The sequence below is a fragment of the Bos mutus genome, chromosome 10 (genome assembly GCF_027580195.1).
Source record: "Bos mutus isolate GX-2022 chromosome 10, NWIPB_WYAK_1.1, whole genome shotgun sequence".
Taxonomy (NCBI): domain Eukaryota; kingdom Metazoa; phylum Chordata; class Mammalia; order Artiodactyla; family Bovidae; genus Bos; species Bos mutus.
The window spans coordinates 56,552,215-56,624,303 of record NC_091626.1 but is presented as its reverse complement, the minus strand read 5'-3'; the positions used below and the strand labels follow the sequence as shown (position 1 = coordinate 56,624,303).

General features: G+C 41.1%; 1 protein-coding gene across 3 annotated transcripts; it reads right to left on the bottom strand.

Annotated features, from left to right (window-relative positions):
- Window positions 1-15,460: 15,460 nt before the first annotated feature.
- AQP9 (aquaporin 9) lies at window positions 15,461-65,212 on the bottom strand. Of its 3 annotated transcripts, XM_070377984.1 has the most exons (7): window positions 64,838-65,212; window positions 62,017-62,166; window positions 34,122-34,248; window positions 27,013-27,150; window positions 24,850-24,968; window positions 22,485-22,702; window positions 15,461-17,453 (listed from the first exon to the last, which is right to left on the bottom strand). In XM_070377984.1, exons 1-7 carry the CDS (start codon window positions 64,946-64,948, stop codon window positions 17,279-17,281), a joined length of 1,038 nt encoding a protein of 345 aa, XP_070234085.1. In that variant the 5' UTR covers window positions 64,949-65,212; the 3' UTR covers window positions 15,461-17,278. The 3 variants fall into 3 exon arrangements, with proteins under 3 accessions (XP_070234085.1, XP_005910499.2, XP_070234086.1); XM_005910437.3 differs by lacking the exon at window positions 62,017-62,166 and having other exon boundaries at window positions 64,838-65,210; XM_070377985.1 differs by lacking the exons at window positions 62,017-62,166; window positions 64,838-65,212 and adding an exon at window positions 45,803-45,889.
- Between the last annotated feature and the right edge of the window lie 6,877 nt (window positions 65,213-72,089).

Here is a 72,089-nt window from a genome sequence, read left to right as displayed (position 1 = left end):
TGTCTTGTATACAGGGTTATTGTTACCATCTTTCTAAATTCCATATATATGCGTTAGTATACTGTATTTGGTGTTTTTCTTTCTGGCTTACTTCACTCTGTATAATAGGCTCCAGTTTCATCCACCTCATTAGAACTGATTCAAATATATTCTTTTTAATGGTTGAGTAATACTCCATTACGTACATGTACCACAGCTTTCTTATCCATTCGTCTGATGGACAGCCTTCAGAATGGGAGAAAATAATAGCAAATGAAGCAACTGACAAACAACTAATCTCAAAAATATACAAGCAATTCCTACAGCTCAATTCCAGAAAAATAAATGACCCAATCAAAAAATGGGCTAAAGAACTAATTAGACATTTCTCCAAAGAAGACATACAGATGGCTAACAAACACGTGAAAAGATGCTCAACATCACTCATTATCAGAGAAATGCAAATCAAAACCACTATGAGGTACCATTTCACTCCAGTCAGAATGGCTGCGATCCAAAAGTCTACAAGCAATAAATGCTGGAAAGGGTGTGGAGAAAAGGGAACCCTCTTACACTGTTGGTGGGAATGCAAACTAGTACAGCCACTATGGAGAACAGTGTGGAGATTCCTTAAAAAACTGGAAATAGAACTGCCTTATGATCCAGCAATCCCACTGCTGGGCATACACACTGAGGAAACCAGAAGGGAAAGAGACACATGTACCCCAGTGTTCATCGCAGCACTGTTTATAATAGCCAGGACATGGAAGCAACCTAGATGCAACTTTCTTATCCATTCATCTGGACATCTAGGTTTTTCTATGTCCTAGCTATTGCAAACAGTGTTGCAATGAACATTGGGATACATGTGTCTCTTTCAATTATGGTTTCCTGGGGGTGTATGCCCAGCAGTGGGATTGCTGGGTCATATGGCAGTTCTGTTCCCAGTTTTTTAAAGAATCTCAATACTGTTCTCCATGGTGCCTGTACCAGTTTGCATTCCCACCAACAGTGTAAGAGGTTTCCCTTTTCCCCACACCCTCTCCAGCCTCTATTGTTTGTGGACTTTTTGATGATGGCCAGTCTGACTGGCATGAGATGATAGCTCATTGTGGTTTTGATTTGCATTTCTCTAATAATGAGTGAAGTTGAGCATCTTTTCATGTGTTTACTGAGTGAACTCTGGGAGTTGGTGATGGACAGGGAGGCCTGGCATGTTGCGATTCATGGGGTCGCAAAGAGTCGGACACGACTGAGCAACTGATCTGATCTGATGTTTTCTTTAGCAAAATGTCTGTTTGGGTCTTTTGTCTACTTTTTGAGTCATTTGCCCACTTTTTGATTGGGTTGTAGAACAAATTTTAGTTCTGTCATCTATTACAATAATTATCCCTTGTATCCTATGTAATTTGACAAACATGTCATACATATTTTATCAAAATTACTGATAAATTGATGAATAGGACCAGGCAATATCAATCAATTTTGAAGGCACCAAAGATCTTCTGAGTAGATTCATATACATTAATTGAACAACACTTTTAGGAAATGGACATTTCAGCTAAAAAATCTCTTCAAATCAGTCATCTAGTGTAATAATTATCCCTAGTGTCCTCTGTAAGTTAACACATGCCATACATATTTTAGTCAAGTCATTGATAAAATGGTTGACTAGGACGGAGCAAACTCAGGGTCCCTTGGCAGGGCACTAATGTCCTCCTGCTCAGTAGGTTTGTTCTGTTGATAGAGGAGCATTTTAGGAAATGATCAATCCAGCTACAAGTCTGTCTAATCTGTTGTCCACCAAGTTGTTTTTCTTCTTTAGATTCACAATGACATTGCAGACCCTGTGCCTTATTAAGTCAAGGAATATCTGGCCTCTAGCCTTTTCCTGAATTTTCTGGGTAAAATTTTCCGATTTAATCTGGCATTACTGACTGCTGTTAATCAACTCATGTGGGCTCCTAATGGACACCACTTTATTTCCTCCATGTCATGAGCAATCTGTTTTAGAATTTGAAGAGCACAAGTTTTGTTGTCAAACACCTGGTTTGAAATCCTGGCTATTTTTGCTGTGAACTAAGGCAAGTTAGGACTTCCCTGATGGCTCAGCGGGTAAAGAGCCTGCCTGCAATGCAGGAGACACCAGAGACTTGGGTTCAATCCATGGGTTGGAAAGATCCCCTGAAGGAGAAAATGGCAACCCAGTCCAGTATGCTCGCCTGAAAAATATCCCATGGATAGAGGAGCCTGGCAAGTTACAGTCCACAGGGTCGAAAGAGTCAGACACAACTGAGTGACTAGGCACAAGCACACACAAGTGAAGCAAGTTACTCACTTTCTCTGAGCCTCAGTTTCCTCGTCTGAGAATAAGAATACTTTCTTCATGGTTTTGGTGTGATTATTTCATTAAAATGAAATAATATGTCAAAAGCAGACAACATTATGCCTGGCATGTACTAAGTCAACACATGTTGAGTTTCATGATTGTTAGTTGTTTTTTTTTTTTTAATTGTAATCATAAGTGACTCAATCTGTAGTTTCTAAAACTGACCTCTTTCTGTTTTCTGAAAATTTGAATAACACATGCCTATCCCTAGTCTTATGGCACTGTGTTGAAGAATATAATAAAAATAAAGATAGTGCTGCTTTCTATCTGCCATCTGTTAACTTGAACCATCTGCCCAAAGCTGTGTGCCTATCCCTTTCTTTGTTCTTCTTGCTCAAAACGTTGATTAAAATGTCGCCCCATCCCTTTGCCCAACTTGAACCTTTTTCAGCCTCAGCATGTTTCTCAAGGCTCAACTCTTTTGGGGCTCCATCTGCTGTCACACAGACCCGTTGGGGCCGTCCTTTGTTCCTGCCTTCTTGCAGAGGTCTGTCATCACCTCTAAGACCAGACCTGGAGATCATTTAGGTCTTCCAGAATGGAATAGAAAACCAGTCAACAGCAAGAAATCATGCAATCTGGGTTAGGGAGCAGGACTTGGAGAAGTTGGGGAGCATCCTAGTCATGGGGAAACTAGAGCACCCAGAAGGGAAATGAAACAGGATAATGGTAACAAGTATCTGGTTACCAAGCAGTGGAACCAGGCACCAGGCCAACACGGTGAGACACCAGGAAGTACAAACCCACCTCTAATTTTGTGGCACCAGATCTTGGGTTTGAGTTGATTCTATAATCAGGTGGCTCAGCAGTGGTGGGTTACTGGGCTACCCCAGCAGAGATCCAGGCAAGGTACTAAGATATCCTCAAGAGAATTTCCAAGATTCTTGATGCTTGCCCACCCCATTTGGTTCTCCCAGCTGGTCCTTCTTCTTACAGTTTTCTGAGCCTTTTGTGAGATGACCTTATTGCAAGGCCAGTCAGAAATCTATCAGATGCCTTTCTTTCAGCAGAATGACAGTATTTAACTACAACTAGGTGGGATCCAGGTCACTGATGACTCTCTGAGTACTCAAAATGTCAGTTCAAGGCTAGGACAGATCTGATAAGAATGGACAGAGACAGTGATAGGTTACACTTCACAGGGCAGTCATTTTTAATCCACTTTAATGACCCAAGGGAATGGTACTGGTTGTAATTCTATGGTTGTCTGTACCATCAAGGTGCCCTTAAATGTCACTCAAAAGCCATCTAAGACTTCTGCCATTTTTAAATCTTTTACTTATTTTTTTTTTAAGTCAGAATTTTAATTTAATTTTTAAATATAAATTTATTTATTTTAATTGGAGGCTAACTACTTTACAATATTGTATTGGTTTGCCATTACATTGACATGAATCCACCATGGGTGTACATGTGTTCCCCATCCTGAACCACCCCCCCCACCTCCCTCCCCATCCCATCCCTCTGGGTCATCCCAGTGCACTTTTAAAACTAAAAATATTTTTAAAAAATTTTTAAGAAATGGAGAAATAAACCCCATCACAATCCCACCTTTTGGAGAAACTCTGTTAGAATTTGGAGGGCATCTGATCTAGTTTCTTTCTGCCCTCCTGTGCCCCTCATCAACCCCCTTTCTTATGATCCTCTTTCTCTTTCTCTGTTTGGACCTCAAGGGCAGAGAGTTGAGTTATTTGTACTTTTCAGTCACGGCACATTATCAACATTAGCATGTCCTTGGCTTTGCTTCTATTTTATTGTTTTCCCCCTTTCTCCTGAATTGTTACTCTCACTGCCCCCTCCTACCTCTAGTGGCCATTCTAAAAATGCTATATTCTTGCATTTGCATGCATCATTGAGGAATATATTGTATTTATGTATTTCCAATTTACATAAATGGTGCTTGCTATAGGTCTTGTTCTGTTTCTTTTTATTGTTCACTGTTTGTATGATCTATTTATAGTGCAAACGTCCATCTGGCTCATTGCTGCTTACAGCTGCATGATGTTTGACAGTATACATTCACCCCACTTTATTTATCTATTTCCCTAGTGATGGACCTTCAAATTGTTTCTAACATCCTGCTGCCAAAAACAACACAATAAACATCTCCATGTATATACCCCTATGCATCTGATTATCAGAAGTATTTAGACAGGAGTGAGATTACTGAATCATAGGGATACACATATTTAGTATCACTAAGTACTTCCAGATTGTTCTTCAAATGGTTGTAACATTCTATTTTATTGAGAAATGATTTGCATTCCATAAAATTCACTCTCTTATGGGATATAATTCAGTGGTTTTTAGATTATTCACAGAGTGGTACATCTAATTCCAAAACAGTTTCAGTTCCTCCAAAAGAAACCTAGTAACTATTAGCAGTCAGTCCCCATTTCCTCTCCTCCCAGCTCCTGTCAACTGTGGGCTGAAAAATCTACTTTCTGCCTTCATAGATTTGCCTACTCTGGACATTGCACACAGATGAAATCATTCTGTATGTGGCCTTCTGTGTCTAGTTTCTCTCACTTAGCAAACTGTTCCCAAGGTTTATCCATGTTGTGACATGTATCAATATTTCATTCCTTTTGCATTGCTGAATAATATTCTATTGTATGGAGATATCACATTTAATTTGTCTATTCATCAGATGATGGACATTTGGGTTGCTTTCTGGCCATTAAGGATTGTGCTTCCTTTGAATATGTATTTATAAGTTTTTGTGTGGCCACACATTTTCAATTCTCTTGAATATGGACTTGGGAGTGAATTCCTGGGTCTTTTATTAACTTTGCTTAGTTACTGAGGACTGTCCCAAAGCAGCTGTACCATTTCATGTTTCTACTAGCATTATATGAAGGGTCTATTTTATGTACATCCTCACCAAACTTGTTATTATCAGCCCTTTTTTACTAAAGCCAGTAAAGTGGGTGGCTTATCATTGTGGTTTTGATTTGTGTCTCCTAATGGCTAATTATTTTGAGCATCTTTCTATGTGCTTGTAGGCCATTTATGTGTCTTCTTTGGAGGAATGTCTGTTTAAACTTTTTGCCCTTAAAATTTGCTTATTTGTCCTTTTATTGCTGAATTGAAATAGTTTTTTTAAATACTATGTATAAAAGTTCCTTATAAGATATATGACTGCAAGTGTTTTTATCCATTCTGTAGATTGTCCTTCCACTTTATTGTGTCCTTGAAGCACAGAAATTAATTTTGATGAAGTCCAATTTGTCATTTTTTGCTGTTGATTATGTTTTTGACATAAACCACTGTCAAATCCAAAGTCACAAAGTTTTATGCCTATGTTTTCTTTCAAGATTTTTTATAGTTTTAGCTGTTGCATTTAGAGACTTTGATCCATTGTGAATTAATTTTTGTATATCTCATAAGGTGTACTGTGCTGTGCTTAGTCGCTCAGTCATGTCTGACTCTTTGCTATCCCATGGACTGTAGCCTGCCAGGTTTCTCTGTCCATGGTGATTATCTAGGCAAGAATACTGGAGAGGGCTCCCATTTCCTTCTCCAGGGATCTTCCAGGGATCAAACCCACGTCTCCTGCATTGCAGGCAGATTCTTTACCATCTGAGCTACCAGGGAAGCCCAAGAGTACTGGAGTGGGTAGCTTATTCCTTCTCCAGGGGATCTTCCTGACCCAGGAATCGAACCGGGGTCTCCTGCATTGCAGGTGAATTCTTTACCAGCTGAGCTACCAGGGAAGCCCGTCTTATAAGCAAGCTATTGATCCACATATATCTTTTGCATGTGGATGTCCAGGATATCCAGTTGTTCCAGCACCACTTGTTGAAAAGACCATTCTTTTCCCCATTTAATTATCTAGGTACCCTGGCTGAAAATCAGTTGACTGTGAATGTGAAGGTTTATTTCTGGACTTTCAGTTGATTCCAATATTTTGTCTGACTTTATCCACACTTTGATTCCTGGAACTTTGTACTCTGTTGTAAAACTGGGAATTGTGAGTTCTCCAACTTTGTTCCTTTTCAAGATTGCCTTGGGAGTGTTTGAGAATGTTAACCATCTGTATTAATTTTCTATGGCTACTGTTACATATTAGCACCAACTTAGTGGCTTTAAACAATAGAATTTTTTTATCTTACAGTTCTGTAGGTCACAAATCCCACATGGATTCACCAAAATCAAGGTGCTGGCAACTTTATATTCCTCCCTGGATGCTTCAAAGGAGAATCTTTTTATTTTTTTCTGTCTTTTCTAGCTTCTAGCGACCTTCTTCTTTCCTTGGTTCACGATATGGTTCTCTGTCTTCAAAGCCAGTGGTGGCAGGCTAGTCCTTCTCACTCTGTTCTCTCACATATTCTCTCTTCAGGGGAAGGCATACCTCCCTCCCACAATGTTTTCTTGTTTTCAGAATACAAGGCTTGTGCTTCTTTTGTTACATTTATTTTTTTAATTTTTTAAAATTTTATTTTATTTTTAAACTTTACAATATTGTATTAGTTTTGCCATATATCAAAATGAATCCGCCACAGGTATACCTGTGTTCCCCATCCTGAACCCTCCTCCCTCCTCCCTCCCCATACCCTCCCTCTGGGTTGTCCCAGTGCACCAGCCCCAAGCATCCAGCATTGTGCATCGAACCTGGACTGGCGACTCGTTTCATACATGATATTTTACATGTTTCAATGCCATTCTCCCAAATCTCCCCACCCTCTCCCTCTCCCACAGAGTCCATAAGACTGATCTATACATCAGTGTCTCTTTTGCTGTCTCGTACACAGGGTTATTGTTACCATCTTTCTAAATTCCATATATATGCGTTAGTATACTATATTGGTGTTTTTCTTTCTGGCTTACTTCACTCTGTATAATAGGTTCCAGTTTCATCCACCTCATTAGAACTGATTCAAATGTATTCTTTTTAATGGTTGAGTAATACTCCATTGTGTATACGTACCACAGCTTTCTTATCCATTCATCTGCTGATGGGCATCTAGGTTGCTTCCATGTCCTGGCTATTATAAACAGTGCTGCGATGAACATTGGGGTACACGTGTCTCTTTCCCTTCTGGTTTCCTCAGTGTGTATGCCCAGCAGTGGGATTGCTGGATCATAAGGCAGTTCTATTGTAAATGGAATTGTTTTTATAGTTTTGTTCTCAGATGGTTTGCTTCTAGTGCATAGAAATTGATTTTTGTTTTCTTGATCTATCCTGCAACCTGGCTGAACTCTCTTATTATATCTAATGACATTTTTTGTGAAATCTTTAGAATATCCTACATGAAATATCATATCATCTTGAAATAGAAGTAGTTTTACTTTGTGTTTAACAATCTACATGTCTTTTATTTCTTTTTCTTGCCTAAATGCTATGACCCCCAATAAAATGTTGAATAGATATACCAGAGTGGACATCCTTGTCTTGTTCCTGATCTTTGGGTGGGGTGTGGGGGTGGGTAGATTTTAGTCTTTCACCATCAAATGTCATGTTGCTTTGTGTTTTTTTTTTTTTTTCTTTTTTCTTATAGAGGTTCACTTTAACACATTGGAGAAGGAAATGGCAACCCACTCCAGTGTTCTTGCCTGGAGAATCCCAGGGATGGGTGAGCCTGGTGGGCTGCCGTCTATGGGGTCCCACAGAGTTGGACATGACTGAAGCAACTTAGCAGCAGCATGGGAAGATCCCACATGCATCAGGGCAACTAAACCTGTGTGCCACATGCTAAGTCACTGACGTGACTTAGCAGCAGCAGCAGCAGCCCTTTATCCCACTAAAGAAGTTCCCTTCTATTACTACTTTGTTGAGTGTTTTTCTAATAAAAGTGTTTTGAATTTTTGTCAAATGATTTTTCTATTTCTATTAAGATGACAATCTATCCTCCCATGTTTTTCTCTAGAAGCTTTATAGTTTTAGCTTTTATTCTGAAGCCTGTGATCCATCTTGAATTATTTTTCTATGCATTGGGTTACCCTGATGTAGGAGTCAAGGTTTCCTTGTTTCCTAGTTGTTCAGTACCATTTGCTGAAAACAGTTTCCTTTTTCTATTGGACTGCATGTTCTTTATTGAAAATCAATTTACTGCATAAGCGTGGGTCAAAGTCTGAATTCTCTATTCTGTTCCATTTATCTACTTGTCCCTCCTTATGCCAATAGCATACTCTCTTGATTACCACAGCTTTATAGAAAGTCTTCAAATTATCTAGTATAAGTCCTCTAACTTTGTTCCTCTTTTTCAAGTTTGCTTTGACTCTTTTAGTTCCTTTACTTTTGCATATATCTTTTAGAACCAGCTTGTCAATTTCTACCAAAAAACATGCTGAAACTTTGATGGGAATCCCATTAAATGTGTAAATCATTTTTATTTTGATGGATTTTCTTATAAATTTGGTAGCTCTATTAGGCAACTAAGTGATTTGGTTAGCTTCTTAATTGAATCTAGACTCTGTAATTCATGAACTAAGCATGGCCCTGTGCAAGTTGCTTGCACCTGAGTATATGAAAAGAATTGTCATTTCTAAGTCAGTCACATGACTTGGATTATTTGTCAGCAAATTTATACTCCTGGAGATTTTTCTTCATCAACTTTTTTAATGGGACTTCCTTGGTGGCACTAGTGGTAAAAATCCTGCCTGCCAACGCAGGAGATGTAAGAGACGTAGGTTGGATCCCTGGGTCGGTAAGATCCTCTGGAGAAAGACGTGGCAACCCACTCCAGTGTTCTTGCCTGGAGAATCCCATGGACAGAGGAGCCTGGCGGGCTATACTCCATAGGGTTGCAAAGAGTTGGACGCAACTGAAGCAACTTAAGAAAGCAGATATACAGCTGAATTTGTAAATGTGAAATAATAATAGAATTAGCTGACACTTATGAAGAAGAAAGTAAATTCTAGGCTCTATGTTAAAATGTTTCACAGGCATTTTCTTAATACTTTCAACAATACATAGAAAGCAAGTGCTGCTATCATTCCTATTTTATGGACAAAGAGGCTGAGCTTTAGAGGGTCACATAGCTATTCCGCAGTGGCATTCAATCTGGTTGTCTGTAGAGCCTGGCCTCTTGAGAACTAGTCACCAGCCTGTGATTGCACAGACTCCCTTCATGGTATTGTTCCCAAAGGCCAGTGTCTCAGCCACAGAACCTCTACTCCCTGCTCTTGACTCCAGGCTAAGAACAGGCTCCTAGATGGTCTTCTATGTGCATGGTCCTCTTTTCTCCTTGATCCACAGAGGTATTTTTGGCTATAATTTTATCATCTATTAAGTGAGTGAAAGTCACTTAGTCCAACTCTATGCGACCCCATGGACTATACAGACCGTGGAATTCTCCAGACCAGAATACTGGAGTGGGTAGCCTCGCCCTTCTCCAGGGGCCCTTCCCAACCCAGGGATCGAACCCAGGTCTCCCACATTGCAGGCAAATTCTTTACCAGCTGAGCCACAAGAGAAGCCCATCATCTATTAAAATAGAATCCAATTCTCAATATATCACCAGATGAGATCTGCTAGCTGAGGGCCATAAAAATCTCCTTTGGTACAGGTGATTTCTTTTATGCAAAAGTTGGGAAGTATTGTGCCACTTTTTTATTAGCTTTTATCTTCAAAGGTCTGAAGTCATTGGGCAAAAAGTATAAACAAATAAACAAACAATAGGAAGCATCAAATGCCACTACTCCAAGTGGAGCAGCTTAGGAATTTTTAGGTTTTCACTTACCTTAGCCTGTTACAGTGATTCCCTTGCATAGGGCTGCATAGATGTTAAATATTTGGATGTCTTTTCACAGTGTGTTTTAGCTTTTAAAGTGTAAGCACTCTATGGAGTATGTATTTTTTGGTGTAACAATAGTCACTAAAGATCTTTTCTAAAATCCAGGTAAATTCAAGACTTCCTCTCTTTCTAAAAATGATTTCACTCCTGGAGATGGCAACTTTTAATAATAGTAGGCAAATGCATTTTCCTTTTGGTATAAAAATATAAATATTTTGTGAAAAGCTTAAAGAAGGCTTTTGATACAAGGGTACAGAACTGAGATAAACTTGTTCTACAAAATCCCCATGTCTCTCTGAGATATCAGAGTAAATCCCTTGTTTTCAATCTTCACAAATTCCACATTGTTATTAACTGGAGTTGAAGGACAGTCTCACTAGAAATGTGAAGTATGAATGGATATTTGATGATATTAATAAATTATTGATAATTATTCTTGTGTGATAATGGTATTTTGTTTTTTTAAAAGAATCCTTATCTTTTAGATATACATATTAAATATCCATCAATACCATTATATTTCATGTCTGGATTTGCTTCAAAATATAAAATTATCCAGTCAAGAAAATTTTCCTGGTGGGCCATGGTCCATGGAACCTTGGAGAGTTGGACATGACTAAAAACATTTTAAGTGCATGCCATGTGGCGCTAGTGGTAAAGAAATCACCAGCCCGTGCAGGAGACATAAGAGACGCGGGTTCGATCTCTGGGTCGGGAAGATCCTCGGGAGAAGAAAATGGCAACCCACTCCATTATTCTTGCCTGGAGAATTCCAAGGACAGAGGAGCCTGGCGGGCAATAGTCCATGGGGTTGCAAAGAGCTGAACGGGACCGGGAGGGGGAGAAATATCAATAACCTCAGATATGCAGATGATACCACCCTTAGGGAAGAAAGTGAAGAGGAAGTAAAAAGCCTCTTGATGAAAGTGAAAGAGGAGAATGAAAAGTTGGCTTAAAGCTCAACATTCAGAACCCTAAGATCATGGCATCTGGTCCCATCACTTCATGGGAAATAGATGGGGAAACAGTGGAAACAGTGTCAGACTTTATTTCTTTGGGCTCCAAAATCACTGCAGATGGTGATTGCAGCGATGAAATTAAAAGACGCTTACTCCTTGGAAGGAAAGTTATGACCAACCTAGACAGCATATTCAAAAGCAGAGATATTACTTTGCCAACAAAGGTCCGTCTAGTCAAGGCTATGGTTTTTCTAGTAGTCATATATGGATGTGAGAGTTGGACTGTGAAGAAAGCTGAGCACCAAAGAATTGATGCTTGTGAACTGTGGTGTTGGAGAAGACTCTTGAGAGTCCCTTGGACTGCAAGGAGATCCAAACAGTCCATTCTAAAGGAGATCAGTCCTGGGTGTTCTCTGGAAGGAATGATGCTAAAGCTGAAACTCCAGTACTTTGGCCACCTCATGTGAAGAGCTGACTCATTGGAAAAGACTCTGATGCTGGGAGGGATTGGGGACAGAAGGAGAAGGGGACGACAGAGGATGAGATGACTGGATGGCATCACTGACTCAATGGACGTGAGTCTGAGTGAACTCCGGGAGTTGGTGATGGACAGGGAGGCCTGGAGTGCTGCGATTCATGGGGTCGCAAAGAGTCGGACATGACTGAGCGACTGAACTGAACTGAACTGAACAGGACTGGAAAAGGTCAGTTTTCATTCCAGTCCCAAAGAAAGGCAATGCCAAAGAATGCTCAAACTACAGCACAATTGCACTCATCTCACACTAATAAAGTAATGCTCAAAATTCTCCAAGCCAGGCTTCAGCAATACGTGAACAGTGAACTTCCAGATGTTCAAGCTGGTTTTAGAAAAGGCAGAGGAATCAGAGATCAAATTGCCAACATCCGCTGGATCATGGAAAAAGCAAGAAAGTTTCAGAAAAACATCTATTTCTGCTTTATTGACCATGCCACAGCCTTTGACTGTGTGGATCACAATAAACTGTGGAAAATTCTGAAAGAGATGGGAATACCAGACCACCTGACTTGCCTCTTGAGAAACCTATATGCAGGTCAGGAAGCAACAGTTAGAACTGGACATGGAACAACAGACTGGTTCCAAATAGGAAAAGGAGTATGTCAAGGCTGTATATTGTCACCCTGCTTATTTAACTTATATGCAGAATACATCATGAGAAACGCTGGGCTGGAAGAAGCACAAATTGGAATCAAGATTGCCGGGAGAAATGTCAATAACCTCAGATATGCAAATGATACCACCCTTATGACATAAAGTGAAGAGAAACTAAAAAGCCTCTTGATGAAAGTGAAGGAGGAGAGTGAAAAGTTGGCTTAAAGCTCAACATTCAGAAAACGAAGATCATGGCATCTGGTCCCATGACTTCATTGGAAATAGATGGGGAAACAGTGGAAACAGTGTCAGACTTAATTTTTTTGGGCTCTAAAATCACTGCAGATGGTGAATTTATGCAGCCATGAAATTAAAAGACCCCTACTCCTTGGAAGGAAAGTTATGACCAACCTAGATAGCATATTCAAAAGCATAGATATTATTTTGCCAACAATGGTCCATCTACTCAAGGCTATGGTTTTCCAGTAGTCATGTATGGATGTGAGAGTTGGACTGTGAAGAAAGCTGAGCACCAAAGAATTGATGCTTGTGAACTGTGGTGTTGGAGAAGACTCCTGAGAGTCCCCTGGACTGCGAGGAGATCCAACCAGTCCATCCTGAAGGAGACCAGTCCTGGGTGTTCATTGGATAGACTGATGCTGAAGCTGAAACTCCAGTACTTTGGCCACCTCATCCGAAGAGTTGACTCACTGGAAAAGACTCTGATGCTGGGAGGGATTGGGGGCAGGAGGAGAAGGGGACGACAGAGGATGAGATGGCTGGATGGCATCACTGACTCAATGGACGTGAGTCTGAGTGAACTCTGGGAGTTGGTGATGGACAGGGAGGCCTGGCGTGCTGAGATTCGTGGGGTCGCAAAGAGTCAGACACGACTGAGCAACTGAACTGAACTGAACATGAAAACGTTTGCTACCGGTGCTATCATAAAACATTATTTAAGTAAATAAATTTCTGCCCACAAACGCAAACATTCCTCAAGTCCTCAAAAGACATAATGTATCCATGGGGTGTCAGACTCTGCTTGGACACCATGTGCATCCTCACACAGTTCCGTGAATTCTTTCATCTAATTCAGTTCACTGATTCATGTTCAGTTTTATGGGGGCCTTCTTTTATGGGGGCCTCGAGACTACCTCTCTTAATAAGAGCTACTCTGTTTCCAGCAACAAGAAAGAGATTGGGGCTTGGTGGATCAGTCTGTCTACTTACCTATCTACTTGTCTTCCTATCTTTTTATCTATATATCATTTATCTATCATCAATTATGTACCTATTTATTTTTATAGAGACTTAGAGAGCCAGTAAGCCTGATCAGGACTACCATGGTTTCTCTCCACACACTGTGATAAATAAACATGTTATCTCAGAAAACTTAAATTCTCAGTTTGAGAAATTATATACAACTTGACCTACAACATCTTTTTGCGGATGATGCTTAGTAGGTTAATTCCATTTAACTTAAGTTCACTTATTAAGACATCTTTGACAAATTGCCTGAGATTGAATTAACATGGCCTTTGCTAGGTTCTATACTGACAACTTTTATAAAAATATTTAGCAACAACTTGTCCCAAATCCTTATCAGTGATTTTCAACTTGTGTTCTGAAGATCCCCCGTGGCATAGACAGAGTTTCTTTCCAGACACCCCTCAGTGGCTGCGCTAGGGGAGTAAGATGATATCACAGGCAGGATAAAACTTACTTCCTCTTCCCGGACCTCTTTCTATTTATAGCAGCTCTGATTGGATACCACATTAAGATTTTATTTGAACAATAGGTTCTGAGGCTAAATAAAACTTGTGAACCATTCTCTATAATAGGAAGCTGTAATTCTTTATCCATGACAACATTTTTGAGCACTGACATGCTTTTAAAAAAGGCAAGTGTGTGTGTGTAAGCAATTTAAAAGTAACAATACTTTATATTTTATTTATTTATTATTATTTTTTTTTTTACTTTACAATATTGTATTGGTTTTGCCATACATCAACATGCATCCACCATGGGTTTACACGTGTTCCCCATCCTGAACCCCCTCCCACCTCCCTCCCCATACCATCCCTCTGGGTCATCCCTGTGCACCAGCCCCAAGCTTCCTGTATCCTGCATTGAACCTGGACTGGCGATTCGTTTCTTATATGATATTATACATGTTTTAATGCCATTCTCCCAAATCATCCCCCCCTCCCTCTCCCACAGAGTCCAAAAGACTGTTCTATACATCTGTGTCTCTTTTTCTGTCTCACATACAGGGTTGTCGTTACCATCTTTCTAAATTCCATATATATGCGTTAGTATACTGTATTGGTGTTTTTCCTTCTGGCTTACTTCACTCTGTATAATCGGCTCCAGTTTCATCCACCTCATTAGAACTGATTCAAATGTATTCTTTTTAATGGCTGAGTAATACTCCATTGTGTATATGTACCACAGCTTTCTTATCCATTCATCTGCTGATGGACATCTAGGTTGCTTCCATGTGCTGGCTATTATAAACAGTGCTGCGATGAACACTGGGGTACACGTGTCTCTTTCAATTCTGGTTTCCTCAGTGTGTATGCCCAGCAGTGGGATTGCTAGGTCGTATGGCAGTTCTATTTCCAGTATTTTAAGGAATCTCCACACTGTTCTCCATAGTGGCTGTACTAGTTTATATTTTAAAGATTGGGTTTTTAAATATGTTGCTTTTACTCCAGTTATTCCTTTCAACAGCTGAGTATTAACTCTGGCTGTTGATGGTTAGAAAAGTCCTACAACCTTTGGCCTTCTGAGACCTCAACTAGTTAGGGACTCATAGAGAAATTCTATGTTTGATAATAAACATGTCTACTAAGTTTTGCAATTGACAAGGAAGAAAGAAGGGGAAATGTTGCAATTCTAGTTCCTAAATAATTACTTTTTTAAAAGATATTTTTGATGTGGATCATTTTTAAAGTCTTTATTGAATTTGTCACAATATTGCTTCTGGTTTATGTTTTCATGGGTTTTTTTTTTTTTTTTGGCCAAGAGGCATGTGGGATCTTAGGTCCCCGATCAGGGATGGAACCCCTATATTGGAGGGCAAAGTCTTATCCACTGGACAGCCAGTGAAGTCCCAAGAATCTGTTTTTTAAAGATAGGTATTTGGCTCTTACTGACTTCTGAAACATGGATGTTCTCTTGGATGAGAACCTGACCTAGGCAAACCCATTTGTAAATTGGGAGAGACAGAGGATTTGAGTGCACGCACCTGGAACAAGAGAGCTTCTTTTTTCCATAAAAAAAAACAAAAAACAAAAAAAAACACCTTTCTGTGGTTGATTTCCATAAGCGCACATTTCCTCTTCATAATTCCAGTCATTAATCACCAAGCAGTGTTTAATGAGCACCTGTGGGGATCATAGATTCCACTGTCTGACCTGAAAACTCAAATTTGGGGTCACCTCTTGACTTGGGGTAAGAAGTATAATGTACCCATGGAGTCTGGTTCTGACTCATCTGGCATCTGTTTTTGACAGAACTGGGATCAAGGCACAGGACTTCAGTGTCTTCTCTTACATGTCTGTCTGTTCTTGAATCTAGGGTCTCTTAACCTGCACACTGAAGACATCTGGGTATGAATGGGTACTGCAGAGGAGGGCTATCCTGTGTGTGGTAGGAAGTTCAGCAGCATCTCCAACTTCTACCCACTAGATGCCAATAACACTCCTACCCCAGCTGTGACAACCAAAACTGTCCCCAGACATGGCCAAATGTCCCCTTGCATGGGGTGATAGGTGAGAGTGAGAAGGAGTAAACTGTCCCCTTCTGAGAGCCACTTCCCTCTAACCCTTGAGGACCCCAAGTCTGAGAATCCTACCGGGAATTGCTTGGTCACCACTAGACATGTTTCTCAAGGAAACCCATGTACTTTAACCAAGCCAAAGTTCTCAACACTGGCTACACCCATTTAGAATCAACAAGATGTTTACCAAGTTGTTTTTTTAGAAGTTCCCCAGAGATCTTTATTTGTAGATAGGACAGACAACCTCTGAACTAAGTGTACTTAGCAATCTTATTACTCATAAAAACAAACATGTCACTTATTACTCCAAACAAACATGTCACTCCAAATTTATTTCAAATAGGAAATGCCAGTAGTTTCAGAGCAAGAAGAAATTCCATATGTCAGTCTATTACTGTCTATTAAAGGCCCCTAGAGACTTTTCACATGTGCTTTTTGTTGTTCTGTTACCATTACACAACACTTGAGAAACTGGATGGTCTGGGAATTCTGAGCTTTATGACAGTTTGACCAAAGTGTATCACTTGACGTAGACCAATTTCTCATGCTTGTAATTCACAGACACTTTTTTTTCACACTTTTAATTTTATATTGGAGTATGGTCGATTGACAGTGCAGTGACAGTTTCATTTCAGGTGGACAGAAAAGGGACTCAGCCATACATACACATGTATCCATTCTCCCCCAAACTCCCCTCTCATCCAGACTGCCTCATAACATTGAGCAGAGTTCCCTAATTCACTGACTCTTGACTAAAGTGACAGGGAGGTGCCTGACCAAGAGGAAATTCCCAGAATGTACAATGCTGGGATGGTCAGGAAGATCAAGACTTAGCAAGACTAAGGGTGGCCTAGGAAGGGTCACCCTTAGTCACCTCTGATAATGTGCTTCAGCAGATGAAAAATATGGGCTACCTCTTCCCTTTGCAGTGTTTCTGGGAATAAAATCAGACAATGGCAGTCTTTATAACTTAGGATCCAGAAGAATGTTGCCCAGGCTGTGTGCAAATTCTGGCAGCTGCCAGTCCCGCTTCTGGTGAGCCAGGAGGAGCTGGTCAAACTTTTTGTGCAGTTATTAATCTAATATGTATAGGATGCATTCAATGATGTTCAACTTTCCATGGGACCTTAGGCAACTCAACTTCCCTAAGATTTTGTTTTCTTATTTGAAAGATTAGCAGCTTGATATTTACCCCAGATGGTCACTAGGAGGATTCAATTAGATAATGTGTGTGAAGATGCTTTGTGAAAGGTAAAGCCCAGTAGGTAGCCAACTGTAAACCCAGACCTGAGCACGCTATTACATGATTGCATTCAGTTCATATTTCTCTGGTTTGTCCTCTGGTTGTTCTGCCTCCAAGTCTGGGTTCAGATCTGGGTGGTGGATTTCAATGAGAAGAAAATAGACGAGGCCTCCAGCAGCAGCACCAACCAAAGGTCCCACTACAGGAATCCACCAGAAGTTATTCCCAACTCTGAAAGCAAACAAAGAAATCAGTGATACATCGCTTGGTCTTCCTTCTAGTATCACTGCTAGTTACTCACTAACCAGCTAGTTGTTCTCCTACTCATGGCTCTTTTTAAATCAGCAAGAGCTAAGTAGAATGGCACTCATGGTAGCTTGGTAGCCAGTATCCTTTCATTGGCTGGACCCTCTTGAGTTGGATGTGCTGGGCTTAAAGGGAGGAGTAGGTTCCCTGCCTGGCCTTACTGGTAAGCAAGGTCATCTGCATCCTATGATTGAGGGGATGCCGGAAAAATGTCTGTGTTAATTGCTTAAAGGTACTGTTTTGTAGGATACTGATTTCAGTTGACCAATTCCATTGTTCTGTTAATACCTGTGAGAGAAATGTCCCATTTATTTCCCTTTCAGAAAACATAGCCCCTGAACCCATGGCAGCAGTTGAGGGCATCTAGGGCAAGTTCAGGTCAATTATTTAGGAGTTGCCTTTCCCTTATACTGAAGTGGTGAGTCCTGGGGATTGTGAACGGAAGGGAGATGTGGAGAGATTCCTGGACATGATTGGTGGATGAGGGCAATCATGAGATAAACAATCAGGAAGCATTTGTCAATGAATGAATTAAAAACTCAAAGGTAGATATATGAATTAAATACTAAATATAATTTAATCCCATACTTATATTTTGAGGTCACAGCTTACTCAAATGTATTTTCTGATAAGGATTCCCTCTCCCCTCCAGAAGTTCTCAGTGTCAGTACATTATGTTGGAGGTCTAGTTCTGGGAGAAATCAGGTGTCTCTGTGAATTGTCACCATTTCTTTTGGGGACAGAAAATCCATTTAGATAATTCAGTAGAAAGGACCATGAGTGCTCTGAAGCAAGTAAAACTATACAGTATAGTTGTGTAGTTGTTTAAGGATATGTGCATTTGAGATAAAACTTTTTAAAAAAAGGATAATTATGAACAAAAAGTTCAGGGTAATGCAGAGGAGGCAGAGGAAACAAAAGGAACACAACTCTGCATAGGAATTTCACAGTGTTTTATTTGGGGAACATATTCATGGCTGCTATTTACAATTTTATTTTTAATAACTATACATATTTCCATGGAACTGTTTGTATCAAACTTTTATTAGAAAGAATAATAAAGGAAATGTTATATTATTTAATATAATATTTTTAATAAAATTATTTTTAAAATAATAAAGGGGGGCCTATTCTAGAATCCATGAGACCTAGTTCTAATCTCAGGAGTGTCCTGGGTTCAGAGCACTTAGCACATTGCTGTGTGTGTGTGTGCACACGCTCAGTGGTGTCTGACTCTTTATGACTCTACAGACTGTAGTCGCCAGGCTCCTCTGTCCATGGGATTCTCTACTCCAATGGAGTGGGCTGCCATTTCCTCCTCCAGAGGATCTTCCCAACCCAAGCATTGAAACCAAGTCTCCCATGTTTCCTGCATTGGCAGACAGGTTCTTTACCACTGAGCCACCTGGGATCTCAGGACTACAGAAGGTCTTTGAGCAAATCTCCCCATCTCTGAGCTTCATACTTCCATCTATACCGCGGTCCTTTCCACCCGTATCATGCAAGCACTCTCTTAGATCCTGAATCTTAGATCATAAATGCAGGCTTCAGGGAAGAGCACTGAGATTGAGCACAGTGGCCACCAGATGGCACTCTTACTGTGCAGGAAAGAGGACGTTGCACTCCACTCTTCGCACAGAACCTTATCCCATGCCTCCAAATTTTCTATGAAAAGAATTTTCTGTGAGAGGCACCTTCTCTTCAGCACATGCTGCTGCTGTTTAATCAGTTGTGTCCAACTCTGCGACCCCCCTAGGCTGTAGCCCACCAGCCTCCTCTGTCCATGGGATTTCCCAGGCAAGAATATTGGAGTGGGTTGCAATTACCTTCTCCAAGGGATCTGCCTGACCCAGGGATTGAACTCACATCTCCTGCTTGGCAGGCGAAGTCTTTACCACTGAGCCACTGGGGAAGCTGTCTTCAGCACATGAAGTGAGTCTAACCACCTCATTTGGTCCATCACTTCCTTTTTTTCCAGCACTGTTTTGTGGTGAGTCTCTCACTGTCATTCAACAGGTTAGGGGCCAAGATACCTGCCAGCATGCATGTCCTCCTTTCACTGTCTGGACCCTCTTGAACTGGATATTTTGTGCTAAGGTCACAAGGCTTAAATGGACGAGATTCGACGTGGCTTCCTGCCTGGCCTTTCAGGTAAACAAGGTCATTGGGGTGCTATGATTTGGGGGGATACCATAAAACTGTGTCAGTTGCATAGGGTACTATCATTAAGGATTCATTTCTTTAGCTAAGTTATTTTAAAAATTAACAATACCCCTGAGATCCTTCACCTATTAAGCTATTAACACTTTAATGTGAATTAGTGAAGACCACTTGCTTACATTCTAGTGTGTGTGTGTGTGTGTGTGTGTGTGAGTTGCTCAGTCATGTCTGACTCTTTGCAACCCCATGAACTGTAGCCCACTAGGCTCCTCTGTCCATGGGATTCTCCAGGCAAGAATACTGGAGTGTGTTCCCATTTCCTTCTCCAGGGTATCCTCCTGACCCAGGGATCAAACCCAGGTCTTCTGCATGGCAGGCAGATTCTTTACCATCTAAGCCACCAGGGAAGCCCAAGAATACTGGAGTGGGTAGCCATTCCTTTCTCCAGGGGATCTTCCTGACCCAGGGATGGAACCCCAGTCTCCCTCATTGTAGGCAGATTCTTTACCGTCAGAGCCATCAGAGAAGCCCTTTTACATCCTAATATTTAAGGGAAAGCAAGAGTCAGCTAGGGTCTGTCTTGCCCTTGTCAGACCCTGGGGAACCTACTCCCCTGGTCATCCTTACTTCTTGCAATACAGGGGCAAATGAGGGTCTGAGAATAAGGCAGTCTAGGTTTCATCTGAGATCCTAGATGTGGATTCAAACTAGGAAATCTCCTGAGATGACTGTCTTGGGTGGAAAACCCTGAAAGGATGGAACTCTAGGGACCATTTGGAATCCTGTTACCTCTCAAAGGTTTTCTTTTGAACTTTTGGTAGAGGATTATCAGTCAGCCTAGCTATTTCATAACTGGTATCTGCCCCTTCTACTCCCTTTTAATTTCTTTTATATAATGATGTCAGATTAATTTTTGGTAAATTAAAGTTCTAAACACATCAAACTTTTGCCCTAAATCCTTTGCTACTCCCTATACTCTATAGAAAAGACAGCAACAAAAATCCCAGAGTCTTGTTCTAGAAATCTAGTCCTCTGTGATCTGAAACAATTGCCCTTCCAAGTTTCTTCATACAGCCTTCCAACTAGACTAGATTGTGTATCATTTTAATATGCTGTCTTTAGATACAGATGCCTCTCTGCTTGAAACAGCCTCTCTGTCCCTGACTGAACATGTCCAAATACTATAAAATGCCCCTACTTCCACTCCCATAGTTCCTAAATTTGGAGCTGCAAGTCTTCTCTCAACTCCTGGGGTTAGTCATTTGACAGCTTCAACCTATGTTCACGCTCTGAAACAGAACATAAACAAAGCAGTGAAGGGCAGCAATAGTAAAGGGCATCTTTAGCACTAGGCCTTAAATAAGGGATTAGGAAGCCGCATGGATGAATGAATGTGTGCATGAGGGGGAAAATCCTGATCCTGAGGGATGCGGTGCTCAGAGTTTGGCATTAGGTGATTTCAACATCACAGATGTGGGCTCCTGCCATATACTCAACAAAGCAAAGAGAACAGGCAAGACCTGTTTTAGAACCACCATCACACTTAGAGCTTTGGGTGAATCACCAAGCAAGGCTCAAAGCGAGGCCAGCTCACTCTGGCGCGTCTTTGTTTTAGGCGTCTGTGTGAAGCTCACAGAGGTGTCTTGGTGGCGAGGTGAGGACAGTGGTCTCCTGGAGTGAACCTCAGGAAATTGGAATTAAAGGAAACTCATGGGTTCATTCTGGGCTTTGGAAATAAGGAGACCTTTAACATGTTCTCAATGGTCCACTGGAAGAATACACAGGATCTATCCTAGCTGTGAACGTTGTGTTCCACCTTTTCATGGTCTAGTATGGTCATTCTGGAACAGAGCTCCTCAGCTGTGGCACTCTGAGCATTTTTGTTTGTGGGGATCTGTCCTGGGTACTGTAAGATGCTTAGCAGTATCCCCCGTTGGACTCTACCCACTAGATACTGGTGACAGGTTCTGCCCCCACCATGCCCAGCTGTGACAACCCGAAGTGTCAACATGCATTGCCAAACATCCTTGGGGGCAAAATTACCACTGGCTGAGAACCACTGCTCTAGAAGATTCATTGTGTTGTTTGTTCCTTAAAGATAGGGTATGCTGGGGACTTTCCTGGTGGTCCAAATGGTTAAAAATCTGCCTGGTGATGCAGGGGACATGTGTTCAATCCCTGGTCAGGGAACTAAGATCCCAAATGCCACAGAGCAACTAAGCCTGCGTACCACAACTGGAGAGCCTGTGCACTGCAACAAAAGATTCTGCATGACGTGGTGAAAATCCCGTGTGCCACACTAAGACACGACACAACAAAAGAAAGAAACAAAAAAGACAGGGGATGATGCTTGATTCTTTTTGTATCTTTCATCTCCTAGAACATATGCGGCACAGAGCGTTTATCCATTCTTTTGTTCAATAGCTTTCATTGAATAGCTTTCTATGTGCTGGATCCTATTTCAGTCACTGCAGACAAAGCAGTGAAAACGCGGTTAAGGCCCCTGTCCTCACAATGCTTTCTCTGTAGTGGCTCCAGTGCTGCCAGTGGTGGTGATTAGAATAGCGTCGGTGATTGCTCTCTCTTTGTCTCCCTCCCCCTTCTCTTTCCCTGTCTTACACACACACACACCACATCATAAATCACCAGTGATAACGTTCCACACTTCTGACGAGGGTGCTCTTACCCTCACCCTCCCATCTGCGCTCTCTTGGATCTCCAGGTCGAAGCCCAGCCCTCCCCATTGAGGCGCAGCGTGAATCTTCCTCCCTCTTCCCCGATCATTTTGTTACTTACGTGAACACCTCAAAGCCCCAACCTGCCAAAGCAGTGAAAAGTCTGGGACTCAGGTCTCGAGCCGGGTTCATGGCACAGCCACTGTTCATTCCCAGAGAGGAGGCGATGGTAACAATCAGGAAGCCAATGACAACAGGCTCTAGGCCTCTGGGGACTCCCAAGTTTCTCGAGTCAAAAATGGCAAAGATGACAATGAGGAGGAACATGGTGGCCACTACCTGGGTGAGGAGAAAATGTACGAGGGGTTCAGCTTATATTCTTCCCACTGGCCCACCTCAAAATGCACCCCCTATTGTTAAAAACGAACCTAATAATAAGCAACATACACTGGCTGAGCACTGTGTCAGAGCCTTTTCTTCTTCTTAGCAGTCCTAGACATGAGTGCTAATCTCTCTCTCCTTTACAGACGAGTTACCTGACCGAGGTGACGCAGTCAGTGGCAATCAGGTGTGGATACAGAGAGTTTAACTCTAGACACTCTATCTCAACTACTCTGACCTGTTAAGCTGCTACCAGATAAATAGAGGGCAAGCTGCAGGCTGGAGAAATGAACAAAGGGGCTCATTCAAATTGGTGAGAAAAACGATGTGAGACATCAATAGATACACGGGCAAAGGAAATGAAACGACAGTTCATAAAAGAAAAATAGATTTGAAAAACAAGTAAGTGGGGAAAACTGATTTGTAGTGAAAAAAATGCAAGCAATACCAAATATTAGGGAAATGATATCAGTTCTCTCAGGCTTTCCTGGTTGAACTAATCAAGTTATTACTTTTGAAAGCCAATTTAACAATGATTTAGCAATATGTATTTTAAAAAGCCCATAAATGTGTGTACTCAGTTGGACCCAGTTGGATATTTGAGAACTACACCTTGGAAATAATCTAAAATATGGAAAAATAATACAATGAATATGCAGATACATAATGAAGCATTATTTATAGTACTGGAAACCTGGATTCCACATCACCAGGGCAAAAGCAATTGTGTAGTGCCCATTCTATAGTCTATTATACAGCCACTAAAAACAATAAATATGAACTCTGTGTGTACAATGTGATGATTGAATATTTACCTCGATTAACATGAAATATTTTTCTAGGTTAACATGAAAATGAACAGGTATGTTTTAAGAAAAAAAAATTAGAAAACAAAAACTATGTGGTAACATTTAAAAAAAAATCGGAGGCCTTCCTTGTGGCTCAGTTGGTAAAGAATCTGCCTGCAATGCAGGAGACTCGGGTTTGATTCGTGGGTCATGAAGATCTGCTGGAGAAGGAAATAACAACCCACTCCAGTATCCTTGCCTGGAGAACCCCCATGGACAGAGGAGTCTGTCGGGCTACAGTCTGTGGGGTCACAAAAGTCAGACACGACTGAGCGACTAAGCACACACATGTGGTAAAATTTAAAAATACTTATGACATTAGGTAAAAAATTATATGTGTATTACATTTTATACTTGAAAATAACATAAAAGACAAGTTGTAAGGGATTATACAAACAATAATAGCAGGTATCTTGAAGTGATGTGGTATAGTGGGTGTTTCCTCCAGTCTCTACTTTCTAAAATTTCTAAACTATTATTTGGAAATTGTATTACTGTTTTACTTTAACAACTAAATGACAGCCACTCTTTACCAGATACTTATTATGTGCCAGGTACTTCATTGTTTTTTCTCATTAGAACCTCACACTAATCTGTGAGATAAATCCTATTTATTCACAATTTACAGATGAGGAAAGGAGGATTGAAAGAGGTTAAGAAACTTGCCCAAGGGCACAGAGCTCCTAAGCAGAAGAATCAGGATGAGACCCAGACAAGTGATTTAAGACCAGAACAGTTGTGCTATTGGCTACATGACAAATGCTTGGATGCCCCTTGTTTAAATGTCAAAAAGGAGAGACACTTCTAGCTTCCTGGAGAGTCTAGATAAACCTATACATCTGGGGAGACACCGAGGACCCTCAGCTCGCCTACCACACTTCACAGGTCTTGAACTGAGAACAAAACGTCTTTTCTCCAGATCTCTACATTTACATGATGTGAACAAATGAGACAGTTTCGCAAAGCAAACCCCATTTGCCCGTGCGGGTTGAAAGGTCCACTCCTCCACTTTTCTCTGAACTTTCACATCTGAACTGATGTGAAACAAGGGTACTTTTTAAAGAGGAAGCAGGAAACTCAGTGGTTCAACTTTGGCAAGCACAAGAATTTGTCAGCAAAGCTTGGGTTATGCTTCGGGACCTCCAACTTTGGAAACACAGACTTTCCTTTCTGATAGGCCTGTAATGTTCCTATGCATCCTCCTTATTAGATTATGTCTTTTCACTGAACTTGGGTCTTTGTTGCATATACACTTACTTGTTCTGCAAATGCATTCACCAGAGACAGATACGGAGCTGGGTATGTTGCGAAAATGTGTGCTGTTGCATTTTCTCCCACGATGAGCAGTTTTCCACCAGCAAAAGACATTAACGCATCTATGGAAGACAGAGCTCTGGCACGTTAGTGTCCTCTGGGCAGAAGAGAGGGAGACTTATGCCAGGTCTTGTGCTGAGCAAGTACAACAAATAGCCAGGTTCAGTTTGGCAGATCCATATCATTTGCCTCTCTTCGTCTCATAGTATGGTAGTTTTAGAGATGCCCAGAGAGCTCCCACGGAGAAAGCAATGGCGCCCCACTCCAGTACTCTTGCCTGGAATATCCCATGGATGGAGGAGCCTTGTAGGCTGCAGTCCTTGAGGTCACTAAGAGTCGGACACGACTGAGCGACTTCACTTTCACTTTTCACTTTCATGCATTGGAGAAGGAAATGGCAACCCACTCCAGTGTTCTTGCCTGGAGAATCCCAGGGACGGGGAAGCCTAGTGGGCTGCCATCTATGGGGCTGCACAGAGTCAAACACGACTGAAGCGACTTAGCAGCAGCAGCAGCAGACAGCTCCCAGGGTGACGGGTCAGAGAAAGAAAGCCCTGGCTGCCCTGGATGGTTCTCTCCACACTTGAGCCAAATCCTTATTCAGTGGGTCGTGGGAACCAGTTTTCTCTAAGGGGAATTGTTGGAATTTTCAAGATTGACTAAAGGCCAAAGTGAAGCTTAGACCTGCTCTGGGCAGAATCCATGATTCCCAGAGGGTTCTCAGTAACCCTAATACCAGTCCAGCATTTGAGGGCATCAAGTACAGTGAAGATGCCCTTAGAACAAGAGACACAGCAGACCCTGACATACCCAGTGTGGTCTAGGTTGTCCCAGACCCCCAGGCCTCTCCTGACCCAGCCTCTGACTCTCCAGGTTTCTGGTCTGATCTTGAGTTCTCCTTTTGTTTTCTTACACTCTATTTCTTAGGATAGTCTGCGGGAAGAGGTGCCTTTCCACAGGTACCTCTATTAGGCTTGGCTCATAAACTCTAGTTTCCTGAGTGTTCCAGCTTGAGAGTTATAAGGTATTGAGATTTACTTTGGGTTAGATAGAAGAAGATACTTTAACAGTTGATTTTATGGAACCCCAAGATGGGACCCCACTCTAGTGTTCTTGCCTGGAGAATCCCACGGACGGGGGAGCCTGGTGAGCTGCCGTCTATGGGGTCGCACAGAGATGGACACGACTGAAGGGACTTAGCAGCAGCAAGATTTTTTAGTTTGAAAGGGTTCCGAAGTCATCTAGTTCATTCCCTCATTTTCCAGAGGAGGGAACTGAGACCAATAAGGTCAGATGACTTATTGAAGCCACACAGCTACTTACTTAGTTCATATGGAACTAAAGTCTGGGTCTTCCATTGTCAGAACTTTGATTCCCCCAGGACTGCTGCCAAATGGAAGCCCTGGCTATTGGACAAAAGGGAGATGGGGTTCCCTACCCACCCCATTTCTCTACTGTGTTCCTTCCCTCAAAGGCTTTGCTCCAAATTCCTTCTCTAAATATTTACTCATCATTCCTTTGAGAGAAGTCAATGGTTTCTCTCCCAGCCAATTCAGAGAAAGGTATGGAGAAGCCAGGGCCCTGTTGCTTCTTTGGCATTGTTTACACTGTAGTACTGGTTGGGTCTAAAGATAGAATTCCTTTATGTTCTCCCCTTCATTTAAGTTGTGATTGTTTTCATTAAGAGGCTTCATGAATGCACCCTGAGAATAATGTTGGCCCCATTAACTAGAACTTAGGACCCTTAGAAGGGCTTCCTTGGTAGCTCAGATGGCAGAGAATCCACCTGCAATACAGGAAACCCAGGTTTAATCCCTGGGCTGGGAAGATCCCCTGGAGAAAGGAATGGCAACCCACTCCAGTATTCTTGCCTAGAGAATTCCATGGACAGAGGAGCCTGGCGGGCTGCAGTCCATGGGGTTGCAAAGAGTTAGACACAACTGAGCAGCCAACACTTTCACTTTCATTCAGGACACTTAGAACTGCCTGTCAAGTGTGTGATAGACTGTGTCCTGTTCTTCCTATCTCACCTCTTCCTGCCAAGTAATCCTGAATTTCAGCTTACACTCAGCTGTCCCTAATCTCTGGACTTAGGGCCCTACTCACCATAGTAAATGCCGAAGAGGGTCGCAGCCCCTGCAAAGGCTCCCAAGAACTGGGCCCCCACATAAAAGGGGAATTTGAACCACTTCATCCGTCCAAAAAGACACAATGCAAAAGAAACAGCTGGGTTGATGTGGCCACCTGCGAAGAAGACAAGGTGGTTAAGAAAGCCAGAGGGCAGGCCAGGGAGAACTATTGTGAAGAAAAGCTTATCTAGGGACTGCAGGCAGAACTCAGTCTTCTAGGCAAGGAACCATATGTGAGGACACAGAGGGGTGTGTGTGTGTGAGAGTGGGGAGGAAGAGAGGACTATTAATCCTCATGGCATCATTAGATACTTTTCAGGAAGTTTAGCTTTCTCAAAGTCAAATTTACAAACAAACTTGTACTCAAATGGCTTATTTTCCATCTCTGTCTATTTATGTCTATCATTCTATCATCTCTCTCTACTGGGCTTTCAGTTCAGTTTAGTCGCTCAGTCGTATCCAACTCTTTGCAACCCCATGGACTGCAGCACACCAGGCCTCCCTGTCCATCACTAACTCCCAGAGCTTGCTCAAACTCATGTCCATCGAGTCAGTGATGCCATCCAACCATCTCATCCTCTGTCATCCCCTTCTCCTCCTGCCTTCAATCTTTCCCAGCATCAGTGTCTTTTCAAATGACTCAGTTCTTTGCATCAGGTGGCCAAAGTATTGGAGTTTCAGCTTCAGCATTAGTCCTTCCAATGAATATTCAGGACTGATTTCCTTTAGGATGGACTGGTTGGATCTCCGGGCTGTCACTCTCAAGAGTCTTCTCCAACACCACATCTCAAAAGCATCAATTCTTCAGTGTTCAGCTTTCTTTATAGTCCAACTCTCACATCCATACATGACTACTGGGAAAACCATAGCTTTGACTAAATGGACCTTTGTTGTCAAAGTAATGTCTCTGCTTTTTAATGTATGTCTAGGTTAGTCATAGCTTTTCTTCCAAGCGTCTTTTAATTTCATGGCTTCAGTCACCATCTGCAGTGATTTTGGAGCCCAAGAAAATGAAGTCTGTCCTTGTTTCCATTGTTTCCCCATCTATTGCCATGAAGTGATGGGACCAGAGGGGCCATGGTCTTTGTTTTTTGAATGTTGAGCTTTAAGCCAACTTTTTTACTCTCCTCTTTCACTTTAATCAAGAGGCTCTTTAGTTCTCCTTTGCTTTCTGCCATAAAGGTGGTGCGTCATCTGCATATCTGAGGTTATTGATATTTCTCCTGGCAATCTTGATTCCAGCTTGTGCTTCTTCCAGCCCAGCGTTTCTCATGATGTACTCTGTATAGAAGTTAAATAAGCAGGGTGACAATATACAGCCTTGACATATTCCTTTCTCAATTTGGAACCAGTCTGCTTTTCCATGTCTGGTTCTAACTGTTGCTTCTTAACCTGCATACAGATTTCTCAGGATGCAGGTAAGGGGGTCTGGTACTCCCATCTCTTTAAGAAGTTTCCACAGTTTGTTCTACTGAGCTTTGCCTATCTATAAATCAATAACCCCAAGATCAGATCAGATCAGTCGCTCAGTTGTGTCCGACTCTTTGCGACCCCATGAATCACAGCACGCCAGGCCTCCCTGTCCATCACCAACTCCCGGAGTTCACCGAGACTCACGTCCATCGAGTCAGTGATGCCATGCAGCCATCTCATCCTCTGTTGTCCCCTTCTCCTCCTGCCCTCAATCCCTCCCAGCATCAGAGTCTTTTCCAATGAGTCAACTCTTCGCATGAGGTAGCCAAAGTACTGGAGTTTCAGCTTTAGCATCATTCCTTCCAAAGAAATCCCAGGGCTCATCTCCTTTAGAATGGACTGGTTGGATCTCCTTGCAGTCCAAGGGACTCTCAAGAGTCTTCTCCAACACCACAGTTCAAAAGCATCAATTCTTTGGCACTCAGCCTTCTTCACAGTCCAACTCTTACATCCATACATGACCACAGGAAAAACCATAGCCTTGACTAGACGAACCTTTGTTGGCAAAGTAATGTCTCTGTTTTTGAATATGCTATCTAGGTTGGTCATAACTTTCCTTCCAAGGAGTAAGCGTCTTTTAATTTCATGGCTGCAGTCACCATCTGCGGTGAATAACCCCAAAGAGATTGATATAAACTGTTAGCTTCAGTATATTTTAAAATCAATATATTTATATAATATACTTAGTGGATTTAATTCTACATCTAGTAATTCCTAAGTCCCTGTCCAGAGGATATAGAAATAATATTAGGACTGAAAAAGAAACATGTCTTTAATTTCCCTCCCTTGGTGGGCTGTACCTCTCACTGAGGTAAGGGGCTCAGTTTATTTTGAGGTGGTCACAACATCTGAATGGATTCTCCGTAGTTTCTCTACATAGACAATGTATATCTCACACACAGAAATGGAATAACATTTCCTTCACTCCAACCTAAACTCTGACTCAAGAAATCATCCTCTTTGATTCTTATCCATTTGCAAGTTCAGGCAGAGGGCTTGTTCTGGGGGTAGGCTGCTGCTATCCCCAGCTGACTTTCCTGTAGCAGCAACAACCACACATATTGAACACTTGTCAGATGCTATCATATGGATAATTACACGCACTTGATCCTCCTAAGAAACTGGTGAGATGGGTCCTACTCCAGTTAACTGGTGGGGAAACTGAGAAGTCAAGTAACAGTTTATGGTCACGTGGTTAATAAGTGGTAGGTCTCAGATTCAAATCCAAGCTTATTTGAACTCTAGGGCCTATGTTCTATGTTTTTACTTTTCTAGGTTTTCTTTATCAAGTTTATAAAGGTTTTCTCTGCCTTAGACAGCAGGTGAAAAAATTTCAAAAGTCGTCTTTGAACATATGGGCTTGATTCCTAGGGATGAAGGACACACGTGTGAAGAGTACAGATGACATTTAGTGTGTGTGTTAGGGGGATTAGAGTGACTGTCAGTGTAACCACACTGAAATGTGGACCTCTGGGTTATGGGAATAGCTATAAACAAAGCAGTGATAATGATGATGGTGATGATGACACTTTGCCATTTGACTCCACACACAACCTATTGATAAGCTTTGTTTTTGGAAGCCTCCCTCCTCTCATTGCCTCCAGGAAGAAAGTTGTGCTTTTCCTGAATCTCTAAGCCAAGGTGGGCTTGCAGTGGGGAGGGATTCTGACTGCTGGCTAAACTATGAGGGCCCTGTCTTCACCTGACTCTGCCCCTCAGGGGCTCATATGAACAAGAAAATGTCAATGCATCAAAGCACAGGTGACTTCCTGAAGACTTACACATGCATCACGTCTTTTGTTTTGCTTTTAAATCTAAGAGAGTCATAATTCTGGAGACTGGCAAGAGTACCGCTTACTAGGAAGCTGGAAACAGGGCTTAGAAGAGGGGGCCACACAGGGCAGGGGAAAAGGTCCTGGAGCCAGCCCTGTTTCTCTTTTCCAGAGGCTAGTTGGAGGATCACCGCCACCCAGCCAGCCTGGAGGGAGCCAGTGTGAAAGGACCCGGGGACAAAAGAAATCACCTCCAATCAAAAATATCTCCCCTCAGATGAGTCTGCCAATGGGAGAGTTATTATTTAGCAAGCTCCTCTTCCAAAATAAAACTTGCTGTAGGTTTAAAGCATAAAAGATTTATGCTTTTAGTCTCTCAAAAGCACTCTGAGGCCAGAACTATTATTCACCTTGAGCTTCCCATACCAAAAGGCACTTAGTAGGTGTTCAAGATATGAAAGTTGGGGATATAAATAGCCAGAGGTCTTTATTGAGATAGCTCAGGCTACAAAGATCTACAGAGGGAAAGCTGTTTGGGGGTCAGAGAGGGTGTTCTGGGAGGGCGCTTTGCAAAGCATTGAGGAGAGTTTCTCTTTGCAGAGATGTGTGATCACTCGGCTCACCCCTACCTGAAAGACAAAAAAAACAGAGCAGCACTGCGGAAGAAACAGGAGTGTTACAGTTGGAGAGGGCCACGCTCATATCTTGGCCCTGTCAAAGTGGCTGTGATGATCAGATTATCCACATAAAGACCCGGATGGATGGAGCTGAAGCCCAGGAGGAGGCCTGAGATGAAAGCCTTACATGAGCAAGGTGATCAGGTTCAGGGTTCTGTCCTAGACCAGTCCCCTTCTCCCTGCCACCCGCAGACAACTCTATGATGGAGATAATCCTACTATTTTAGCTCTCATTAAGCAATCTTGCTTTTTTCTGGAGATTTTTATTGCCTATAAAATGCTGCATCAGAAACAGCTGCCCTGATCTAGGTACAAGTCAGCAGAGCAAATGCTGAGTGTGGGGTGGTGCATAATCAAGGCATTGCAAGTTCTGATTGGCCAGACTGGATTGCCAGACTCCTGGCAAGCTCACAAGGGAGCAGGGTAGGTGACTCCTGTGCAGAGAAGTAACGCTTTATGTTCCAAAACCAGAGGTCAGCTGACCTTCCCAGTCTGGACCACAAAGTGGGGTCCCATTTATGTTTATGCCTAATATACATTGGTTATTTTTGGAATTCCCAAAGAGGGCCTCACAAGTGTCCACAAATCAGTATGTTGGTTGCAGCCACTATGAGAGAATCACCACCGCACCCCACCCCCCCCGCCCCCACCCATCTTCCTCTCCTATTCCCGGGCTGTTAAAGCCAATACTGAGTCTGCACTGATGTCATCACTGGGCCAGGGTGTTATCTGTGCCTGTTTCCCCCATTTCCCTGGGAGCCTGAATAGTGCTTAGTTCCAAACAGAGATGGGAAATAAGCTCCCTTTCCCCAGCTCAACACTGCCATCCCAGGTGGCTCAATGGCAAAGAATCTGCCTGCCAATGCAAAAGACATGGGTTCAATCCCTGGGTCAGGAAGATCCCTGGAGAAGGAAACAGCAACCCACTCGATATTCTTGCCTGGAGAATTCCATGGACAGAGGAGCCTGGCGGGCTATAGTCCATTGAGTTGCAAAGAGTTGGACACGACCTGGTGACTAAACAACAGCAATAGCTGCCTTCTATTAGCCAGGCTCAGAAACTGTTCTCCTTGCATTTGGGGATCTCACAGTCTCTCTGAAACAATTTGGACAGCTCCTGAGCCTTGCTCAGAAACAGCCCTTCATGAAAACAGTCCGCTTACTCCTCTGAGTGCAGGAGTTAACCAACCCCAGGCTAAAGGCCAGATGGGAAGATCTCACACCATCTTTCACTCCCTCTTCTCCTTCCTGCTGGTCTCTGCCCCTTTTCCTCCCATGATAACTCCAAATATATCAGTGTATGCAAACAGACATTGACAGGGGTGGTGGTGAAGTGTCAGCTACATTGGTAAGGTCTGGGACCAATTTATCCTAAGTAAATATTTGATGATATTCAATTCAGGGAGTTATGTAGGTGAAATACGGCAAAACCACATCTCCACCTTTAAAAAGTAGCTGAGAATATGCCTACATTTATATTGCATGGTTTGTGGAAACCACACTTGTCTGAATGCAGTTGGGAGGGTGTGGGGAGAGGCAATGGAGCATTCTGCATGCTTGTTTGAAGGCAAGAAGGTATTCTGTCTCTGGTGTCAAGGCCTGCACTGTCATCTAGCCTTGGCCCATTCAGGGTGGCCCCTTGGTTATTTTTGCATCTTGGGTAGGCAGTAGAGTGTGGGGATCACAGCAAAGGCTCAGCATGAGTTTGAACAGAAACACTGCTCCTACCTAACAAACCACATACATGGGAATCTGTAACCTGGACTGCCTTAGGATCTGAGTGCCCCTATGATATGGAAAGGCTGCCAGCCAGCAAACGACTGTTCCGAGTACCCAGTCCCCGGAGGCTCTGAGGGGGTCTGGGCAGTCATTCTTCAGTGCTACAGTGGCAGTGCTTGTCACCAGTCCAGCCAGCTCACCTGCAGGATCCTCCCCTGGACCGTCCTGCCCTGTACTGGACCTGTACAGCCCTGTCTAAACTGCCTTTCCCATGATAGATCATTGGAAGTGTGGTTTAGTAATTGGGACCTATGCTTTGCTGTCTCATGGACCTGGGCCAAATCTTTGATTTGCCTTTTTACCAGCTGTGGGATGTCTGGAAATTAATTTAACCCCTTGGGGGCTTCCCAGATGACACAGTGGTAAAGAATCTGCCTGCCATTGCAGGACACACAAGAGACACAGGTTCAATCCCTGGGTCAAGTAGATCCCCTGGAGTAGGAAATGGCAACCTGTTCCAGTATTCTTGTCTGGGGAATCCCATGAACAGAGGAGCCTGGTGGGCTATATATAGTCCATGGGGTCACAAAGACATGACTGAGCACAAACCCAAAGCAAAAAGCAAAAATCTTCAGGCCTCCAGTTTTCTCTGTAGAATGGACAGTAATACCTGCCTCAGAGTGCTGCTGTAGAAGACAGAGGAGGTGTTACAGAAGGGAGAGGAGATAAATTGTATACAGCACCCCATACAGTGCCCAGCACACCGGGGTCCCCATCTTCCCTTATCACCAACAGTCTTACCTTAGTGTTCTGAGTCCCCAAGACAAGGCTGCTAAAGATTCCACAATCTTTGGGAAGTGGATCATTTTCACACTTCCTTCCTAAGGTCCCAGGCTGCATTAAGTATCATTTCATTTTGCTTCTCAGAACCTCAAGAATTGCTTTTAATTAGTCTACCACTCAGGGCAGGTTGGACCAAGACCTCTTAATTAGCCCTGCACCTCCATGAAAGTACCAGCTACTTTGCAAATGGCCCAGGGCTCTCTGTGATTGCTCAGATAAAGGTCTGGGGAACTGCCTCTGTTGGAGTGATCTTCACGGGCCATTCACAGAATATCTGGGAAGTGGTTTTCAAGCGTAAGATGGAGCTTATAAAAGAATGTATTGACAGGCAAAGAATACGATTCAGTGGCCGGATTTAGGAATCAGTCAGTTCTGAGTTCCAGCCCTCATCTCTGTCTCTTGCTGCAGGTTGACAAAGCGGCAGGTCACTTAGCATTTATTTGCTGGCCGTTTAAAATTGGTCATTTATAAAAATAGAATCAAAGATATTCTTGCAGGACTGCTGAGGTCTAAAACAGTTAAGGTATGTAAAGCACCCAGAACAGTGATAGTACACTGGGATGGCTGGGTTAGTAGTGGTTGTCATTGTTTCTGGTACTTACCAGAGACACCTGCACTCACATAAATGGCCATTGCAACTGCCATTGAAAATCCAGTATTGATAGTGATGATTCCTCCAAAGTGTCCTCGACTGAGAACAGCTTGGGCAACAGAACCACATCCAAGGACCTGGAATGAGAGGAAACTCAACAAGTGAGTGAAGATGGCCACCATCAAAGACAATGGGAAGTCACAGTAACAAGAAGCATTTTTCAAGCACATTCACAAACCAGGCTGCCACAGGCCTCATATAAATCAGCTTATAATCTTCCAACTGTGCGCAGGTAGCAAAATGCTGGTCCCGAGGCTGCATCTGGATTATGGATGAGTTTTGTTAGGCCTTCATAGTGTTAAACTTTTTAATGAATCTATAAATTGGGTAATTTGGTAATCATTTCATTATACATAAATATCTAATCATTATAAAACTGAAACTATGGACTTTCCTGGTGGCTCAGATGGTAAAGCATCTGCCTACAATGCGGGATACCTGGGTTCAGTCCCTGGGTCAGGAAGATCTCCTGGAGAAGGAAATGGTAACCCACTCCAGTATTCTTGCCTGGAAAATCCCATGGACCAAGAAGCCTGGTAGGCTACAGGCCATGGGGTCGCAAAGAGTCGGACACGACTGAGCAACTTCACTTTTACTTTCTTTCACTTTTGTATGTCAATTATACTTCAAAAAGAAAGGGCGAGAGGAAGGGAGGGTAGAAGTTGTGGAAAGAAAGGAATGTTTGATGAGGGAGGTTTATTGGGAAAGATGAAACAGTTGCATAAATTTCAACAGGACAACACACAACCATTGGCCATCCTCATGCTGTGGTTTAAAGAGCCAGTGTGGTCCTGAAGGAATGTCTGGGGCTGTAGGATCATTAGATCATTGCTCCTAGATGTCAAATAGCCAAATTTTTTCTAGAATACAGATCCCAGTTTGGGTTTCTTAACTAAAGAATAGCACCAACTGGAGGGAGGACTCAGCATCAAGTAATGGATATGATTTGAGGGTATGTGAAGCAAGATGAGAAAACCAGACCACCTGACCTGCCTCTTGAAAAACTTATATGCAGGTCAGGAAGCAACAGTTAGAACTGGACATGGAACAACAGACTGGTTCCAAATAGGAAAAGGAGTACGTCAAGGCTGTATATTGTCACCCTGCTTATTTAACTTATATGCAGAGTATATCATGAGAAACGCTGGACTGGAAGAAACCCAAGCTGGAACCAAGATTGCTGGGAGAAATATCAGTAACCTCAGATATGCAGATGACACCACCCTTATGGCAGAAAGTAAAGAAGAACTAAAAAGCCTCTTGATGAAAGTGAAAGTGGAGAGTGAAAAAGTTGGCCTAAAGCTCAACATTCAGAAAATGAAGATCATGGCATCTGGTCCCATCACTTCATGGGAAATAGATGGGGAAACTGTGGAAACAGTGTCAGACTTTATTTTTGGGGGCTCTAAAATCACTGCAGATGGTGACTGCAGCCATGAAATTAAAAGATGCTTACTCCTTGGAAGGAAAGTTATGACCAACCTAGATAGCATATTCAAAAGCAGCAACATTACTTTGCCAACAAAGGTCTGTCTAGTCAAGGCTATGGTTTTTCCAGTGGTCATCTATGGATGTGAGAGTTGGACTGTGAAGAAAGCTGAGCGCCGAAGAATTGATGCTTTTGAAGTGTGGTGTTGGAGAAGACTCTTGAGAGTCCCTTGGACTGCAAGGAGATCCCACCAGTCCATTCTGAAGGAGATCAGCCCTGGGATTTCTTTGGAAGGAATGATGCTAAAGCTGAAACTGCAATACTTTGGCCACCTCATGCGAAGAGTTGACTCATTGGAAAAGACTGATGCTGGGAGGGATTGGGGGCAGGAGGAGAAGGGGACGACAGAGGATGAGATGACTGGATGGCATCACTGACTCGATGGACGTGAGTCTGAGTGGACTCCGGGAGTTGGTGATGGACAGGGAGGCCTGGCGTGCTGTGATTCATGGGGTCACAAAGAGTCAGACACGACTGAGCGACTGAACTGAAACTGAAGCAAGTTTTCAGAAACAAATGTATTCAAGGAACAAGAGACGAAGAATAGGAAGGCTTCTTATCAGGATGATAATAACCAACTTCGGTGTCTCTTCACAAAAGGATGAGAAGGGAACTCTGAACCTGAAATAAGAGAGGATGCACATCAACCATTTCCTGATAGTGATGAATTAATTCTAAATAGCTCCCTTGGGGCTCATTTGTGAAGTCCTTTAAAGAAATATGATTTACAAACAAGGGATGTTTAACACATATAGAATGGTTTTGTTTTACTCCTCCCTGAAGGCAGAGAAATTACCTAGATGATCTTTTAACATCCCCTCCAGTCCCTGATTCTAAGATATATCAACTTAACTCTAACTGGTGGACAGTAGGGAGAAGGAGGACCTGCCATCTGGAGGGATGCACCAGGGCTGCACATCACAGGCACGGGGCCGTCTCTGATGTTAATCACAGATCTGGCTCCAGACCCTGTACTGAGAGCCAAGTTAAGTTGTAGCAGGAACATGGTTCCCTTTCCCTATTTTAAGAAATGAAATATTCCCCTGAGTCCATCTCACAGCCTACCAATTCCACCTAGACTTGACATTCGTTTTTCTAGAATCCTTATCTGTTATAATAAACGTCAGAATTAAAACCACACTGCTGTCTTTCTTTTTAATTTAAGATCAATTAAATGCCCTAAGTACAACTTCCAAGCTAACTGTCATTTAGGCAGCCTTTCCTGAAAAGAGGCAAAAAACAAAACAAAACATTCCTGATAGCTTAGAAGACCTGATTTAGACAACCCGGGTAAGGAGAGACACACTCAAACACGGGCCAGTCCTGAGCTATTAACACTTTCCAAATAAACTTCTTCCTTCTTTTATAGTGTGATATTCATAGACTTGTGATATTCTACAGGGGGTGTAAAAGCTTTAAAAGGTCTGAGTGGACCTGGAGAGGCTTCTGTTCTGTCAAACTTCATTGTGATTAATACCGTCCTCTTCCACCCTAGATGCTGAAATTGCTTTTTTGTTCTTTTCTAGGGAGGATAACTGATGGCATCACCGACTCAATGGACATGAGTTTGAGCAAGCTCCAGGAGTGTGTGATAGACAGGGAAGCCTGGCGTGCTGCAGTCCATGGGGGTCACAAAGAGTCAGACACTACTGAGCACTGAACAAAACTGAACTGATGCTGTGCACTGCAGGAAATGAGCAGGAGGAGAAATAAACAAGGTAAGCACTTCAGTTTGCCTAGTCTGAAATTACTATTCAGAAGATTTCAGCCCATGTTGACATCATTTCTTCCTAATTTTTAAATACTCTTACTATAGCCTGAAAATTAATAAGGCAGACCAGTAATTGCCTGCTAGGATCTTTTCTTGCCTGCTTCCTCTCTCCTGCATTCACAGCACCAGGGAAGTAGACCTTGGATATCCTGATGTTATCATACTCTGATCACTAGGGAATTGGTCACTCACCCTTGTTTCCTTCTTCTGTGTGCCCACTGTAATTTTCTTCTTTAAAAAAATGAGAGCACTGTCATTTATAGTATTACTGATAGAACTTCCAACATGATTCCATGCTCTAACCATTAAGAACTGCCGTATTGTTCCCCTTCTTAGACGCAGAAAGAGACATGCTGTCTCGATTTCTTTGGTCTTCGCTATCAAGAAATCTTTTTTGGACTCATCACTCTTTCGTAGTCTTCTCACTAAACCTAATCTTTTCTCTCTGTAATTCATTTGTACTGTCCCTACTGAACAATTTGTGTTTAGCTGTTTTCCAAGTGCCTGATCCTGATTTCCTTATCTAGAAAACAATCTCTTAGATTCCTTTGCATACCAACAGGCGATAGTATGCTCAGTTCAGTTCAGTCGCTCAGTTGTGTCCAACTCTTTGTGACCCCATGAATCGCAGCATGCCAGGCCTCCCTGTCCATCACCAACTCCCGGAATTTACTCAAACTCACGTCCATCGAGTCCGTGATGCCATCCAGCCATCTCATCCTCTGTCTTCCCCTTCTCCTCCTCTGTCTTCCCCTTCTCCTCCTGCCCCCAATCCCTCCCAGCATCAGCATCTTTTCCAATGAGTCAACTCTTTGCATGAGGTGGCCAAAGTACTGGAGTTTTAGATTCAGCATCCGTCCTTCTAATGAACACCCAGGACTGATCTCCTTTAGAATGGACTGGTTGGATCTCCTTGCAGTCCAAGGGACTCTCAAGAGTCTTCTCCAACACCACAGTTCAAAAGCATCAATTCTTCAGTGCTCAGCCTTCTTCACAGTCCAACTCTCACATTCATACATGACCACTGGAAAAACCATAGCGTTGACTAGATGGACCTTTGTTGGAAAGTAATGTCTCTGGTTTTTAGTATGCTATCTAGGTTGGTCATAACTTTCCTTCCAAGGAGTAAGCATCCTTTAATTTCATGGGTGTGGATGAAGCCTGCAAATCACTGCACCATCTGTAGTGGTTTTGGAGCCCAAAAAAATAAAGTCTGACACTGTTTCTACTGTTTCCCCATCTATTTCCCGTGAAGTGATGGGACCAGATGCCATAATCTTAGTTTTCTGAATGTTGAGCTTTAGGCCAACTTTTTCACTCTCCTCTTTCACTTTCATCAGGAGGCTCTTTAGTTCCTCTTCACTTTCTGCCATAAGGGTGGTGTCATCTGCATATCTGAGGTTATTGATATTTCTCCCAGATATCTTGATTCCAGCTTGTGCTTCTTCCAGCTCAGTGTTTCTCATGATGTACTCTGCATAGAAGTTAAATAAGCAGGGTGACGATATACAGCCTTGAGGTACTCCTTTTCCTATTTGGAACCAGTCTGTTGGTCCATGTCCAGTTCTAACTGTTGCTTCCTGACCTGCATACAGGTTTCTCAAGAGGCAGGTCAGGTGGTCTGGTATTCCCATCTTGTTAAGAATTTTCCACAGTTGATTGTGACCCACACAGTCAAAGGCTTTGGCATAGTCAATAAAGCAGAAATAGATGTTTTTCTGGAACTCTCTTGCTTTTTCCATGATCCAGCGGATGTTGGCAATTTGGTCTCTGGTTCCTCTGCCTTTTCTAAAACCAGCTTGAACATCTGGAAGTTTATGGTTCACGTATTGCTGAAGCCTGGCTTGGAGAATTTTGAGCATTACTTTACTAGCGTGTGAGATGAGTGCAATTGTGTGGTAGTTTGAGCATTCTTTGGCATTGCCTTTCTTTGGGATTGGAATGAAAACTGACCTTTTCTAGTCCTGTGGCCACTGCTGAGTTTTCCAAATTTGCTGGCATATTGAGTGCAGCACTTTCACAGCATCATCTTTCAGGATTTGAAATAGCTCAACTGGAATTCCATCACCTCCACTAGCTTTGTTTGTAGTGATGCTTTCTAAGGCCCGCTTGACTTCACATTCCAGGATGTCTGGCTCTAGTTGAGTGATCACACCATCGTGATTATCTGGGTCATGAAGCTCTTTTTTGTATAGTTCTTCTGTGTATTCTTTCCACCTCTTCTTAATATCTTCTGCTTCTGTTAGGTCCATACCATTTCTGACCCTTATCGAGCCCATCTTTGCATGAAATGTTCCCTTGGTATCTCTAATTTTCTTGAAGAGATCTCTAGTCTTTCCCATTCTGTTGTTTTCCTCTATTTCTTTGCATTGATTGCTGAGGAAGGCTTTCTTATCTCTTCTTGCTATTTTTTGGAACTCTGCATTCAGATGCTTATATCTTTCCTTTTCTCCTTTGCTTTTCACTTCTCTTCTTTTCACAGCTATTTGTAAGGCCTCCTCAGGCAGCCATTTTGCTTTTTTGCATTTCTTTTTCTTGGGGATGGTCTTGATCCCTGTCTCCTGTACAATGTCACGAACCTCCGTCCATAGTTCATCAGGCACTCTATGTATCAGATCTAGGCCCTTAAATCTATTTCTCACTTCCACTGTATAATCATAAGTGATTTGATTTAGGTTATACCTGAATGGTCTAGTGGTTTTCCCTACTTTCTTCAATTTAAGTCTAAATTTGGCAATAAGGAGTTCATGATCTGAGCCACAGTCAGCTCCCGGTCTTGTTTTTGCTGACTGTATACAGCTCTCCATCTTTGGCTGCAAAGAATATAATCAATCTGATTTTGGTGTTGACCATCTGGTGATGTCCATGTGTAGAGTCTTCTCTTGTGTTGTTGGAAGAGGGTGTTTGCTATGACCAGTGCGTTCTCTTGGCCAAACTCTATTAGCCTTTGCCCTGCTTCATTCTGTACTCCAAGGCCAAATTTGTCTGTTACCCCAGGTGTTTCTTGACTTCCTACTTTTGCATTCCAGTCCCCTATAATGAAAAGGACATCTTTTGGGGGTGTTAGTTCTAAAAGGTCTTGTAGGTCTTCATAGAACAGTTTAACTTCAGCTTCTTCAGCATCACTGGCTGGGGCATAGGCTTGGATTACTGTGATATTGAATTGTTTGCCTTGGAGACGAACAGGGATCATTCTGTCGTTTTTGAGATTGCATCCAAGTACTGCATTTTGGACTCTCTTGTTGACTGTGATGGCTACTCCATTTCTTCTGAGGGATTCCTACCCACAGTAGTAGATATAATGGTATTCTGAGTTAAATTCACCCATTCCAGTCCATTTTAGTTTGCTGATTCCTAGAATGTCGATGTTCACTCTTGTCATCTCCTGTTTGACCACTTCCAATTTGCCTTGATTCATGGACCTCACATTCCAGGTTCCTATGCAAAATTGCTCTTTACAGCATCGGACCTTGTTTCTATCACCAGTCACATCCACAACTGGGTATTGTTTTTGCTTTGGCTCCATCCCTTCATTCTTTCTGGAGTTATTTCTCCACTGATCTCCAGTAGTGTATTGGGCACTTACCGACCTGGGGAGTTCCTCTTTCAGTATCCTATCATTTTGCCTTTTCATACTGTTCATGGGGTTCTCAAGGCAAGAATACTGAAGTGGTTTGCCATTCCCTTCTCCAGTGGACCACATTCTGTCAGTATGCTAATCTGTTCTGTGTCCTTGGGTGGTGTGTTTCCCAAGTCTACCACCACTCCTTCTGTGCCTGCCATCCACAGACCTCCACTGTCTCTTCTATCTTCATGCCAGGATCCAGCACCTACTTTCTCCAGAAGACTTAGAAAATCACAAAACCACGTAGGGGAGGGAGAGTATTACAAAGCCATGGATCTAGTCTTCACTGTGCTGCCCAAAATCCTCTTTCATATTCTCCCAATTCTTTCACCAAACCTTCTCTTCTCTCATTAGCCCAAGGTACCCAATTCCCTTTCTGAAAATAATACCTCCTTTTATTTGACTCAGAACCTGTTAAGTGGTCTTGAAGATCAATGGAAATTCAGAACATCACATAAACATTGCATTCCAGTTATTCAGTGATATGTAACTATTCCCAAACTTAGTGGTTTAAAATGGCAATGTTTATTTTGCTTGTGAATCTGTCATTTGGGCAAAGTTTGGTAGAGCATCTTATTTCTGCTCCAGTTGGTATCAGATGTGATGATTCAAAACTTGAAGGACTGGAATTATCTGAAAGCTCACTTAGTCACATGCCTAGAGGTTGATGTCAGCAGGCAACTGATGCCTCACCTGGGATGGTGGCCAGTACACTTACACGCGGCCTCTGTGTGGCCTAGCCAGGTTCCAGGGGGTGAGCACGGTATAGCCTCCAGAGCCTGCATTCTTAATCCCTGCATTATGCTACCTCTCAGCCATGATTGTGTTGCTTCTGAATTCGATAGCACACAAACTACAACATCTTAAATAACCATTGACCTGGCCCATGTTGGTTGCCTTTAGCAACAGGGAGCTTATTACCACATCGGGTAGCTTGTTCTATGTATTTTTGGTGTTCCAGTGGTTGGGGAGCCCTTCCTTCCATGAAGTTGTAGTTTTTTATCTGGTAACTTCTGTTCATTAGCTCCTGGCTTAGTCTTGGGACCTCAGAGAAGAAGCATCTTTTACACACCAGGCATTCCACTAAGTGGAGGGAACGAAAAGTCCTCCATGAATTTTTTTCTGCTGAATGTTTTTCCCTTCATCTTGGATCCTTAGGGCTCCTCAGATCCCAATGAGTCTCACCTGGGATAAGCTCAAGGTTGTTAGCACCTCTCTTAAAACACAGAGCCCATGAATGGGCACAATTCTCCCTTATTTTTTTGAAGCCTTTAAAAATGTTTTTTATTTAAGACTGAAATCATGTACAGATTCTCTTAGAGAATTCTCTAATTCTCTAAATTCTCTCTTAGAAAGAATATGAGGAATATTTAAAAATATAAAGAAAAAAATCACAGTGCCTTTATCTATGAACAGACATTATAAAACCTTGGCTTATTTCTCCCCAGTAATTTAAAAAATATTTATTTATTTAAGTATAATTGACCTACAACACTGTCAACAACAACAACTGACCTACAATGTCAGTTCCAGGTATACAACACAATGATTCATTGTTTTCATACATTACAATGATCTCTGCAAGTCTGATTGCCATCTGTCACTATACAAATTTATTATAATATTACTGACTATGTAATGTGAACTTTGTACCTCTTTAATTTCCCTCACCTATTTCACTCATCCCTCCACTGCCCTCCCCTTTGGCAACCACTTGTTTGCTCTCTATATCCTTGAGTCTGTTTCTATTTGTTATGTTTGTTCATTTATTTTTATTTTATATTCTCTGTTTAACTTATTTTACCTAGCATAATACTCTTGTTGCTGCTGCTGCTAAGCCGCTTCAGTTGCGTCCAACTCTGTGCGACCCCATAGACAGCAGCCCATCAGGCTCCCCCGTCCCTGGGATTCTCCAGGCAAGAACACTGGAGTGGGTTGCCATTTCCTTCTCCAATGTATGAAAGTGAAACGTGAAAGTGAAGTCACTCAGTCGTGTCTGACTCTTAGCGACCCCATGGACTGCAGCCTACCAGGCTCCTCTGTAGTGAACATAGGGGTGCATATAACTTTTCAAATTAGTGTTTATTTTCTTTGGATAAATACCCAGGAATGGAATTGCTGGATCATGTGGTAGTTCTATTTTTAATTTTTTGGGAAACCCCCATCCTGTTTTGTGGCTGTACCAATTTGCATTCCCATGAATAGTGCCTGAAGGTTCCCTTTTCTCCATATCCTTGCCAACACTTGTTATTTGCTGTCTTTTTGATGATAGCCTCTCCCAGGTGTGAGGTGACACCTCACTGTGGTGTTTTTTTTTTTTTTGTTATGCCATCATAGTTTTCTTTTTTTTTTTTAATTGAATTGAATTTTTTAACTTTACAATATTGTATTGGTTTTGCCAAATATCAACATGAATCCACCACAGGTATACACGTGTTCCCCATCCTGAACCCTTCTCCCTCCTCCCTCCCTGTACCATCCCTCTGGGTCATCTCACTGTGGTTTTGACTTTCATCTCCCTGATGATTAGTGATGTTGAATATCTTTTCATGTGTCTGCTGACCATGTCTTCTTTGGAAAAATGTCTCTTCAGGTCCTATACACATTTTAAAATTTTGATTTATTTTTTATTGAAGGATAATTGCTTTACAGAATTTTGTTGTTTTCTGTCAAACCTCAATGCACATTTGTTTTTTGATGTTGAGTTGTATGAGTTCTTTGCCTATTTGGGATATTAACCCCCTATCAGATATAGGGTTTGCAAATATTTTCTATTTTGTAGGCAATCCTCCCTTGTTTGTACATCATAGCATATTATGCCATCATATTATGCCATGGTAATTAATTACATGCCTTCTGTTCATTGCTTCTGTTGCCATCTAGTGGGTCACTTAACCACAGGATGTAATTCAGCTATTCACATATTAATGCCTGGTTTTCCCAATTTTATAAGACTCAGGATCATGTAATGAACTTCTTTGACTTTGCAATAGCATCTAGTATATTGAAGGTAATTAAATACCCAGATCCTAGGTGTTATTTCCAATTATGACACTTGGTGTCTGTGTAAATGCACATGTTACTTCTCAGTCTCAGCTTGCTGATCTATTAAAAAATAATACCTGTTTGCCTTGTTTCATAAGAATTTTCAGCAAAGGTTCAAATGGGGCAACCTTAATGAAGGCACTATTTAAACAAAAAGGACAATAATAGGTGAAGGATATTATTGCCTTTAGTATAGACTCAAAAGCAAAACCCCAATTCAAGGTGAATACATTCAGGCAAAGGGACTCATGGACTTAACCCCTAACTCACTGCCTGGCAATAAAAACGGGAGAGAAAAAACATCTATGACCGAAATTATAAATAGCTGTTATTTCATTCCAAACATGAGATTAAAATTTGTGGAAAGAAGAGAAGTGGGAAAATGACAAGAACTTGAAGGTGTTCTGCGTATTTGTGATTACTTTCCAAAGTGAGGTCATTTCATAGCTGGCAAGATTTTAGTGCTTTTGGTAGTAATGCAAGACTAGAAAAGAGGAGGGGGGTAAATACCATAGCTATCAGGATCTGTGCATGCAGGAGTGGGAGAAAGCATTTCATTGGAAAAGGAAGAAAGACATTTGAAAGGCAGAATTGCTACAAAAGATTGACTGGTGAGTGAGGTACCCTCAGTCATTCTCAGTCACCAAAGCCACATGTTCTGGAAATTTTTTTGGTACTCTTTCCTCGTCTCTCTCTTCACCCATGGTCAATTATTTCCATATCTCTTCTGTGGGCTTCTGTGGGGCCTTCTGTGTGTTCTGGCCTGTGTCCCCAGTTCCAGTATCTCCCCACTCAGCTGTCATGCTAGATGAAGTCCAACTTGCACACTGTCCCACACCCACTGCTCAGGAAGTACCAGCACCAGCCCCTCAGCCTGGCTCTCAGGGCTCTCCGGTGCCATGCCTCATGATTCTCAGCCCAGTGTTCTCCCAAGAATAAATCTCCCCATCAGTCAGGCTGGCAACCCATTCACTTTGAGTCCTTCGAACTTGACGCTCATTTCCACCTTTGCACACCTGCTCACGCCATCCCTTCCAGCCCAATATCTTTTCTGCATTTTCCCCAGCCCATATCAGTCTATTCTTCACACTGAGCTAAAATGCTACCTTTTCTGTAGGGCTTTTCTCGGGCAACTGAAGCCCCCAAAGACCTCTCCTGCTTATTTCATCATGTCTTTACAGTGTCATTTTATGTTATCCCCACCTTGCCTTATGGCACTCCACCAAGACCATAATGCCCACCAGGTCACTTGTGCTTCTTTATATTCTGTGCTCAAACAGTATTTATGAAAGATATTAAAATATCTAAGCAGAAATGGGAAAAAATATCTTTTCTTTCTTTTTTAACGTAGGGTTGGGTCTTGGTTGCAGCGCGTGGGGTCTTCATTTTGTCATGTAAGATCTTCTGCTGCGGCACAAGGACTCTGGTCGCAGTGCGTGGGCACTGCAGCGTGCAGGCTCTGGTCACAGCGCGTGGGCACTGCAGTGTGCAGCCTCGGCAGGTGCAGGTACACGAGCTTAGTCACTCTGCAGCACGTGGGGTCTTAGTTCCCTGACCAGGGATCAAACCCGAGTCCCCTGCATCGCAAGGTATATTCTTAACTACTGGACCACCGGAGAAGCTCCAAAATGCCTTTTCAAGAGAAAAAGTTAGTTTGGGGGCACGATGTAAAAAGTGGGAGGTGTAATTTCTGAGACATACCTCTTGAGACTGTTGGAAAGTTCCCAGCTGAGCCATGAATCCTGTGACAGGCCGACTACTGGACACAGTGTGAAACCTCCCATGATTAAGTGATTACCAGAAACTGAAACGCTGGAGGTGAGGACAAAGACTCATGAGTCCACAGATTTTGTTTCATATGACCCTTCTCAAATCTCCTTTGTATCTACTGTTTCCTTCAAAGTGCTAACCAAGATATTCCTAGCACAGAAGACACAGTGCCTAAAAGACACCCAAAAGATTTGCTTGATATATAAAAGCTGAGCCCTTTTAGAAAAACGGTTCGTGAAGGTTGATGGTTCCTTGGTAAAATGTTGGCAAATGCTTGTACTCTGGGGCCAGGGATTACTGGGGAATTTTGTAGTTGTCACAAGTGATCTGTGATTTCCTGTGCACATCAACATTGTCCAAAGAAGGAAAAAATTAACATGTCTTGTATCTTCAAGGTGTTTTGCCTATTTGTGATTACTCTCCAAAGATGGGTCATTTCACAGTTGGCAAAGCTTTAGTGTTTGGATGTCTGGTGGTTAGGACTTGGTGCTTTCTCTGCTGGGGCTCAGGTTTAATCCCTGGTCAGGGAACTAAGATCCTGCAAGCTGCATGACATGGCCAAAAGAACAAAAACAAAAAAAAACAACAAAGAAAAAAAAGAAGAAGAAAAGAGAAGGGGTGAATACTATTGTCATCAGGGTCTTTGCAGGGCAGGAGTAGAAGAAAGGATTTCAGTGGAAAAGGAAGAAAGACACTTGAAAGGCAGAATTCCTACAAAAGATAGATTGGTGAGTGAAGTAACCCCAGTCATTCCCAGTCACCCAGGTCATACCTTCTAGAATCTTGTGTTTCAGTATTTTCAGAATTAATGGATACTAAAAAACAGTTTCTAGCCTATAGAGTTCCTGAAAATATTCAAAGTTGAAAGAAACTCCTTGGGAAACATTGTCATGGAATTTGTAGTAAAGGCTGAATGAGACATTGACTATCATTGCTCATCTGGTTAGGGTTTGTGAGTAAAAGAATACAAATACTAGCTACCATCTATTTGATGTTGCTTTGTGCCAATTCTATGCTAAGTGCTGTAATACAGGTACAGTATTATTTCATCATCATCCCATTAACTTAGGATCCCTCTGAAAGGGAAGTATTATTATCTCCATTTTATTGATGAGGAAATTGAGATTGGGAAAGGCCAAGCAATTTTCCCAATGTTACATCATAGAAGGAAGGGAGACAGAAGCAGGGTTTGATGGCAGGCCTGTCTTAGTCACAGGGCTGTGCTCCTAACCATTACATACTGGACAGAGCAAAAGTCATCAGAAGCAAGCAAGGTCCCCAAGAATTCACAGAAAGCTTCAGGGAGGACACTGGGTTTTCCACAGGAGGTAAGATGGGGATACCAGTTCTCCTATCTGCATACTGAGAATAAAGACTGTCTGGGAATGTGGAAGGGTTTGGAGGCAGCAGTCATCTATTACCAAACCACCCAGTATTAAAGGCCTCCCTGTAGACCAGATACAGTCTGAGGAGAAAGTACTGAGGTTGAAGCTCATTTGGAAGCCTCCTCATAGATTCTTCTCTTTGTGACAGGACAGGTGGCTTTTCTGGTGACAACATATGTGGTCACTGTGGTTCAGAAAAACACCAACACTTGTACTTTATTGCTGAAGCTTCCCATGACCTAGAGAAAAATCCTATTCAGCCCCATTTTCCTTCCTTTCTCAGAGATCAATGAGACATGTTGGTGATTAAGTGCAACTTTTTCAGTTCGTGCACAACCTATTTTTTTGATTCCTGCGTGCTTGATTTTTAACTCCCCTTGCAGAGAGAGCTTCCACTAGATGACCAAATGCTCACCAGGGGAAATTAGACCTGAAGGCAGAGTGAAACCTTTCCTCCTCTTGTTTTCTTTTGCTTGTTTCTTTCCTCACAGCGTCTCCCTGTCTTGTAGTCATCAGCTAAAGACACACTCCTCCCCCTGATGCTGACCAAGCCTGTCCACTCCTGGCTGAGAGAACGGTGGAGTGAGCCTTTTCCACACTTACAAGCCACACTCATGAGCCACGTGGATTTCTTGTGGAGCTGGCCAACATTTAGGGCACTTATTTAGCATTCAAACCTATCGCAACGACTAGACTCAAGAAGTCAAACAATTCCACCTCTCTGTCCAGGCCCCACGTGCCCCTTTAATACTTTTTACTGAATCAGAGCCAAAGAACTAAGCCAGGTGGCCATTCCAAAGTGCTCTAGTACCTTCAAAGCATACCTGGCTAGTGCTTTAAAATACTTGTCTAGGAAGCCAATATCCTCCTTTAACCCAGTGGTGCCAGTTTGTGCCCACTGTGGGCAGCAGCAGTGTGATACAAGAACAGGAATCATGTGTGACTGTTCCCCTTATATTGCTGCAGGTCTTCCTGGAAATAGGTAAGGGATATATTTTGAATGAAAATATTCTTCCGTAGGTAATTTGCCATAAAATGATATAAATATTCATAGAACAGAAGTCTGTGTTAAAAGAACATATCTGTGGCAACACATTTTAAGTAAACTGTTTTGTGTGTAGGTAGGTGAGTGTATGTGTTTTTATCAGATATGTATACATACACTCCTCATATATATATATATATATATATATATATATGACATAAATAATCTCATTTAATCCCAATAAAAACCTAAGGGGGAAAAAAACTGAAACGTGAGGCCAAAGAAATTAAGTAATTTACCCAAGGACTTACAGCGAGTGAAAATATCTTTTTGAATCCCAAATTAACATTTCCATCCAAAATTGATGTTCCTTCACTTCCATGAACAGCCCTCGACTGTGCCTGAGCCAAATAAGTCATTTGTCCAGATTTGTATTTCACAAGTCTGTCTTTCCAAAAACCAAATTGCTGTGCAGCACGGGGAGCCCAGCCTGGTGCTCTGTGATGACCTGGAGGGATGGGAGGGGGGAGGCAGGCGAGGGAGGGAGGGGTGTATGTATAATTATGGCTGATTTGCACTGCTGTATGGCAGAAATCAACACAACATTGTAAAAATTTTAAATAAATATATATATATATTTAAATTAAAAAATAGAAAAAGAAATGCAAAAAAAAAAAAAAATCAAACTGTAGGAAACAAAGATCTCCAAATCTACAAATACCTCTCATTGAGATTTGGTATTCACTTTTCTTCATCCATTCCTCTCTGTTCATGTACATTTAAAAATTCTAAGTGCCATGCATGCTGCCTGGTGTAGGAGGGATGCAAAAAACCAGATGCAGGGCCTCTTAAAGCTCACAGAGCAGTAGGAGATTTAGGAGCTGGGAACTGCTAAGAATCATGAAAACTGTATGAAGTTTTATGTTACAAGCTTGTTACTCATGAATGGTGTAAGTGTTTATGCCTAGGGAAAGTGCACATGGGGATGTAGTTTTGTAAACCTTACTAACTAGATTATAGAAATTTTGACATTGAAATCTCCTCAGATTTTTGAATTACTTGATTAATACCCCCAATTATTGAGCCGCCTGACATTAAATCTGAGCTATATTAATATATCATATGAGCATATAACAGATTGATCTCATGCAGAACCTGACTATGATAATATAAGATCAAAATTTATCTTCTGATATTGCCAGAAATAAAATGATTTTTACACTATTGCCTCAACCAATTTTGCCAGGGGGTAGGATGTGGAAGAGAAAAGGAACACAGTCTTGCATGTAGGACTTAGATTTCTATTAGCCAATCCTCTTGTAAACAAGTAATATCAGACAGCAGGCTTAGACCCTCAACAATCTCTCCATCTGTGCTTTCCTGGTGAGAATATTTTGTCTTTGTAGAATGTGGTTCAGGACACCTTCGGAGCAGAGTCACAAACTAGTGGGCCATGGTTGAAGACTGCCTTTAAATAGGATTGACTCAAAGATGTGCTTTGTTTGGCCCACATGGTGATTTTTAGAAATTGCTGCCAGTATTTAAAAATAGAAAAATTACACATAGAAATATGGATTTCTGATCATTCTTGCAAAACTGTAATATTTGATGAAGCTTTACCTCATTCCTGCTTAGACACAGTGGAGATGGTCTGATTGGCAAACGAGATGCCCCCTAAGACATGGTGTACACTGCCCACTTCCTTCCTAACTCCACCAGGCCCATTTCACTCAGATATCTTACCTGTCTGGTTTCAATAAGCTCTGGGGATATTGAGTACCATCTTAAATCCTAGGAAGATAAACCCACTTAGATTTTGGGGCTTGTAACTTTCTGGCCCCACAGACACTATGGTGTTAGCAAACCTGGCCTGAGATGCAAGACAGCCTCCCATTTCCTGGAGGAATCATCTGTGGCCATCTTCAAATGAAGGACTAACTATGGGTAAAACTTTATCTAAGTAGGTTAAGTAATAGGAAGACCAAAAAACACAGTCCTATTCTTGAGAAGAAAGGCATTTTGGGGGCTTGTCAGAGTGTCTCCTCTCCCTGTAAGCATTCTGTCTTTTGTCCCTGGAGAGGAAGAAGAATAAATCCCCACCTGTCAGGACTCTGGTCTCGGCAAACCTTGGTGCTCCAGCCTGTGCTGTAGGTGTCTATTACCAGAAGAAGTCCCACATCCTACTCCATCTGTCTATATATTAATATACCTATTTATTTTATGTGACTTTGTCTATTGGAACATGCAATAATAATAAAACAACAGAAACAAATACTGCTTATTGAGTATAATAGCATATATTAGCCCATTAATTCTCGCGAGGACCCAATGAGTCCAGCTCCTCTTATTGTCTCCGCTTTACATATAAGGAAACAAAGATTAGAGAGGTTAAGAGGTCAAGAGAATTTCTCACATTCACAGAGGTAGCAAGCAATAAGGTCCAGGTTTGATTGTACTTAATTTTGGCCACTGGATGGGTGAATGAGCAAGCATTTACAGCATGTAGACAATGGACAAAGTGTCTCAGTTCTATTACTTCCATAATAGAAGCACCAATACTTTGGCCACCTGATGCTAAGAACTGACTCATTGGAAAAGACCCTGATGCTGGGAAAGATTGAAGGTCAAAGGAGAAGGAGGGCAGCAGAGGATGAGATGGTTAGATAGCATCACTGACTCAATGGACATGAGTTTGAGCAAACTCTGGGAGATAATGAAGGACAGGGAAGCCTGGCATGCTACAGTCCATGGGGTTGCAAAGAGTTGGACATCACTTAGTGACTGAACAACATTCCTCCCAATATTAAATCCCCATTTAAAAAGTGAAAAACTGGATGACTTAACAAAAAATCCTATTGCTAACAAGTGACGGAATCTGAATCTGGAGACAACTTCTGTGCTTCCCAGTCCTGTGTTTCTCCTGTGACAACTGCTGCTATCTCGTTGGGGTTACTTGGTTTCTTTATTAGGACAGAATGCCTCTTTATGCACGGCTTTCCAGTTGGTTAGATTTCCAATTGGAAAATAAAACTTTCTCACTCATAACAAAAATAGTCACAAAGAACTTACACTGAAATCTGGACATTCTGGTTAAAAATAAAGTATTGGGTGGCGTGTAACCTGAGATAATATCAGAACACAATCAATCACCTCTAAGAACCAGTTGTACTTCAAAAGAGATGATATTAAGACAGGCTCATAAAAAGAGAGGAATCTGAGATTTGAGAACCAAGTGAATGGGCAAATGGCCAATCTTACAGCTCTCTAAGTAGAAGAGTACCCAGAACCAACACAGATCTCAGAAATGAGAGGTGGCTAAACTCCACTATTTCCACTAAGCTGAAAAGAATAGTGACCTCCTTTTCTGATCTGCACCCAGTCGCTCATTCCCTCAGCTCACCCTAAATAATGCCAGAATAGGGGTCAGAATAAGAAACTAATGGATAATTTGTTAAGGTGTGTGTGTGTTCATATCAGGATAAGGGGCTGAGTGTGATGGGTATGGATGGGAGGTTGCTGAAGACAATTCTCACTTCATTCAGAGTCAAGTATATTTCAGGTCACTCTCAATCTGGAAGATCCTTGAAGATGGAAGGGTTTAGAGCCCTGATTTGTTTCTTAGTTTCATTCCAGAGCTTGCAGTTCCTAACGTATGTTCCATGGATCATCAGTTCCATGAGACGCTCCTCACAAAATGGGGGTTCTCACCAAGTTAGTCTGGGGACAGCTGTATATTCTAGTCCCCTCTTAGAGATTTACAGTGAAGGTTAAAGGCTCCAATAATTCCTACAGTTGCGAAAACTGCTTAGCTTGGTTTCCAAAGTGTATTTGGGAAGGACAGCATTTTCTTTCACGTAGTTCTTGCGTGCATTTTACAGAACTAGTGTTCTTCAGAACAGTTTGAGCAACTCCCTAAATCACTTGGAAGAGATAAATTCCACTGAGTGAGCTCTTTTATGGGGAGCAGAGAAATGAAGAAAATATTCATGAACATGTAGAAAATTTTTAGTTATAAAGGGCATAGGATAAAATATGAGAATTAGTGTCCTTCTCACTCCAGATTTCATATTTTATTCTCTACAGGTAACTAACAACAATATTTTCTGGTGTATCCTGTTAAACGTGTGTACATTTTATATAAATGGGAATATTTTCTACCTGCTTTTTCATTTTAAAAGCTTAGTGAGTCTTTCTATATCAGCATATGAATATTGGCCTCATTATCTTTAACAGCTGCTTAAGAGTCCGTTACAGCAGTACACTCCAATTTCTTTAAACTACCTGTTGATAGAGGCATAGGATTTAGGGGGAGGTTTCCTGGAAAGAAAGAGATTAAGCCATGTAGACTTATTCTAGGATGAGGACTAAGCCCTCAGGTCCTTTTTGGTCTTGATTGACTGTCCTGGTTGTGTAGCTTAGAGTGTATCAGCTATCAAGATGGCTAGGGTGGGGTGCACATTCTGGCATATTTACTTTTAAAGCATTTGCTTTGCTTTGCAGGGTCAGTGAACATAGCAGTCCTAACTTAGACATGAAATAAAGTGCCCACTAGATGCATAAAGTGACTACTGGGTGCTTTTACATCCTGATTGATTCTATGGATTGTGATCTCATTTCTATGAGGCTTCCCTCCCTCATAGTCCTCATATTATGAGTCCTCTGCATCACAAGGCTGATAAATAAGGAGGAGCCAGCTTCTGCTCTCATCCCACATTCTCCTTTCTTGTCAAGTAATGAGAACATGTTGCAACAAACTTTGTCACTAAAAACTAAGCAGCTATACTTCTGGAGAGTAAAAAACGAAAATACTTCCCTTTCAAAAGTAATGAAAATAGCAAGTTTTCTGGGACAAAATTAAAACTCAGGGATCACAGAGTTTATTTTTTGAAAGAATCAAATGTGGTTTTATGAGTCTGCAGCCCTTAGATCAGTGACTCAGAACAGACTTTTCTCCCGAGGTCCTTTGGAACTCTGGAATTTCCCAAGTTAGTCTGGCCCTTCATGTTCACTGCTGATAAGGGGAAGACTGCAGGGAAGTCCTTCTTCAGCTGATACTGACTCAGAGTCTAAGGATTTGAAGAGATTCAGCCTCATTTGGAGAAAGCATAGGGTTTCCCCCTGACCTGCCTCTTGAGAAACCTGTATGCAGGTCAGGAAGCAACAGTTAAAACTGGACATGGAACAACAGACTGGTTCCAAATAGGAAAAGGAGTTCATCAAGGCTGTATATTGTCACCCTTCTTATTTAACTTATATGCCGAGTACATCATGAGAAACGTTGGGCTGGATGAAGCACAAGCTGTAATCAAGATTGCCAGGGGAAATAATAATAATCTCAGATATGCAGATGATACCACCCTTATGGCAGAAAGCAAAGAACTAAAGAGCCTCTTGATGAAAGTCAAAGAGGAGAATGAAAAAGTTGGCTTCAAACTCAACATTCAGAAAACTAAGATCATGGTATCTGGTCCCATCATTCATGGCAAATAGATGGGGAAACAATGGAAACAGTGACAGACTTTATTTTTGGGGGCTTCAAAATCACTGCAGATGGTGACTGCAGCCATGAAATTAAAAGACGCTTACTACTTGGAAGAAAAGCTTTGACCAACCTAGACAGCATATTAAAAAGCAGAGACATTACTTTGTCAACAAAGGTCCATCTATTCAAAGCTATGGTTTTTCCAGTGGTCATGTATGGATGTGAGAGTTGGACTAGAAAGACAGCTGAGCACTGAAGAATTGATGCTTTTGAACTGTGGTGTTGGAGAAGACTTTTGAGAGTCCCTTGGACTGCAAGGAGATCCAATCAGTCCATCCTAAAGGAAATTAGTCCTGAATATTCATTGGAAGGACTGATGATGAAGCTGAAACTCCAATACTTTGGCCACATAATGTGAAGAACTGACTTATTTGAAAAGACCCTGATTCTGGGCAAGATAGAAGACAGGAGGAAAAGGGGACAACAGAGAATGAGGTGGTTGGATGGCATCACCGACTCAATGGACATGAATTTGAGTAAACTCTGGGAGTTGGTGATGGACAGGGAGGCCTGGTGTGCTGCAGTCCATGGGGTTGCAAAGAGTCGGACACGACTGAGCGACTGAACTGAACTGAACTGAACTGATAGGGTTTCCTAGTCACTCAAGGTCACATATTCCAGGTGGGAGAAAGGGAGTGGAGAGCTCTTCACCACTGCACCCACCCATCAGCCTTCTCCTTTTCAGTTTTCCACCTCATGGTAATCATTTCTGGTTGGTGATATACCTGGGCAACCTAGCAGAAGCAAATGCACACCTGTCCTGGAAGAGCAACGCCATAATTTGGGCCCTAAAGATTTCCCACACTGAAGAATAAACCTTCCTAAAGAGCTTACAATACAAATTCACAAAACACTAAAGGAAATGATCCTTTGTGAATGAAGCAGTGGATAAAATAAGCAGGAGGATTACCAACTCCAAAACTTGAGATGATGGCAATAAAATACCATAAAATACTGTAAATATGTTAGACTTCAGTTAAACAGATTAAAAAAATAAACACATAAGGAGAGAAAATAAAAGCAATTAAGTACAAGAACCAAATGGAATTTCTAGAAATGAAAACATATTAAGGAAACAGAAGACTTAATAAACATATTAAACAGAAGCCTAGATATAACTGAATAGGGAATTAGTGAATCAGCAGATTTGAGAGCACTACACAAAATTCATCATGGAGAGGTTTAGATGGATTTGTCAAAGTGGTTGGGAGAGGTAATGAAAAAAGTGAGAGCATCAAGCATATATACAAGTATAATAGGAATTCTGAAAGAAAAAAATAGAGTCTGGAGGAGAGAAAAGATGATAAAGCTGAGAATTTTCCAGAATTGGTGAAAATTGCAAATCTTAAAATTGAAGATGAACAATGAATCCTGGGCACTACAAAAAAAAAAAAATAAATTCATTCCTAGTCATATTATAGTAAAGTTTCAGGAGAAAAGGGGAAATTTGTAATAGTAGTCAGAGAAATGCAGATTATTAAGGACAAAAATTAGACCAATAATAGACTTGTCAATAGCAATAATAAAGATACTGAGATGATACCTGCAAATTGCTAAAGAAAACCAATCATCAACCTAAAACTTATCAGCGAATTTATCATTGAAGCTTGAGAGTGAAATAAAGACATAGTCAGACAAACAAAGACTACCTTCCTGAAAAATTTCTTTAAGAAAGCTTTTTTTTTTTTACTGCACAAAGAAGCCAGCATCTGAAAGAAAATAAAGGGTGAATGCAGTAATGATTAACAAATAAACTGGTAATTGATAGTAAATTCAAATAAGTATTCACTATTCAAAACACTAATATTAAGCACAATGAGTAGTATAATATTAGATAATAATGCCATAAGATGGAGTAGTTGATTACAATTAGGCTTTTATAACATTTTTGTGTTGTTCAGAAGGAAAGAGATGTTAATTCATTTTAAAGTTTGTTAGTGCAATAATACATTTTTTTAAATGTAAGGATAAGTACTTAAAGAATAGAAAGAGTAAGCAGAGGAGAAAAGGGAGAAATAAAACTGATGGGAGAATCAATTCAATGGGAGGATGTAAGAAATGTCAAAGCAGAAGCTAAGTGGAAAACATAGAAACCACATTAAAAATTAAAGAACAAAATGCATATATGTGTATAATTGAGTCATTTTGCTGTATAGCAGAGATTAGCGCATTATAAATCAAAATATTTCATTAAAAAATAAATGAAGATTAAAGGGCATCACAGGTACAGCAGAGATTTTTAAAAGCTGGAAGCCAATACTATGAAAAATCATTTCAAAATTACTACTTTCACTATATTAATTTTGAAAATATTAAAAAAAATTTAAAAACTACATTTGCAAACAGAAATGAAGCACAGTTCTCTGGAAAAAATGAATTGCCAAAATAGAATTAATAACAGAAAATCTAAATGAAACATAGCTTTAGAGAAATCTACTTTCAAACATTTCTCTTTCTTTTTCATTTCACATGCTAAGTAATCTTTAATGAACGATAATCCTCATTTTATACAAAGGGTTCCATAAAACAAAAAGTGGGAAAAAATTCCAATATATTTCATGAAGTTAATATGCTGCTGGTAATAAAAGTAGACAGGACAATATAACAATTGAAATTATAGTCCAGATCCTTAATAAAACATTGCAAACTAAATGCTGTGATTAGGTGAGAATTAATCTCAGGAATGTAAGGATGATTTAACACTAAAAATATTTATTAATGTAATTTTCTTTATCAACAGATAAGAACAGAAACCCATATGGTTATCTTAATAGATGTAGAAATGTATTTTTTTTTAAATTCAACAATTGTTCCTAATCAGAGTTTTAGTAAATAAGAAAGAGATAGGAATTTCCTTTCTCAGATCAAGAATGTCTACCCAAAACCAACAGCAACTATTGTTTAATGGTAAAATATACGAAGCAGATTTTTAAAAGTTGAGGATAGAACAAGAATGACACAATTATAACTTCTAGTAACATTGAACAAGAGGTTCTGATTATAATAAGAAGAAGAAATTAAATATTTAAGGACTAGAAAGAAAGAAAATTAAAAACTCCCATATTCTCAGAGAAAAAGGTATTATCTATGTCAGTACAGTTCAATAGAATATTTTTCAATGAGTGAAAAGTTCTATTATTGTATCTCTGCTGTCCAATATAGTAGTCAATAGTCATATATGGTTCTTGAGCACATAAAATAGAACTAGGAAGGGTGGAAACTAAATTTCTTATTTTATTTAAGATTAATTTTAAGTAGCCACATATGGGTAGTGGCACTCAAATTTGACAGCCTTGAACTATATGGAATATCTAAGACAATCTTAGACTTATTTGAATTAATAAGAGAATGACCAAGTTTGCTGAATGCAAAATCAATATATAACACTCAGTATTGTTTCTAAACACTAGTAATAACCAATTAGAAAATATCATTTAAAAGGTACTGTTCACAGCAGTGATCATAACCAGAAGATAGCTAGAACTATATCAAACAAAAATAAATGAATGACTAATACCAAGTAAATTATAAAACTTTGGAAAGAAATATGAAAGCAGACCTATGAATGAAGAATTATTTATGGGTGAGCAGATTCACCATTTCAAAATGTCAATTCTGTCCAGAATACTGTAAATTCCATGCAATTCCAGTCAAAATCTCTACAGGGTATGTATGTAACTTGATAAACAGATCCTAAAATTCATGTGGAAGACTAAAAGGCTAAAAATAGCTAAGACAGTATTAAAAAAAATAACAAGGAAGAAAAACACCAGATAACAAAAATTATTTAGAAAGCAATTATAACAAAAATATGTGGCAGTGGTATGGGTTTGGACAGAGAGATCAATGGAACTGAATAAAGTCTAGATATACACCACATTTATATGGGAACTGGTATATAATACAGATGGCATTACAACCAGTAGAGATAAGACAGACTAGTCAAAATGGTGCTGGAACAACTTGCGATCCTTCCAAATAAAGAGACACCTACTCTACATTCTACCCCAAAATAAATTCTACACAGGGAACTATACTCAGTATTTTATAAAAATCTATAATGGAAAAGAACCTGAAAATATATATATACCTATATATGTATATGTATGTAACTGAATCACTGTGCTGAAACTAGCACAACTTTGTAAATCAACTATACTTCAATAATTTTTTTTTAATTCTAATAATTTAAGCATCTAAATGTGAAAAGCAAAATATTAAGCTGTAATTAAAACACAAACTATTTTTCATGTCTGGTTTTAATTATCAGTATCCTATAACCAATAAGAAAAAGTAGAAAAACAAAACAAAGAAAAAATATGCGGAGGATCTGAAGAAGCAATTTCCAGAGGCGAAAAATCTCAAAGTTCAGTAAACATGAGAAGATCAACTGCACTAGAAATTCATTAAAATTTCTAGTGAACTTTCATTTCCTGTATATCAAATGGACAAAAATATAAAGTTGAAGCATATCAAGAGTTGACGAGTATATGGAAATGGGAATTCTTATATTACTGCCTATAGTATAAATTTGAAACCACTTTGGAGAGCAATGTTAAAATACACATAAAGGTGAAGATCGACACACCCAAGGCCAAAAAAACCCACTTTTAAAAGAGGAACTCATGTACCCGGAGGCCTGAACAGGATGTCCTTAACAGCAGAGTTGGTAACAGTGACGTGCTGCAAACGTTAACAGTTCATGACGCGAATGGATATACACACTCGCTGTCCGGCACAACAGTTAAAATGAATCACCCACGTCAACATGGCCCCAAATAGATAAATCTCAAAAAATGTCTTCAAGGGGAAAAAATCTCAAATGGTAGAAGGTATAAAAACTATGAAGCCACACATATAAGTTTATGAAACATCCAAAATAGTAACATAGATTGTCATGAGAGGCGATGCTGCTGCTGCTGCTAAGTCGCTTCAGTCGTGTCCGACTCTGTGCGACCCCATAGACGGCAGCCCACCAGGCTCCCCGTCCCTGGGATTCTCCAGGCAAGAACACTGGAGAGGGTTGCCATTTCCTTCTCCAATGCATGAAAGTGAAAAGTGAAAGTGAAGTCGCTCAGTCGTGTCCGACACTTAGCGACCCCATGGACTGCAGCCTACCAGGCTTCTCCGTCCATGGGATTTTCCAGGCAAGAGTACGTAAAGTGCAAAAGCACGTGCAAGAATGAAGAGAACCCAGAGAGGTCTGATTCTAAATCCAGTTCCACCACACATTTGCCTGTAAGCAAGGTGTTCCATATACTAAGCCTTCATTTCCCCACCTGTAAAATAAGAACAGTTTCCTTATCTCACTAGATTTTTCCAGGATTAGAGTGAGTGTTAATGCCCTTCAGCATCCTTTGACTTCATTACATAACTGTATCTGGAGTGAGAGAATCTTCCACCTCAGGCCCCTCTGCATCGGTGTTGAAGGCACAGGGCAAGAACCCACATAAGAGCTCATGGTTGGCTCTTCCACACTTCAGATTTAGAACCTTGGGCTTTCTTAAAGTGACAGAGCACCCACATGCAGAAGTACAGATGCAGGAAAGGCAGAGTACTAGACATACACTGTAAATAAATAAAATAAGCAGATAGTGTTGGCGATGGATCTTCTTTCCCATGTTCTGCTATGGTAGAAAGAGCATTTGATGGAATTCTGTGAGCGAGCCTATGGGTCTCTGTTTCCTCATTGGAAAGACACAGGGATCAGACAGCAGAGACAACTTCATCCCAGTGCAAGGGCCTATGGATGAGGATCCTTCCACGGCTCTGGGAAACAAGCCATCCAAGATCAACAGAGGCTCCCGGCCTATTATTGGCCAGCACATTGACAACTCTAGCTCTGTGGGATCCACAGTCCTGGAGGTTGTAGGCCTGGAGTAGGGCGCAGCTTTGCAAAGCTACAAGGTTGAACCAAGCAGAGAGAAGACAGGACAGGGGCATTTGCAGCCAGAGAGGAAGACAGAAGATTTATAAAGTCTCTTAAGGGCCCCTTCCTCTTAGTTCCTTTGTTCTAAGCCACAGATTGGTCTCACAGAGGAGGATCTAGAAAATAGAAATATTAGGGGAAGAACAGAGTGCCATGCATGGCCAACATGTTTATTAGAGCCATGAAGAGATGGTTGAACCACCTTAGAGTTCTGATGTTACAGGGGGTTTGAACGTGTTTGTAGGTGGTCATGCCTGGGTGCTCAGTTGCTAAGTCATATCTGACTCTTTGTGACTTCATGGACTGTAGCCCACCAGGCTCCTCTGTCTATCGCATTCTCCAGGCAAGAATACCAGAGTGGACTGCCATTTAAGAAGTCTAAAAACTTCATGCTAATAGATCCTCTATGAAATGTTCATGTCATGGTCATGTCTGTCCTATATAATAATCTTTTGACACAATACTGTCTAATGTATTTTAGGCTATAAAATTAACAAAGTTCTCTTGGACTTCCACATGGAAGGTGTTAATTCTCATTGAATCCTGGTATTGGGTTGGCCAAAAATTTCATTTAAGTTTTTGTGAGATGTAATAGAAAAACCCAGACGAAATTTTTGGCCAACCAAATAGATTAGGAATGACTGAAGTCAAGATATTAAGCCTAGCTCTTATGTTCATGGGCTGGGTGACCTTGGGTGAACCTCTTGATTGTGTTACATCTGTTTTCCCATCTGGCAAAATGGAGTTCATCATGTTTCTCTTTCCCTCCCTTCTTCCCTCCCTCTCCCCCTCCTCTCCATGGAGAGTTATAAAAAATAAGCAACAGCCCAGATAAAAAAACACTCCATGCCTCTTAGAGGAAAAGCAGAGTGGAAACCCAAGGCACAATATGTGTATAAGACAGGACTACTGGGCTCCATGCTGATTCCTAGGACCTATAATTGCATCAGCCTGTGCCTTAGCTTCCCACCAACAAGAAGGGCAAAGGACATCCACCCTTACTCTTACCTCATAGTTGTCCTACCAGTCTCTAGGAACTCCAGATAATGTAGTAGGCCAGGGTTGCCCTAAATTACACCCTGCAAAGTGGCCTTAGTTTAAGAACTGGCTAATTTTAAGAACTTTCCTATTTCACACTGAATGCTAACCCTATATTCTTTAGTTTCAACAGCTTCCTAATATGGACCAGACTTATTCCAAGATCTGAGCACACTTTGTAATAATCATTTGAGAGCCCTATAATTTCTGTAACCAGCCTCTGCACTTTCTATTTCCCTTCAGGGCACAGATCAAAGGTATTACTTTTAGCAAAAGTACTTGCATTATTTCATTCTTAGATAGGCCAAAAGGTAGATGTCTAATGTACAGGCTTGACAGGGTGAGGGAAAAAATGTAAGGTCTTTTCCAATATACAAGTAGATGCCATCCACTCCTAAGTCCAGCCCTGGAAGGATGTCCTTCCACCATAAGGGGAGATATGGCCACTGGCTGGGTTGTTCACCTTAGCATCTTCAATAGGATGGTCTCTGTATCAAAGAATCCTGGAATGTTTGGAGAGAGAGGAGGGTATACAGAATAGTGAGGAGTGAACATAGATCCTGTGAGAAATGATGAGAGATCTTGGGAAGTTCAGCCTCCTAAAGGAATTATTAATTCAACACACATTGATGGGTTTCTTTTATGTATGGGCAGAGTTCTGTAGTCAATTCTAGGGAAAGGTATAGGCACGATGCCCAGGAGGGGACAAAGCAGCTATTTTTAAATACTACAAAGACTCTCAAGTAAAAGAGCAGAAGGATCAAGGGGAATGGGAGCTAACATGTAATGAGCTTCATGTGTCAGGAATTTTACATGTAGTGTATATTTAATGTGCAACCTGAAACCCACACGTCATGGGCCCACATGCAGGGGGCTGAGAAGATTGTTCTCTGCCTTCACCTTTACACCAGTCCACCTGAATTGAGTAGTTTTTTCTTCTTGGTGGCCCAACTAACGATCTGGTCTCATCAGGTGCTCATTAATTAAACACATATGCACACAGTGTTAACTCAAGGCTCCAGTCTATGGAAATATTAAAGCAGAGTCTGATTTACTATCTATCAGGGACACTACCAAAGGAATTCCAGCAATGGGTGGAAGTATGCGGAAAGCGTAGGGGCTATAATTAGAAAGAACCCCAGTTCACTGCAAAACCCACTGGTTTTGGGCAGTTACTTCATCTCTTTGAGCCCTCATTTCTCCAACTGTTTATGAGTGATAAATGTAGGTAAAGAAGCTAACAAACAGTAGATACTTATTACTTACTCCCCATATTTGCAGCTCAGTGCTTCTAAACCTCTTCTCTGTGATAGGAAAGATGCACTGCAACTTGTCTTTCTCACACCAGTAAAGGCAGAAAGGCCTGCCTATCCCAATGTCTGGACTTCCCTGGTGACTCAGCAGTAAAGAATCCTCCTGTAATGTAGACAATGCGGGTTTGATCCCTGGGTTGGGAAGATCCCCTGGAGAAGGAAATGGCAACCTACTCCAGTATTCTTTCTGGGAAAATCCCATGGACAGAGGAGCTTGGTGGGATACAGTCCATGGGTTCACAAGAGTCGGACACTACTTAGCGACTAAACCACCACCACCATCCATCCCAATGTCTAAAAAGCCAAATTAGAGCTAATTTTTTAGCTTATGACTTAATTATTTTAATATACAGAGAATTTTTCATGGAACTTCTCTTCCCTTAAAGCTACCAGTAGCCCTTATCAGTCATTTATACCACAGTGTGAATGAGCTTGAGATGCTTCCCTTAAGAGCACTTTTCAAGATTGGGTTGAAGATGGCATCAGACTCCCAGTATCTGGGTGAAAATTATCTTTACAAATAAAGTGAGTCCTTCATATACACGCTGCCATTTTTTAGTGCTCCCTTTGCTCCATGCCTTATCAACATGCAAACTTTTTACTAGAGAAAGTAAGGCAAAATGTACATTTTCTAATAAAGCAGAAATAATTACTTTGGATAAGCTTTGAGCAAGACCATGTAGATTTATTAAAAACCAAAATTTTAATTTACATGTATATTGAAAAACATATTTTTGCAGAATTTTCTTGTTTATACATCCCCACAAGCCTCAACAAAATTGAATATTATAATCAGAAAGATTTCATCAGGGTTCATTTTAGAACAGTATAAATAGAAATCGAACATTTCAGGAAATGATTGGCTTTAGCTGGAAGATACAAAATTTAATTTTTCAGCATACAGTTGTCAAGATATTATTTCTGTAGCTCCCACCTTGAATTGTAGGGGAAGACACATTACTATTTGCATAAGCAGAATAGTGAATGGCTAAAAGCCGCTTTCATTTACTCAGTTAGACAGGATGAGATTATGAAATAGATTCTTATGAAGAAATAAAGAGGGTTTTAACTTTTTCTGGTTACAAAATACACAGATGTTTAGCTCACTTCCTCCTCTATTTTATTTGCAGAGCACTTAGAATTGTAACTGAATTTACTTCACTTCTCTGTTTCACAGGTCACCCTGAGGATAAAGTTAGGCTGGGATAACCACCACTCTTCCCTTTGGGACCAAATTGTCAAGGAACATGACCACAGGATTTCTGACTCCCTGAGGGCAATTTTTCAGTAAAGAGTGACTAGAATCAGAAGAATCTTGGACTTTTATTTTCTCTCTCTTTTCCTTCCAACGCCCTTCTCCCCAACACTGCCCCCATCTAACTAAGTCACGTAGATGAGAGGGGAGGATGGTCAAGAGGGAGTGTAAGAAATTGTCCTAATACCTTGAAGATACTTGAATGAATCATGTACAAAGAGGTTTTCAGAAACCAGAAAACATATTGCTCTGTCTCATTTTACACTAATTCAATTTTTTGAGTCCATATTTATTTCTTAGTCTTGGATTAGTCTCCTGAAATGTTATGTATTTACACAAATCAAAGGACTTTAAAAAATGAGGTATAATTAGCATATAGCAATATGATAGTTCAGGTGTACAATATACTAATTCAATATTTGTTTATATAGTAAAATGAGCATCACAATAAATCTAACTAATGACTATCTGCATACATAGTTATACATTTTTTTCTTGTGATGAGAACTTTTAAAATATAATCTTAGCAATTTTCATATATGTAATATAATACTATTAACTATAGTCACCATGATGCATATCACCCAAGAACTTTTAATGTACAAAGTTTATGGATAATCCTCTATAATCTTAAAAATGAAATTATTCATAAATGGAGTAGGGAATCTTTGAGCAGATTTTTGTTGTTTTAAAGCAAGTTAAAATCAGTAGCAGCTACTCACGAAAATAATCACACATTTAACTTTTTCTCACTAATGGTTTGAGGCCAGCTAAAAATTCAAGATACAGAGAATGATGGAACATGCAACAGGATGAAAACCTAGAGCCCATGTCACTTAAGTAAACTTTCCAGACTTTTATTAATAGCTATGCAAATCTTCAGGCAAAATCCTCTAAATTTTCTTAGAATACATCCTTCCTTTATATCTGACAATTTTTTATAACTGTCTAATTGAAACTCTTTAGAGATTAGTTTGAGTTAAATAAAGGTGGAGAATAATATAAAACTACAGCTGGACCATTGCACAGTACACTATTTCTACCTAATAAATTAGTGCATATTTTAATTTAGTAAAAATCAAGTGATCTGACAACACAATCTTTGCCAGCACTTGTGATAACAAGCTGTCTCTTGGCATCCATATTTATTGATTATTGATAAATCAGCTTAACATTTTTGGGGAAATAAGCAGAGTATAAATCAGTTAAGCAAAGGGAAAAATTTTCTAACAGCTAACTTTAGTCACAAAGTCATTTTAGAGCCTGAGTAAATCTGTAAAATGAAGAAAGTACTTCATGCCCCTCTTCCTCTCTCATCCACTTTCGTGGCTAAATGGAGTGAATAAGCAGAAACCTAAAATGCTGGCCACTGAGTAGCCAAACAGCCTGGAAGTAACTTGCTGATTGCTGAAAGAAGTGAGTCTAATGATGAACTCAAAACAAAGATAATTTTTATCATCAGCTAGGTTACAAGTGAGGCATCCTTGGTTCAAAATTCAGGAAATCAGAAAATACTCACAATCATTATAAATGTACCCAAGAACTCGGAGAGCGTTTCCTTGGCTAAAGTGTTCTTCAAGACCAATCTCTGCTTCAAGCTTTTTTCCTTTTGTTCCATCTCAGGCTGCATCTTGGGGCTTCTTCAAAGACCACTCGTTTCACCAACACCAGCTTCTGCTGATCCCTACTTCACTGGCACATAAAAGTTTTTAACAGCTGCTCACAGGTTCCTGGTGATGTCTGATTCAGTTATCCAGTCCCAATTAGAACCTGTGGTTTACTCCTCTGGTGGTGAAGTTGTCATTCCGTGGTTGCTGCTGTTTATTTGAAATGGCGAGGTAGAACCTGAAATCCTGAAAACAACCCTTTTTGTGCCTGATGGATTAATCATTACCTTTCTTTTCATGGTACTTTTTTTCTCTGTTGTTTTTTTTTTTTTCTTCAAGAGATGAGAAAAGAGATGTATTGGTTGCGTCGTTGCCAAACCACAGCGATGGGCTGCAGTCCAGGAGAGATTTACATGTTGCACAATTGCAAGCTTCTGACTTTTTTTTTTTTATTTAGAAATGGTTGGTTGAAGTGTAGCTTGGAATTGTCAAATCAGGCACATATACATCCAGTGTAAACATTCTTCTCTGAAGGCACTTTCATGCACATTATAGAACATGAATAAAATATAGATGTGTCGTTCTGCAAAATTAATCATGCTTTTTTTCTTCCAATAACATTTCAGTGATTTAATTACAGCTCCCTGATGATGTTGAGACCACTGCATTTGTTCCAGAGAAGAAGAACTTACCATGTCTGTGCTCAGTATCTCAGTCACTCTTTGTGACCCCATGGACTGTAACCCACCAGGCTCCTCTGTCCATGGGATTATCCCAGGAAGAACACCAGAGCGGGTTGCCATTTCCTTCTCCAGGGCCTCTTCTTGACCCAGGGATCCAACCTGCATCTCCTAGCAGGCAGATTCTTTACCACTGAGCCACCTGGGAAGACCTGAAGAAATTAACATACAGAGAGACAATTGCAAGTTTCACATGGCAAGTCTGTAGAACAGAATGGGATCTCCCGTTTGGATCCTATAGCTGGGATTCATCTACCCAAGATAGCTTGGAATCAAGAATCAGGATGATGGATAAACAAACTTCTTAAGACGCATTCTAGTTTGAAAACCAAGTTGCTCTCTTTCATTTACCATGAAATACTTAGGCAAAATCTATAGTAAGTAAACAACAATAGCTTGAAAGTCTATACTGCTTAGAGATCACTGAGTTAGAAAGAGCTCAACCTGAGTATATGTCACCCCAATTAAACAAGAAAGGGAGTAAAGATACCTAAACAAGGCTCCTGGGTTATATTTTTTAAGTTTGATGAATAACATCCCGGCAGACAGCAAACTGTGTTCGAGACGAGCTTCTCATCACATCAAACGTTCAAGTCTTGTTTTTCAAAACTAGTTTGAAGAAGTAGAATCCAGTGGTTGTTTCTGAATCCCAAAACAGTCCCATGGAATTTGTACCCAGGCTGTGTGCTTCTTCCCAACTCTCCCACAGAGAAGCCAGCTCTGTTTCAGGCCCTCCCCTATCTTTGCAGGAGGCCCACAGTTATTCCCAGTTAAGGAGGCAGATTGGAAGAGAAGGAAGGGCCTGGAGAAAAGAGCTGCAGATATTTCAAGGACAGAAGACATACCTAGTGTATAATTGAAATCAAGAGTTTAGGTCTAAAGAGATTATAACTTGCCTGAGAATATGCCATTGCCAAAACAGTAATCAAGTATTTGACTAACTCCTGGTTAAATTATGGATACTATTGTCTAGAAGAGTTATTTATGACTGCACTAAGTACCCAAGTACCAGTGGATGGACCAGAGAAACAGGACTTTATTGTTGTGTTTACAACTGATACCACACAAGGGTGTTCTCTGCTTTCCACTCCCTCACCTAACAAACATTTATGGCACACTCATTGTGTGCTGTGCCAAGCACTGTACTTAACACAAGCACGTGGGGTTCTTGCCCCTTAAAGAGCTCAGAGTCTCATGAGGGAAGCAAGCATGAGTGAAATAATCATATACACAGAAATGTGAAATCACAGCAGAGATGTATGCTATGGAGGTAGAGGATATATTTCTATGAGCAAATATAAGCAGGGAATTTCACCTTGCTGGAGATCTCTGATAGCTTCTCTAAGGATATCATGTCTGAGCTGAGATCAGAAGGAAGGAAAGAGGTTAATCACATGAAGTGGGGAATGTCTTGGGGGGTGAGGATGGGAACGGTATAATGTGTAGCCAAGAATGAGAGAAATGACTGGCTCCCAGAGGCAGCAAAGGAGTACAGAGCAAAATGAGCCTAATTCAGGGGACAGACCATACTGAGCCTTGTAAATCATGTTCAAGATAAGAGCAATAATAAGTCACTGAAGTGGTTTAAGCAGAAACAGGACACCATTAGATTTGAGTATTAAAAAAAAATTATTTGTTATTTTTGGCGGCACTCGTTTTTCAGTGCTATGTTTGGGCTTTCTCTAGTTGTGGCGAGTAGGGACTCTGTTGAGGTGTGGGGTCTTCTCTTTCTGTGGAGCACGGGCTCTAGGCACGTAGGCTCAGTAGTTGCAGCTTGCGGGCTCTAGAATGCAGGCTTAATAGTTGTGGTGCCTGGGCTTAGTTGCTTTGCGGCATGTGGAATCTTCCTGGGCCAGGGATCAAACCCATGTCTCCTGCACTGGCAGGCAGATTCTTAACCAGTGAACCACCAGGGAAGCCCCCGGATTTGAGTTTTAAAAAGATCATCTTAGCTGTGAGGTGGAGAGGGTATTGGAGAGGGCCTAAAAGTGGATATATATAGACATTGGGGGATATTACAGAATGCCAGGACTAGGTGGTAGCTTTCACAATGGACAGAAATAGAAGAGTTCTATATATCTTAAAATTGGAAGGGCTTTATGGATTGGATATGAAGGATGAGGAAAAGGAACTCAAGTTTAATGGCTATATTCCTGGCTTGTTGGGGAAAGAGGGGCTAAGCACCCAGAGAGGAAATGTTGGAAGAGGACCAGGGCTGCAAGGGAAGGTCGTGAATTCTGCTTGTGCAGGTTGAGCCTCAGGGACTCTCTAGTGCTTCTGAGAGGAGATGTCAAGTAGGAAATGGTCTGTATTCTGAAGAAAGGTCTATGTGCTGATCGAGGTGATAACTGAAGCCTTGAATAAAGATGAGGTTACAGGCTTCCCAGGTGTCACAGTGGTAAAGAATCCCCTGCTAATGCAGGTTTGATCTCTGAATGGGAAAGATTCTCTGCAGAAGGAAATGTCTATTCACTCCAGTACTCTTGCCTGGAGAATCCCATGGACAGAGGAGGCTGGCAGGTAGGCTATAGTCCACAGGGCCGCAAACAGCCAGACACAACTGAGCATGCATGCCATACCTAAAATAAAATAAAATTGAATCAATTTTTTAAAAAAAGATAACCTTAGGGGAGCATTTATAGAAAGCAGAAGTTGAGCTTGTGGTACTAAACATTTCAAATCTTTTCTTTCATTCTACCTTCAGAGGACAGTTACCCTTTTCACCTCCATCACCATGAATTCATCCTCAAACCTAATTCACTCACACTCCCCTTTGCAAAGCACCCTCATACCAAAGGTCCTCTTGGGTAATGAGGCTGCTTAATTTCTTTCATTTACTCATCCAGAAAAACCTTTTATTATTTACCATACATCACGCACAGCATTAAGCAGTAGGGATTCAAAAATAAGGTAGACAGATCTCTACTTTTAAGAATTTATGCAGTCTAAGTGACAAATATCTCCAAATGAATACATCGTATGGTAAAGCAGAAGCATGTGCAAAATACTAAACCAAAACTCCACTTATCACCACATAGACATCCTAGAAGCTACTGTGCAGTGCCAATGCAATGACTCATTCTGCCACCAACAGTCCTAAAATTGTGCATACCTAGACACAGTGCCAGGCTAAATCTTTGGAGCTAGCCTACCTAGCTCTTTTATTTATTTATTTATCTCAGTTTCCTCACCTTTTATTTTTTAAACATTTTAATTAGAGTATAATTGATTTACAATTTTTTACCCAGCTCTTCTATCCCCACCCCTTCCTTCTCTGTCCCTCCCTAACCTCAGCATTGTCTTCTCTGCTTTTTACTGAAGAAGAGAAACCATCTTTTCCACCAGCATGGGATTCAACAAGTTTGTTGTTCTTAAGGAGAACCATCTCTTACTCCAACCTGACTTCCCCAACCTCTTCTACTTTGGCCAACTTAATCCCCACTCTAGTTCAGAAGCCCCTTTGATGGCCACTGTTGGGATTGTGTCACTATCTCCTCTCTCAAAATCTTTCATACCAGACTACCTCCCACTGACTAAAACTTCCAGTTCCCACCTTTCACCCACTCTCTTCCATCAGTCTGCTTCACATCCTCTTCATAGATTACAGTCTGTCAACTCCTCCCTCTCCACCCAGCTCTTACCTCACTATCACCCAGGTTAATGATGCACTTACCAGTGTCTCTGGTTCCACTGACCCCTTGATTTTCTTCCACACCCACATTGCCAAAGCCCAACTCTTAAGTAAATTCAACCATTGATGTCTCTCAAATTCTATCCTCCCACAATGCTGAATAATGCTGAAAAATTATATAAAGGTACTGATTGACCCTAAAGATAGCTGTAATCTATCAGCAATGGCCCCATATCTTTAGTTAACCTTTTATTTCAAAGGTTCCAGACTTTAGGATGCTTTCATATCACCCAACTTTAGAAACTATGATTTGGTAGATCTGGGATGGAGCCCAGGAATCTTGCATGTATTCCTGGTAGTTCAGATCCCACACACTATTTCATTCTGCTGCTGCTAAGCTGCTTCAGTTGTGTCCGACTCTGTGCGACCCCATAGACGGCAGCCCACCAGGCTCCCCCGCCCCTGGGATTTTCCAGGCAAGAACACTGGAGTGGGTTGCCATTTCCTTCTCCAATGCATGACAGTGAAAAGTGAAAGTGAAGTCACTCAGTCGTGCCGACTCTTAGCAACCCCATGGACTGCAGCCTACCAGGCTCCTCTGTCCATGGGATTTTCCAGGCAAGAGATTTCATTCTCTGCAGCAGCAATATATCTCTTCCATGCTCCTCCAGTTTCCTGTTCCAATCCTCCTACTCAGCTGATGATCTTTTATCCCAATCCACTGAGAAAACAAACAGGTTCATTAGCTATAATACTTTTGTACCTCTTCTCTTCAAAAAGTTGCCCTAATTTTATTTATAATGTCCTCCTTCCCTTTCCTTTCTTTCTAAAGTTAGCTCTGATGCTGGTGTACTGTTCCAGCCCCTCTGAGACCTTCCAATTAACATTTTCCTCACTCTCTCAATCTCTTTCCCCCATTGGCTTCTTTCCTGGGTCTTAAAAAGAGGTTCAGGTCTTAATTCTCCTGCAAAATAGTCCTTCAGAAGTGTTTCACCTTAAATTTCAGTCTTAATCCATTTGGGCTACTATAACAAGATCCCATAGACAGGGTGTTTTACGCAGCAATCATTTATTTCTCACAGTTCTGGAGGCTAGAAGTCTGGGATTAGGATGCCAGTAAAGTTGGGAGAGGGTGAGGGTTTCTTTCCTGGTGTAGACAGTGACCTTCTTGTTGCGTTCTCACATGGCTGAAAGAAAGCTCTAGTCTTGATCCTCTTTTAAAGCTACCAGTCCCACCATGGAGACTCCACTCCCTTAACTTCATTCAAAACCAATTTCCTCTCAAAGTTCCCCCAATCAAAACACCACATTTGGGAATTAGGGCCTCAACCTAGGAATTTGGGGATGACACAAACATTCAATTCATGGCAACCATTTCATCTGTCTCCTCTGCCTTTTTTCATTTCTAGTGGGAAAAAATAAGCACTTTACCTTGAGCAAAATAAATCATACTAAATTGAAAAAAATTCAGAAGTATTTAAATTAAAATAAAAATCTCTTATAATCCCAGCTCTTGTAGTTTATCGCTATTAACAGGTTGAAATATACCCCCCTAGACTTTTTCAGTAGATCTACATAAATATTTCTCCCTTTTTCCCTAAAAGTGGGATTATATTATACATACTAGATTAATGTGTTTTAAATTTTTCTGTCATTTTCTATGCCAGTGTATAACTCATCTTTTTAATGACTGTATAATATTCAATTATATAAATGCCATAAATTAAACAGCTTCCCTTCAATAGACAATTAGTTGTTGCCACCTCCTCCCACACACATTAAATGAATATCTATCCTTATATATATATACTTATCTCTCTGTCTCTTAGAAGAACTGTCTAGAAGTTGAATTACTAGTCAAAGAATATGCATATATTAAGTTTTATAAAAGTTCCTGCTTCTGCAGGATTCACCTCGTGGTCCAGTGGTTAAGACTCTGCACTTGCTGTGCAGGGGCATGGGTTCAGTCTCTGGTCAGGTAGGATCCTACATGCCTCACAGTGAAGCCAAGGGGGAAAATGTATCTATTTCTCTCATTCTCTTTAATATTGGTTAATGTAAATTCTTTCTAATTCTCCCACTATAGCAGTTAAAAAATAAAATTGTTTTCATATGCATTTATTTGGTTAACTGTGAGGTTGGATAGAACTAACACTCAAAAACTGTTAGAACTAACACCCAAAAAAGATGTCTTTTTCATTATAGGGGACTGGAATGCAAAAGTACAAAGTCAAGAAACACCTGGAATAACAGGCAAATTTGGCATTGGAGTACAGAATGAAGCAGGGCAAAGGCTAATAGAGTTTTCCAAGAGAATACACTGGTCATAGCAAACACCCTCTTCCAACAACACAAGAGAAGACTCTGTACATGGACATCACCAGATGGTCAACCAAAATTAGATTGATTATATTCTTTGCAGCCAACGATGGAAAAGCTCTATACAGTCAGCAAAAACAAGACTGGGAGTTGACTGTGGCTCAGATCATGAACACCTTATTGCCAAATTCAGACTTAAATTGAAGAAAGTAGGGAAAACCACTAGACCATTCAGGTAGGACCAAATCAAATCCCTTATGATTATACAGTGGAAGTGAGAAATAGATTCAAGGGATTAGATCTGATAGAAAGAGTGCCTGAAGAACTATGGACAGAGGTTCATGAGACATTGTACAGGAGGCAGGAATCAAGACCATCCCCAAGAAAAAGAAATGAAAAAAGCAAAATGGCTGACTGAGGAGGCCTTACAAATAGCTGTGAAAAGAAAAGAAGCAAAAAGCAAAGGAGAAAAGG

Excerpts from the sequence above, each read along its gene's own strand:
- AQP9 (XM_070377984.1), bottom strand. The coding sequence starts at position 64,948 with ATGCAGCCTGAGATGGAACAAAAGGAAAAAAGCTTGAAGCAGAGATTG. Across the intron at positions 62,167-64,837 it reads TGGGTACATTTATAATGATT|GAGGATTCTTTACTGCTGAG; the intron begins GTGAGTATTTTC and ends TCTACATTACAG. Across the intron at positions 27,151-34,121 it reads TGTGAGTGCAGGTGTCTCTG|GTGGCCACATCAACCCAGCT; the intron begins GTAAGTACCAGA and ends TCTTCTTCGCAG.